The 70,111-nt window shown below is 41.5% G+C and overlaps 1 protein-coding gene and 1 long non-coding RNA gene across 6 annotated transcripts; one reads left to right on the forward strand and one right to left on the reverse strand.

Annotated features, from left to right (window-relative positions):
- Nucleotides 1-4,517: 4,517 nt before the first annotated feature.
- On the forward strand, nucleotides 4,518-17,585 carry LOC307219824. The gene is made up of 3 exons (XR_013840584.1): nucleotides 4,518-4,566; nucleotides 5,582-5,702; nucleotides 17,480-17,585. It is a non-coding gene; the product is annotated as an uncharacterized lncRNA (long non-coding RNA).
- Nucleotides 13,677-30,264, reverse strand: STMND1 (stathmin domain containing 1). Of its 5 annotated transcripts, none has more exons than XM_079983311.1 (5): nucleotides 29,104-30,136; nucleotides 21,915-21,955; nucleotides 19,833-19,968; nucleotides 17,160-17,311; nucleotides 13,678-14,048 (listed from the first exon to the last, which is right to left on the reverse strand). In XM_079983311.1, the coding sequence occupies exons 2-5, from the start codon at nucleotides 21,915-21,917 to the stop codon at nucleotides 13,779-13,781; spliced, it is 561 nt and encodes a 186-aa protein (XP_079839437.1). In that variant the 5' UTR covers nucleotides 21,918-21,955; nucleotides 29,104-30,136; the 3' UTR covers nucleotides 13,678-13,778. The 5 variants fall into 5 exon arrangements, 4 of the variants coding, with proteins under 4 accessions (XP_079839435.1, XP_079839437.1, XP_079839434.1 ...); XR_013840572.1 differs by lacking the exons at nucleotides 21,915-21,955; nucleotides 29,104-30,136 and adding exons at nucleotides 15,414-15,592; nucleotides 21,539-21,891 and having other exon boundaries at nucleotides 13,923-14,048; XM_079983309.1 differs by lacking the exon at nucleotides 21,915-21,955 and having other exon boundaries at nucleotides 13,677-14,048; nucleotides 29,104-30,264.
- Between the last annotated feature and the right edge of the window lie 39,847 nt (nucleotides 30,265-70,111).

Here is a 70,111-nt window from a genome sequence, read left to right on the forward strand (position 1 = left end):
TTCAGATATGCAGGCAAAGCCTCCATAGCAATACCCTTCATAAGATGGCAACATAAACGAATTTTTGGCCGATGCAGACATGATGCCTTTAGTACCAAGCTTGCTTTTTTCTTAGCCTTTGCTCTCCCTTCACTGGTTAACAGTCATCCTCATGAAGAATTATAGAGGACTCAATACTTCTTCAAACTGAAAGTGGCATTTAACTCTTAGGCGGGTATGCAAGTTAATCTGCCGTTTCCTGACCACGTTGTGTGGATTTTGCTCCGTGGAGAGCTTATTTGGCATGCAAAGGATTGTAAAAAGGAAGTGACATCATTTCCCCTGGTGTGCCAATATGATGACACTTTGTCCCTGCTCCACTACACCACTGGGGTGGTGTAGATTTGCAAGCAGACAGAGGTCCTCTAGGAGCCACAGCAGCATAAATTAGGTACAGCAAGCCTAATCCTCCCTTATTGCTCCAGATGTTCGACAGAATACCAATTGCCAGGTTGCACATTAACAGAAGAGAGCTGCTTGTGGGTTACTCATAGTCACCAAGCTGGCCACGGTGAGAACAGAATGTGGACTAAGTTTGTGTGATCCAGAGGAGCTCTTAATAGGTTCAGCAAAAGAGAGACAGGGTGAGCAAGCAGAGGAGGTTGGTGGCAAGCATGCTGAGCTCTTTTTGTCCAAAGAAACTATGCAAGCAGGTAGGGCTCTCCCCGCCCCAGTGTGAGAGGGCAGACAAATGATTCAAAGCTGTAACAGCCAGACTTCTAACAAATACTGCTTTGCCAATACTCAGTGCCACACATCTCAGAGATGGAGGGTGACTAAACTAGAGGAATTGCTTGCTTGAATTCCCCCAGTAAAGTAGTGCAGCAGAGATGACTAGAGTTTGTTTTCATGTCCTTTGGGGCTCTAGATGGCCTTTTAAAATTGTGCATTGTGATTTATGCTTGTGATGTTATCAGGTTGGTCACACGTGGTTCCCTTCTTTAATCCCGTTTGCGCCTGCAGAAGTTTTGGGGTGGCTATCCTTCATTTCCAGTCATTGCACGCCCCATAGCTTCTTGCTGAAATCTTGTAACTTTTTATAGCATAAATGTTCTGGTTTATTAGTGTCTCACTTTCATTGCACTACAGCCCCTGTGGACAGCGATAATGTGGTAGCTCTGAAGAAGCATTGCAGAACAAACTAAAGCAGAATAAATCCACCATTAACATAATATTATTGTGTCAGGAACATGTTGCAGAATACACCTGTCTGGAAAGCTCATAAGAGTCAGCACCTTGAATTGAGTTATAAAGATTATTCAACCAGTATAGATCAAATAACTTGACTCCCTGATTCAGGTTCAAGCCTTGCTACTTTCTTTGCCATGCCAAGTCTTCTCCACTGCTAGGAACAAACAGAGTGCTTCTCTCCCCCCTCCTTTTAACTGCACTTTAAGCTTAAGTGAAAATTCTCTCAAAATTTACCTACAGGGCTTAAAAATATTTTCCCCTTAGAACTCCAGTTTTTCTGTATGAGAAACCTAATCTTAGTTGAAGCCACTTATCTGAGAGCAAGAGCCATAAAGTTTCATGGTACTACGTGGGTGGCGCTGTGGGTTAAACCACAGAGCCTAGGACTTGCTGATCAGAAGGTTGGCGGTTTGAATCCCTGTGACGGGTGAGCTCCCGTTGCTCGATCCCTGCTCCTGCCAACCTAGCAGTTCGAAAGCACAGCAAAGTGCAAGTAGATAAATAGGTACCGCTCCGGCGGGAAGGTAAATGGCATTTCTGTGCGCTGCTCTGGTTTGCCAGAAGCAGCTTAGTCATGCTGGCCACATGACCCGGGAGCTGTATGCTGGCTCCCTCAGCCAATAAAGTGAGATGAACGCTGCAACCTCAGAGTCGGCCACAACTGGACCTAATGGTCAGGGGTCCCTTTACCTTTACCCTATAAGGCATAAAGTATGGTTTAATACACCATAATGTGCACACGGTCTGAATGCATGAACAAAAAGACAAACCACAAAGGTTTTGGATTAGCATGATGTCCAAGCCCAGGATTGTACTTTTGTTTCACCCTAACAAACCATGATTGCTAAGCAAATAAAACAGGCTAGCATTCATGGTTTGTTAGGATTAACCAAACCACAATCCCAGGTTTGGATGTCACATTACGTGAAACTGTTTGTCGTTTGTTCACCCAGTGTGGCTTGCAAAACCATACTTTATGGAGTGTTACACGGGTATGCACTTGCTGAAACAGAACGTGTGTTTCACCAGCACATTTTACTTTGCTCTCAGTGTCCTAGGGGAAAACATGGTTCAGATATTTATTCTGAAGCTTTTGCTTCACTGCATAAAATTGTTCTTTTGAAATTAAATCACCATTAAACAACACAGTCACTTTGCTTTATGAGGTCAGCTTCAAGGCATCTTAGAGCAAACCTCTAGTGCACAAATGTATCTGTGATGGACAAATGAAAGCCGTGTTCCAATTTAAGAAATGCGCGCACACACACACACAAGATTCCTGGATCGTATAAAAGCCCCATCTGATCTAACATTCTGTTCTCACGGTGGTCAATCAAATGCCTACGGAAACTCTACAAGCAGGGCCTGATTGCAATAACACCCTCCCATTATTGATCTCTAGCAATTAGTATTTGAATATTTGAGAATCATATAATTGTAGAGTTGGAAAGGACCCCAAGGGTCATTTAGTCCAACCCCCTACAATGCAGGAATCTTTTGCTCAATGTGGGGCTCAAACCCACAATATTATATTGTATTATATATTATTATATTATATTATATTATATTATTATATATTATTATATTATTTCATATAATTTATGGTGCTAGTGCATTGAGCTAGTTACTAGTGGAACACTTATTTTGCATCATTGCTTTTTTATGCAATCAATAAGGTTCATATCCACTATATTTACATTATAATTGCTCCCCACAATAGTAAAGCTGGCTGTTTAGTGTTAGCTACTGCACAACTGGTGGCACAATGTTTTAAGTGTCAAAAGGCAATTGTTTATGACCTTTAAGTTGTGTAACTGTATGTGCTGCTCTACTTACCGTAAGTAATAGGAAACAGATGCCAACCATTCTTGCCAACCAGCCATCAATGAAGGACCTCTGTGGTCAAAACAAAAAAGTACTCTTGTGCTATGCCAAGAAAAAGGTAGATGGATCCAGGGATACTGGATATCTGCTAATCCTGACTAGAAAGAAACTGAAGTTTATATGCATTATTATAGTTGAATGTTTTGGAGTTTAAATATTTTATTTCCCCAGATTTCTAACATTTGATGAGTCTGGTGTCAATGCTGCAGATTTAATTTGGTATTTTATCAGGTTGTTTTTGCTCTGTTTATTAAATTATATCCCTCCCACACATAACTTATAGAACATCCCTTGTAATATTCATTTAAGCCATAAAGTATTATTTAATACAGCATACTATGTTCTTATTTAGACTTCTTTGTAGGTTGCTATTGTATTTAATTGTATTAATGTGCTGTGTTGGAAATGATTGTATAGCATCTACAGCATTTGATTTTAAAAATACAGAATGATTACATTGGAACATGAACCTTTTCAGGCAGATAACTGGGATATTAGAGAAATGTAATGATTTAGATTCAGGATGGGGAACCTGTGGTCCTCAGTATGTTGCTGTAGTACAGAACCCTCAGTCTCAGGCAGCATGCTCAATACTTGGGGGTGATGAGAGTTACAGTTCAGCAACATCTGGAGGACCATAAATTAGCTACCCCCATTGTAGATTATGTCATAGTGCTGTCCTTGCCTTGTTTTCTCAGAAGTCCATCTGAGTTCATTTATATTTACTAGTTTCATGATTGCTGCTCACTGAACGCAATGGGACTTAGTCGGCAAGCCTAGGATTGCACTGGTCCTTTGAGCAAACCCTTAGCCATGACTTGTTTAAGATTTGTCTAGGACAGGCCTGTTGCTTGGACATTTGTGGTAGGATGACTTAAAGGAGCAGGACAATTTGATTTCATGCAATTAAACACACAGGCGTACTGGTAGCTACTTATCTCATGCATTGGCCAGCACACTGGAGAGCAGGGTCACATTTACTTCTCTATGAGCATTCTCTGCTTCTCTACTTCTCTGCTTGCATGCTTTTAACTTGCGTTTTCACAAGTAGACGGCCAAGAGTGAAAATCTGAAAATTTGGGGTGGAAGTCTAGGACCATATCTGGCTCACAGGCAGCTAACTAGCTGGCTATCCTTGGTCAAGATTGACATTTTTATCAAATGTGACACGTTTGTAAATATAACATACATTCTTGAAAGCATGCATATATTTAAATAGGTGCTATTCAAAATCCCCCTTTTTCTAAACTCTGGATTTTTAAAGCTTGTGATTGAGGAAGCATCACACATGTATGGCTTGTCCCATTTTCATATTTATATTACTAATTGCCGCTGCAAATCCTGTCTCCCACAGTCTTGAGGGTGCTTCAATTACAGAATTTCTGAAGCTCAGTGTTCGTCCTGTGTATGTGACTTCTGATGCACCTTCATGTCCTGAGTTTCAAGACAGAGGTAAAGAAAAATTCTCTTTTCAGATTTTTCTAAAAAAGAAACCAGGGTATATTGGACTCTTTGTGCATTAGATTCTAGCTTTCTATCTGCCGTGGAAGTACCTTCACAATTCTGATGTCAACATGAGCATGGTAGTATGAGGCCAAGTATTTAGTTTTTCAGTGACCAAACCACCAGAGAGAGTAATGTACTTGTCAAGTGTGCCTTAAAAAGGCAGCACTAAGAAATAGCAACTTCTATTGTCAAAAGTTGCACAGTTAGTTCCCAACAGATTAGACAGAGATTTTGGTTATTGACAGTCATCGTTACAATAAAAAACTGAATTCTGACAGGTTGAGATTTCAAGTGTCCTAACAACATATTTCTGAAATGCCGCAAACTTATCTAGGACTTCCTAAGTAACCCAAGTCATTTCTGATTGTGTTGTTAAGGGCTTTCATACAAATGCTGCAGTGTAAGGAATAAGGATTATTTCCTACTGCGCTTTTAAATAAATTATCAGTGTCCATAAAGAATATAAATTGGAAGACCATCCTGTGTGTCTTTTGGGGACAGTGGCGTAGCGTGGGTTGTCAGCACCCAGGGCAAGGCAAGTAATTTGCGCCCCCTAACCCGTGGATTTGCGCCCCCTAACCCTAATCCCCAGATGTTGCGCCTGGTGCGGCCGGCCCCCCCTGCACCCCCCACGCTACGCCACTGTTTGGGGATACTATAATATAGCATCCCTGAAGCAGACTATCACTTACAATGAATAGTTTTAACTGATGCATTTTATTATAGTCTTCCTGTCAGGGGTAGCAATGAGCAGACAGCTTGCCAGCTTACCGATTGCTACTGAATTCAGTCGTATTAACATTAACAGTATTGTCAGTCTCTTTATTTATTTATACGCACCAGATGTCTGTCATGTCAGAGAGCAGGGGATGTCATGTAGTCATTCAGCAGGCTGCTGAAGACAACAAAGGCCCACCGATTATATTCCACTCTATTTATTCCTCCCAATGGTTTATTTCAGCATATGATAATGACCCAGAAGGCATTTGGAAGGGGGGTATTATGACTTCAGCAACAGTGCAATCCTATACATGTCTACTCGGAAGCAAGCCCCACTGAGGTCCATGGGACTTAACTCCTCAGTAAGTGTGTATACATCTCTAGCCTAAATCGAGGTTACTTCTGCAGTGCTGGATTAGCAAATAGGCAGAGTAGTCACTGGCCCAAGCCTTTTAGGGGCCCCGCGACAACAGATCAAAATAATATTGATTTGATTTTGAAGGAAATTACAAAAACATATTAGGAGATATTTTGACTGCCTACAGGGTCTCCACAGGGTTTAATCCGGCACTGTATTTCTGATATTTGAAATGAAGATGGAGCTATCAGAAAGCTTTCAGTTCACATGCCGGGATAAAAAGAAACACATTAAATAATCTGTTTTTCTATTAAAAACAGTTTTGGCTCCTGAAACCTGCATTTTCGATGTGGTTTCAAAAAGGGCTTGAAATTGTGTGCTCTTAGAAAATGCTTTATTAGCTAATGGTTGCACTCTGAGCAAAGTTTTCTTAATTAAATACTTGAAATAGGCATACCTTATATGGGGTATCATTTGACTTCCTACTGGAAAACCCTAAATATTCTTACACCTCTTGCCATAGTGCTTATCATGTATTGCTGATTGTATAATGTGCCTGTCTCCCTTTTTGACGACCTTTTCTGGGTCCTGAGTATGCAAAGAGCGAAGTACTCCAGAAAATACATTGCATGCTTCAGGAGCAGACCGTAGTATCACCAAGACTAGTTTTATTCCAAGAGAGATTCCTTCAGGCCTAAGGAAAACAGATCTGCTCTGTCTGTCACAGCCAAGATTGAGATAGTAAGCGTAACATGATAATGCACAGATGTTCTTCTTGGCATTTTACATGACAAAAATAAAGACAGTGCCTGCTATAGAGACTTTAAAGTCGTCCCAAATGATATGCTATCAAGGTAGTAAACATAAAGAGTACAGCTCATGGGCACCTGTTGATAATTGGAAAAGTTTAACACTGATATATGGCAGCAAATTTAATTTGAAAGCTATTTAGAGCTGAGCACACATGGAATCCCTAACAGGTGTGAGCACTTTGATATTTTTGTACAAAGAGAAGCATAGTAAAGTGTAGAAAACTTCACTGAGTTATGTGCTAATTATGCAGCCTTATCTTATACTTGTTTATTTGAAATTAAGTTCTATTAAGTTCAATGGGGTGTGCTGTCACATACGAGCACATAGGGCCTCAGCTTTAGGCTACAGTCTTATGCACACTTACATGAGAATAAGACCTGTACATGACAATACTCTTTTCTTGTTGATTTCTATTCTTTTAATCTACAGTTTCACTTGTGAAACTGAATTCGGAAATAAGATACAGCCATTAATAAATCAGCAGGAATAAACTGAACAAAGGCAACTGTATACTAGATTGTGTTTATTTATTGATGGCATCTTTGCGAATACTAGATTTTAGGAATGAACTGGAGTCTACTTAGTTTTCAAGTGTGCCATTTGGATTTTGTGACAACTGAATTTACACTTTATTGTCCTTCAGCCTTCTTTCTTTATAAACTTACAAGGAATTATGGTGCTTCAATATTTAATACAAGCAAAAGTTACAGATTATAATGCAAGGGGTGAATTATTTAAGAAGGTTTGACTATTGGAAGAAATAATGAGTATCCTCTTCTGAACCGAATACTAGAATTATTGGCTGTAAGGAGAGAGTAGCCATGTAATTAATGGAGTTTTCATAGATGAGGTTTAAAAGGGCCCTTGCTTTAGTTTGGTTTGTAATGCAAATGTGCTAGAAAGTGCTTTACTTTAAATCTCAGTTCAACTATGAACCCAGTGGGAGATCTTAGGCAAGTCATTAGCACTATTCCAGCTATGCACATAGGCTCCATCAGCACAATTGGGAAATGCTGAGTAGGCAGGGTGCCTGATTGTATAATAAGCAGAGCTTACATGCATTCAGTTTGTATGAGTATAGGCTCTTTTGCACAGAAAGTGCATAGGAGGCAAGCTAGGGCCCAGAGTGGGTGCAATCCTGCTCTCCTCCCTGCCCCAATGTGTGTTCAGAAGAATGACTGAACAGCTCTCTCCCCCACCTCAAATCGCCCTTTGCCATGTGGGCATTATAATACCAGCATACAGTGTTGTGGTATTGTAAGGACTTGTTTTGTGTGTGATAATGAATATAACATGCTGGGAGCACTGAAGAGAAATGTTATATAAGCACCAAGTACAATATTTTTCAAAGTATTGAATCCAGAAATCCTGTGAGTGGAACTCCACTCACTGAATGTTATAGAAGGGACAGGGAGAGGTGAATTTTCCCAATTTCTACCACCACCTCTGAAAATCTGCTCCAGAGGGTTGTTATTATAATTATTATTGTTTATTAAATTATGCCACCCTTCATCCAAAGATGTCCACAACATAAAATTACGAGTAAGAACACAAAATACATAACAAAAAACTAACAAAGAAAGACCAATAACCTCCCTCCTACAAACACATTTCAAAAGCCATAGTTGTTTAATCAGCCCAAGGCCTGGTTACAGAGAAATGTTTTGGCATTCCAATTTAAAAGTATTTAATGAAGGCACCGGGCAAGCCTGCCTGGGGAGAGCCACCGCAGAAAAGACCTGTTCATTTGTTGCCACCTTCTGGACCTCTGGGAGAGGGGACACACGAAGAAGGGCCTCAGATGATAATTGCAAGGTCTGGGTTGGTTCATATATGGAGGAGCGGTCTTTAATGGTTGGAGAACACGTGAAGTTGAGGATTGAACAGCATGAGAAATGAGACAGTACAGGCTGCAGAGGTCATGGGCAAAAACTGCCCCACTGTTCTGTGAATAGCAACCTCTAAACCCAAGCTCTTATGAATAAATAAGAACAACTAGGGGTTGTGTCTGACTCTTTATTCAGAGTTGACCCATTGAAATTCATGAATGTAAGTTAGTACTGTCTATAATAATAATAATAATAATTTATTATTTATACCCTGCCCATCTGGCTGAGTTTCCCCAGCCACTCTGGGCGGCTCCCAATCAAGTGTTAAAAACACTAGGAATTTCAGTGGGTCTACTCTGAGTAAGACTGACATTGGATACCATCCAAAGGTTCTAGCTGGTGACTTCACATTCATTTAGTTATTTAAGAAATATGTCCTCTTTTTCAGTAATCCTACTCCAGAATATTATGTTAGCTGCCCTTTAACAATTTAACAACAGGAAAACCCTATATCAAACAACAAAAAAGCAGAAAAAAGCAGAAACAATAGGCACACCACTGGAACAGAATAAGACCAATATGGTAAAGGGCCCAGGAAAATTTAAAAAGCCTTTGTGTGATGCCCAAAATACCTTTGAGCAGGTACTAAGTGGGCCTCTGGGGAGGGAAGCATTTCAAAGGTTCTATGCCATAATTGATAAAATATATTTCATTGGCTGCTACTTAGTTGGGAACACCTGAAGAAGGCAGGTTTGTGCATGAGAAGCACTCCTTCAGGCACACCAGTCCAAAGTCACATGTAGCTTTGAAGGTAAACACCAGCACTTTAAATCTTGTTTGGAAAGGGAGTCAGTATGGTTGTTGAAGCTATGAGACATATTCCAGTTGATGAGTTTCATATCGTAGGCTCGAAACAATATTTTGATGAAGTTTTGAGAAGCCTTCAAAGGCAGCCCTACATAATACATAGTAGTAGCTTAGTCTGGTTTATGGATATTTGTGGACAGATTACCGGTATCTCTGTCTTAGAGGGGTTGTAGCTTGACACACCGGTCTCAGCTGATGGAGGGAACTTTGTACACAGATACATGCCAGTAGTTGCTTTAGTGACCAAGATGGCTCTATCCCCTCTTCTAGTATGTAAACAAGTGCAACTCTTGCCTAAAACAGGCCAAACATTAGTTACCCAGGCATATAAATTTCTTTAGCAGAAGTACGGCAAGAGGTCCTCTGCGTTCAGCTTCTACTATCCCCATGCTCTGGTAATATGTTGCCCCTTTCCCTGCTACAGTGCTGATTAAGACCCAGGAACACCCCTTTTAGCCACCAAAATAACGTTTTGAAGCATTATTGTGGTTTGACAGAGTCGGAAAAGGATATGTTGCAGTGTAGACTGGTGTGGTGGCTTATGCTTTGATATTTCAAACACAGTAGCTAGACTTGGAGCTGGAAATGTGCAGGCCTGTCTCCAGCATTCTGCAGTTGTCTGGCAAGAGCATGTTGTTATGGCAGCTGTTGGAAAATGTTATGTCACAGTGCCCTCTTTCCCTCTGTTCAGGATTAGATATTGTGCTTTTTAAATGCACGTTGTGCAGCTAATAAAAGCTTGTCCTGCATCACAAGCACATTGAAAGGATTGCTAGACTGAACACTTGAGTAGGACAGATCCTGATGCTCAGATGTTATTTGTGTGGCTTACACAAGGTTCTCAGTCTTCATTTTTCTTCCACCTGAACTTCAAAACTGTCCTACTCATTCTATTTTTTTATTAAAAAACTATTCCCTTCCCAAGCAAGGGACCATGTTGGCTTTTAGCTGGAATCATACTGACCTTCCAAGATTGGTTCCTAAAGGCCCCATGCTTTAGCAATATGGGGCAGTAATTGTAACTAAGTATGGATGCAACCTCAGGCACCGAAGGCACAGTAATCTAATGTCTTCCTTTCTAGACCAGTGTTCTGCCTGAGCGTTAACACCACAAGGTTAGTTGGTTATCACTTGTTGATAGGAATGTAGACTATTTCAAGCATTCTTCTACGTCTATTTTTAAGTCAGGCTGGAAATCCATATTTTGGAATTAGTGCAGACTAGAAATGCACAGATTGTAGGAGTCCTGCCTTATCTGCCAAACAAAATGTGCAATATGCAAGACATAACTTAGCTACTTTTCAAGTATAAAGCTTTTGTTGGACTGGTGCTTTAAAAGCACCAGCAAATAAACTCAAACTGAAATCTGATGCAGGTACTGAAGCCTGGCTTGAATGTGTCCTTGGAGTCTTATAATGCCTCTCAGTTGCCTGAATCAAGCATAGAGAAGGGGTGTGAATGTGTGTAGAAACCAGACTGCTATAGAAAGGTAAAATTTACACACAGTTCTTGGTTTGCTTTTCCCTCCGGCCCTGCACATCACTGGGATGTATCTCCTGGAAGGTCACCCGGATGGGAATGTGGCCTTGGTCTGTGAAAGGTTCCCCATGCCTACTTTCAACCATAGATTCCCCTCCCCTGGTAGCTATTTCAGAATACAGTGTAATGATGGTGAAACAACTACTTTTGCTTAGCTAGTTTATAATTTAGAAGCATTAGGTGCATGATAAATCTGTCTAATGACATCACAAATTGAAGGTGTAATACGTTATAATAGCACGAAAGAACAAGAAACTCACTTCGGGAGATCTGTTAACCATAGCGGCATAAAGAATATATCAGAAACAGACAAACTCATCCGTTCCTCTGTTGCTTACCCACAAGGGGTATCTGCAGGGATTGGCTCTGTGATGGTCACCTTATTCTTAAGCATGGGTAGGCAAACTAAGGCCTGGGGGCCGGATCCAGCCCAATCGCCTTCTAAATCCAGCCTGTGGGCGGTCCGGGAATCAGCGTGTTTTTACATAAGTAGAATGTGCCCTTTTATTTCAAATGCATCTCTGGGTTATTTGTGGGGCATAGGAATTTGTTCTTTTTTTCTCTCTCTCTCCCCGAAATATAGTCTGCCCCCCCCAAAGTCTGAGGGACATGGGACTAGTCCCCTGCTGAAAAAGTTTGCTGACCCCCGTTTTTAAGGCTGGGGGATTCAGGACTCTGGTGATGCATCTTGATCCTAACTCACCAATACTTACTTCTGACCAGCAATCTCGGTAGTGCAGTGGGCAAAGAAGCAAGGATCCTGGTTTGAATTCCATTGTACCTGAACTAGGTGTGGGTTTTGGTTTCTCTCAGTTTCTAATTCTTCCAATCTTAAATTCTGTTCTCCATATTGCAAATTTGTTTTTATAAGCTGTCCTGAAAATTTAGCAGCATGTTAGTGCAAATTTCTCCTTTTTTCCAATGTATCTCCCACTAATACATTACATTGTTGTATGTCAAGAACCTGCTGCTTCCATACATTGATTGGACTCCATTTCCCATCAGCCCCAGACAGCAGATTAGGGATGATGGTAATTGTAGTCCAGGAACATCTGGAGGGCCACAGGATCCCCATTGTGTTGCGTGCTATTTCCATTGATGAAGCTGCTCTTCAGCTCATTATAAGTGTTTTTGGACACATTGCTCTGTTAGAGAACTGCATGGCAAGATTTAAAGTTGCACAAATTTCAATTTTTCACAGCATCAGGCCACATTATGCTAGTGGGTCACTGGCAGGAGTCTGAAATGGGTGTCAGTATCTGTCAGTAACAGTTATAAACCATATAAGCTGCCCAGAGTGGCTGGAGCAACCCAGTGAGATGGGTAGGCTACAAATAATAAATTATTACTATTATATTTGTTTCGTTGAAGGATCTGGCGGCCCAATAATTAGTTACGTGGCAGTGGGGGGCAAGATCAGAGATTCATATCCAAGCACCTTTAGATAGAAGAAGAACCCTCTTGCTTTTTATCCAGCACTCACAAAAACCTGAAACTAATCCTTCAAAAATGTTGAGCTTCAAGACAGTGCAATGTGAGTATGGAATGTTATGTAGGAGGTTTTGCCAACCTAGTGCCCCCCAGTGTCTGGGGTTGATGGAAATGGTAGTCAAAAACATCTGGAGGGACCAGGTTGGTGCAGGCTGTTACTGCATCTGCTCCCTGACATCTTTGGTGCTCCAGTTTTGACTTGAGTGTAAGCTTTTCAGCGCTGACGCTCACCAGGGCTCCACCTACTGTTCTCTGCAATAAACTGCATGAACACTCACTGAAGTTTCCTTTTCTTGCACTGTGCCACTTTTGCTTCCTTCTACCACCTCCCTGACGATCCCAGATTGCCGATGCGAGGTGTGAAATTGCATGGCTGTTTTGGGCTAACATGTTTGCATGTATTTATTGCTTGAGAGATTTATATCTGAAGCATAAAAGTTACAAAACATTCACAAGTCCGTCAGCATTATTTTTCAGGAAAATGTTAAGGGTGTAACATGTTTGCATTTTAAGCAATATCCATGGTGTAATGGGGATGTTTCAGGTAGTGGGGACAGACACACGCGTGCGCGCACACACACACACACGTCAAAAAACAACACAATTCGCCTGGTATTGTGAAAGGAACAAATCTCCCAATTTCAGCAAAGCATGACTGGTCCTGGCACTGCTGACAGCAGCACATCTTTATTTAGCAGTGTATGCTGGACATGCTATCCTGGATACTACAGATGTTCACCTCCCACTCCCTTGTAGAAGCAAGGCTGCTTCAAGAAGGACAATAAGGGAGTAGAGAGGCCTGTGTCCTCCTAGGCATTGCCCTTACTGGATCAACACTACTGGCTTGCCTGCTTTCACGTTGAATTCTAGAACGTTCAATCTGGGAACAGCCAACTGTTGGATAGCTTCTGTTAATGTAGCCACCAGTGGACATGAAGTAAGGCTGATTATGCTAATAATGGAGCTAACAGTTATGTACAAATGTGAAAGACTCTGCTCTATTGGTTCATTTCGCTGTCTCTCCTCCGGGGGTCCCAGCAAATTTATCTTTTTAAAATCTAAATTGTTTAACTGATGTTTCTGTTCATAGTTCATTGGTGGCCCTAGTGCTAACACTGAAACAATACAATTATTTCTGACTGAGTGGACATATGTAGGATTGCACTGTTTATCCCTCCTTTTATCAATACCTCAGTGATTAGGATGGCAAAGTTTTCTTTTGCTCTAAAGTGGAAACAGTCAACAATGAGACCATTTTAAAGGTCTATTTCAAGTTTGTTATTCTTCTTCATGAATTCTGAATATTTATTCACTTACAAACTGTATCAATTGCTTCGTATTTGAAAATAATAAACAATCCTGCTAGAATGAGTTACATCATATTCTTATTTGTCTGTGGGGAAAGAAATTGTAAATATCCTATCAAATTAAACCATAATCAAATGTTTTCATTTGGTTTTTAGTACATTTATTTTAATGCAGGTGAAAACCTAGAGATTTAACTTCCATAGCTCAGATATCTTTGAAAGAAATTGTACTGTTTAAAATGCTTCATTTACCATATTATAAGTGACATCTGACTCCACCATACTGAAACCTTCAAAATTGTCCTTTACATTATCATCCCAATCTTCTTTCTCTATCCAGCTTCCTGAACCCAGATTTAAGGAAAGCAACTGAAAAGTATTAGAAGTTTTTTCAACTTCAGAAGCTGAACAGTCTATGTCACTCCCTGTAGTTCTGCTTTCATGGGAGGTTAGTGGTGATGGTCTGTCAGTCAGCAATTCCTTTTTCAGTTGCTCTTCTCTTGTCTGAAAAGAGATGCCTCTTTAAATGGGATAGGGATACAACATTTGTAGAGACATGCATAGGCTAGCACCACAAACAAATTCTTAATGTGAATATAATTAACATGTGGAGGGGAGAGATGGGAATTGCAAAGGTAGGCCCTGCCCTTACCTCAATGTGCTCATCATTGCTTTTAGCACAGAGCTTGCAGGCATACAATTTATAGAAACAGAGATATGAAAGCTAGGAGGTAAATGGCACCTTAAACCTAGGTTATGGGCGCCACAAAGGAGTGTCTACTAGGCGCACTTTTTCATAACCAGAATACAAAGCGAAAATGAATGAACTGCAGCAAAAATATTATGTTCATTTTTCACATGGTCTATTCCTCATCTGAAGACTGCAAAAACAAAGCCGTACTTCCCGTGCCCGCTCCCCTAATAGTCTTATGAGGGTCCCTTTTCTAGTCATCAGAGTGGCTGGAAGTGGGGAGGCAGAAAAAGGTGGTCCTTTTCTTACAGCAGTGGCAATTTTAATCTGAAATCTTAGGCTCAGTACTGCGCCTAGAGCTCAGAAACTGCTAGCGTTAATGAAATTCCTTGTCACAAAACGTGCCTAGAACAATGGGAGTTTCAAACGCTGTTTATAGGTGCATAGGCCCTGTATATATAATCCAGGACCCTTTATTTTGAAGGGTGCATGGAGACAGCCTATGTTCATAGAACTTGTATGTATGCATGCATGCACAGCATGAAAAAAACCACTTTGAATATGTGAAGGTCATGGTCAACCACAGCAATATTGATTTCCCCAACCCCATGCATGAGTTTTACCCACGTTAAGACTATCTGAGTAAGACTGATGTTAGAAGCTGTTGACCTTCCTGTCAGAGTTACAGCTCTATCAGTGCAGTTGTACCTTGGTTTTCGAATAGAATGCGTGTAGGAGCGTCCTGCAGCCAATCGGAAGCTGCAGAAGTTGCACTGCTTGTTTGGCTTCTGAGGCAAAGTTCGCAAACCGGAACACCTACTTCCAGGTTTGCGACGTTCGAGTTCCAAGTTGTTCGTGAATTAAGCTGTTCAAAAGCCAATTTATGACTGTACATTGCATGCTGATGCAGGAACAACAAAAAGCCTTGTGGCACCTTAATGACCTAACACTTATTGTGGCACTACATTTTGGGACTAGAGTCTATTTCACTGGATGCATGTTGAATTTAATCAGATCATAGGATGGAAGGAAGGCAGGAAGGCAGAAAATTTCAAATTTGTTTTAGCCTCTGTCAGTAAACTTGTTTAGAAACACCTCGTCAAGTAAGAGCCAAGTTCAGTAGTAACATGGGGAACAGAAGCTTTCCTAATTCAAAGATACGTTGTGATGTTACATACATTATTGATCGTTAGGTATTCAGATACTAGAATGATGTAGTCAGATTAGTGGATTCTTCTCTTTTCAACACATGGCTTGTTTTCAGAGTCCTCTATTGTTAAATTATGTGCTTCCTTTTGATTTTGAGCTTTTCCAGTTTGGCTGGTGGTTTCTTTGGTGGATTTCCTGTATCTATCAACTGTAGAAATAGTAAAATTTTATGTATGTCCATGAAGGAAGTCTTGTTTTTCAAAGGGGAATTACCTTATTCTACTCTGTGCATGCATGTGAATAAATTAAATCACAGTATTTGAAATAATGTTGAAAAGAACCAAACAAATAGAAAGAGAAATAATGAAAATCTATTTTAACACATTACAATATACTTCAGAGTAGTCATGCATAGTTACTTAGTTGTGTTTAGGTTACTTTGTACATACAGTTCTCAGAGTCCTGCTAATGTTATCTCAGAGTCCTGCTAATGTTATCTCCAATGTTAGGATTTAACTTGTTTGCTACTATTTTTGAATCTTATATTCCATCACCTGCATTTTTTCAGTTCATGTCAACTTTATACAGAGTGTTTCTTTTGTCAATGAAAGCTAATTTGGATTAAAATGCCAAACAGAAAAAACATACCCTAATACCTCAAGTGCCATGTTTCCTCACATGAACCAACTGGACCCTGCATTCTTCATCTTAGGTCCCTCACTGTGTGCCCTCTTCAAGGGAGGTGCAGAGGGTGGCAACATGAGAACAAGCCTTCTCAGTGGTGGCTCCCCGGTTGTGGAATGCTCTCCTCAGAGAGGCACACCTGGTGCCTTCACTATCTGTTTTTAGGTGCTGAGTAAAAACATTTTTATTCACTCAAGTTTCTGGAATTTAGTTCTCTGCATATTTTAGTGGCATGGGGTTGAGTTGGATTTGTATATTTGTTGTATTTTAAAAGGTAAAGGTAAAGGTACCCCTGCCCGTACGGGCCAGTCTTGACAGACTCTGGGGTTGTGCGCCCATCTCACTTAAGAGGCCAGGGGCCAGCGCTGTCCGGAGACACTTCCGGGTCACGTGGCCAGCGTGACATCGCTGCTCTGGCGAGCCAGAGCCGCACACAGAAACGCCGTTTACCTTCCCGCCGGTAAGCGGTCCCTATTTATCTACTTGCACCCGGAGGTGCTTTCGAACTGCTAGGTTGGCAGGCGCTGGGACCGAGCAGCGGGAGCGCACCCCGCCGCAGGGATTCGAACCGCCGACCTTTCGATCGGCAAGTCCTAGGCGCTGAGGCTTTAACATTTAGCGCCACCTGTTGTATTTTAGGTTGCTTTAATTCTTGTTTTATATTTATTTTCTCATCTTGTGTCTTTTGCAAGTCAATTTGAGTTCATTTTTTGAAAAGAAAAAACTGACTAATCATTACAAGAATGAGGGTGTTTTGGGAAGGAGTTTTAGATATAAGGGGCAGCGAAGATTAGGAGACCTTCAGAAATAAATTGATTGAAATAAATATAATAAATGTATTTATTTATGTAGAGATTTTTTATACCAACCTTCACCAGAGATAGTCACAGGGATGTGTACTATAATATAGTTAATATAATATAATATAATATAATATAATATAATATTTCTCATACATGACATAAACAGCTTAATTAAATCAATTCTCAATTCCACAAGAAAGAGCCATTGCAGGAGTAACCCATAGTTCACTGCAGAAATAGTAGCTCAGACTGGAAAGTGTATTTCTGTTAGTTTTGACATTTACTTACTGTGGCATCATCTGCTGCTCTGTTATTAGAGTTTGCACTTGAGGTCTTGATTATTCCTTGCATCCGAAGCTCCTCCAATATGTCTGATGATGTCTGTCTTTCTCTTTCTGTTAAGCTCACTGGTTTCTTGGAAAGTCCACCTCTATGTATGTCTTCACAAACATAAATGTTAATTTTTTTTTTTTTTTGATATGACGGCAGTTTTTTAAATTAGGTTTTTTATTTTTAGAATCATAATAAAAAGCAACATAAGGGCATTTCTTTAAACGTCATTGTTAAGTTTCAGTCCTCTGAATTAATTCATATTTTTGTTTTATAAGGTCCATAATATGAAGAACAGGGGAGTCAAGCTGGGGGAGGGGAGAATTGTGCAAGATAACCTAAATCTGCTAAAGCAAAATACTGAACGCAGTATCTTCTCTGGAAATCGTTCATTAGGTGAGTGTTTGTATAATGAGTTGACAATTTCCATTGATTCGCATCCCCAACTATGGAATGTTGACCCTCAAAAGCCAAAATACCCCTGGGAAAATCCAGAAAAAATGCTCTCTGATTTGTCTAATCATTCCCCTCCTCCATTCCTGCCCTCACCACCAACCAGCGAAAGGCAAGCGAGAAAGTAAAAAATGCTCTCTGTTCAGATAGCTGAATCTATGGTATGTATGGTGAGTTTTGAGTACTAATTCCTCATTTAAGATAAGTGAATTTTCGCATAGTGAAGTGAGAACTGCATGTATCTAGAAATTTTAGCGCAACTCTGTTAAAACAGTAAAAAGTCAGCATCACACCATCTTCAACCAGCCAAAAATATTTAGCCTGCACATGGTATTCAATTTCTGTGGACTCATATTCTATCTATAGATCCTCTTAAACTATTTATAGTTTATCTTGGCTTCCTTTGAAATGGGCTTCTATTAAATTTAAGCAAGAGGAAAATCTGCCATACTTTGAATCAGCCTCCATTTTCCTGCTTCTAGTACCCCTTGTTATATCTGAACACAAGAAGAGCACTCTTTGCTGAGTCAGATCAGCAGACCTAGTCTAGCATCCTGTTCTCACATTGGTCAATCAGATGCCTATTAGGTTCTGCAGACAAGACATGATTATGAACATAATTATTATCCTAAGTTCCTGTCCTGGGTCCCATTCCAATCAGCATGGTTTGTACGGCAAAACATCTCAGGATATGATGTCATGCCATAGACCTTGGTTCAAATGGGAATGTGTTCAGCCTGCTGCATATTTCAACTAGTGCCCACATCACTGTTCCTTGTCTGACTTCTTTTCAGTCCCCCCCCCCCATTGTTCCTCTTTCTGAATTTTTCAGTTTATACACAAACAGTTCATCTCAGCAATACTGACAGCTAGGCACTCCCATTTGTTTCCAGTGGTCATTTCAATAAGCATGCTGGAATAGGAACACATGCTTTCATGCAAAAGGTCCCAAGTTCAAACCATGGTTTCTCCAAGTAAGGCTGGGAAAGACTCTACACTAAAACCCTGGGGAGCTCAGGACTGGCCCTACTGTTGGGCAGAATGAGGAAAGCACTTCAGAAGGCTGTTGGGTAGTAGCAGCAGTCCTTTACAGTTCTTCCCAAGTCTCTCAGCCATTTCCCTCTGTTGCCACATGGGTTTTCCTGGGGCCTCTGGTGTGGTGAAAGACACTATCATGTTGGTTTCTATACATGAAAATGGGAAAGGGGCACCATCTTGTCCTTTGTCTCGGACAGCACAGTTTCTTGGTCTGACCCTGGGGAGAGCCATAGCCAATCAGTGTTGACAGTACTAAGCTAGATAGAGTCTAGACCAATGGTCTGAATTGGTAGAAGGCAGCTTCCAGTGTTCATATTCATATCCATGAGCAACTCCTTGCTACTGTGGGCTGTACAGTAGTACCTCGTTTTGTGACTGGGATCCATTCCGGAGCCCCAGTCACTGGCTGATAAGGACACTGGACAAAGCACCGCATCTGCGCACAGAGCGGTTTGCGCTTCTGTGCATGCGCAAAGCATGATTTAGCGCTTCTGTACATGCGTGAGCGGCACACCCGGAAGTAGCCCATTCTGGTACTTCCGGGTTTCCTGTGGATGTTCAACGGAACGGGTGCTCAACGAGGCGGACGCTAGACAAGGTACCACTGTATATGCATGAAGAGTGCGAGCAAGAAGAAGTAAACCAGAAAGAAAATAAACAGATGAAACATCTAGGCAAGAACTGGCCTTTTTAAAAAATCAGTGGACACAATGCATATGTGCACTGAACATAAAGGTAAAGGGACCCCTGACTGTTGAGTCCAGTCGCGGACGACTCTGGGGTTGCGGCACTCATCTCGCTTTACTGGCCGAGGGAGCCGGCGTTTGTCTGCAGACAGCTTCTGGGTCATGTGGCCAGCATGACTAAGCTGCTTCTGGCGAACCAGAGCAGCGTACGGAAACACCGTTTACCTTCCCGCCGGAGCGGTACCTATTTATCTACTTGCACTTTTTGGTGTGCTTTCGAACTGCTAGGTTGACAGGAGTAGGGACCAAGCAATGGGAGCTCACCCCATCACGGGGATTCGAACCGCCGACCTTCTGATCGGCAAGCCCTAGGCTCTGTGGCTTTTAGCCATTCTCTACCTGCTACCGAACATAAAACACTGCTTTATGTTACTCAAATGCTAGTAATTCACACCTGTGTTTTGTTCATTAGCTGGTGGTAACTTTCCTGTACCGCTGTCTGGCAGCCTTCCTTCACTTGAATAATCTTCAGCACCTGACCCACCTTGGGAGACAGTGTTAACTGTTCCAGTAAGTGGATCATTTTCAGCCTGGGGAAAAATTGATATTAGCATTTATCTTCACAAAATTTATACAGTATAGAACAAACTCCAGTTGTTGAGTTTACTGGTGTACTTTGCTCAATTGTTTAAGTCTATTCTGTTCTCCTGAAGCTTGCCACGGAGGGAGAGAAGGGCTGAGGAAGATTAGCGCCCCCTGCCCTGGTATGACAGTGGTGATAGTTGTAAAAGTAATCAAGGTTGTTGTAAACTTGGCTGCTTCCCGTTCACTAATCCTGGCCTGCTTTGCATCTCATCACCCTTGGTTTGCTTGCACTGCAAACGTGCATCGCACTGGATAGCAGAGCATTGTCTCTGACCATATATTACAGCTAAATTATATGTGCTGATGCAGCAGTAGATTCTTCCAAGCCACACAGGCAAATCCAGCTCCTATTGACATAGGTTTTGCTCGTTAGTCTTGCCATTGCTGCACTGCTACCTAATTTTTTTTTTCAGAGAACTGCACAAATTTGTACAGTGATTACATGCAACACTGCATAACAGTCCATTCCTCTGTCCCCACATTCCCCTCAGTAGGAAAAATAAGAAAAGACCAAGTTGGGGGAGGGGATGCAGGAAAATACTGGAAGTAAAGGAGGCTAGAAAAATGGATCACCATGCCTAACACATGATAGCAACCATGATCATGGTTACAGGGTTCATTTCTCCAAAATCAGTTTTTGTTACATTAACTAGGAACGTTTATCCCTTTTACATCCTGCATTTGTGCTTCCCATAGCATCTGTTTGGTCACAGGGGGAAACTGAATCCTAGAATAGACAGCTCTTTGGTCTGTTCCAGTGGAGCACTTCTCATGTTCTTATGTTAAACATAACTTCCTGTAGCACCTGCGTTGTGTTCTATACATTTTCAGCACAGGTGATTCAAATCAGCTGTGTTGGGTAAATCCATTTTAATTCAGTGTTGATCAGTGCTGTAATTGGCAGCACTGGGCTTCAGCCTGTACCGTGAGAGAGAATAGAGGCAAACCAATCTCTCTTCTACTGCTGATGCAGGAGGGGTGTTCGTTTACTATCATTTTTTGAGACATTTAATGTATAAAGCAGTCGTGTGACTTAACAAGATATGCTGCAAACACGTAGCATCAATTTAAAAGCTGAAGAAAAAAATCAAGTACAACACCAACATTTCCTAAAGTGCTAATCTAGCAATGCAACAAAAAGGACAAATCCTACCCAACCCCACTCAAAAGATGAGTGGCACAGATAAATTGGTAGGGGGGCCACCATTGTAAAAGCCCATTTTCATGTTGCCACCTCTGCACGTCAGATGAGGCACGTGGGAAAGGGCCTCTGATGAAGACTGAAGTCAGGGCCTGGACTTGTTCATGTGGGTAGAGGTGGTCCTTGAGATTTTGCTGCTTCCTACAGGAGTCTGTTTGCTTCCATTGTGCTACACTGTATGTGTAAATAAGGCAGACATTGTAGAGATACCACCATTCTCTAGTGATCTCCCGTCTAAAGGAAGCAAAGCGTGGCAACACTGATCTTGGAAAGTAACCATTTGTAGAAGTAGAGAAATCTAAGCAACATATTACCTGCTTTTTGACTTCTCTGCTCTGATGTGGATTATTGGATGATGGTTCCTTGACAGTTGCCCTGCTGGAAGTGCTGCAACCCATGTTGTGACAAGTGCTTCTTTGGAAGCAGAACAGGGAGCTCAGCCTCCTGTTTTTCACAGAAACCATCACTATGGACTTAAGCTGTTGCCAAGGCCTGTTGCTACAATAAATCACTCCCAGCAAAGTGCTTTTGTCTAGCATTTAGCACACTGTAGAACTCTGCATCTTAGCTTGGGTGACCCTGCCTAAGCATAGACAATTGCCCCAGGTCAGATGTGAACAGCAGAATGGCAGCAAGAAATATTGGTAGATTCTTCCCAGTTATGGAGGGAAGGAACATTTTTACGCTGACCATTTTCCTGCATCAGCTTGCATCCCGTTCCTTTGCTGTAGCTGCAAAATAATGGTAACAACATTTTTAAGAACGATGGAAAGTTCATCAAGAGAGTGCAACTGTCCAGGTTTCCATTGGTAAAAAACATCAGAGACAGAAACCCTAAATATATAAGGGGATTAGACAACAACAACTGCTAGGGAAGCTTTTTAAAATGCATGTGTGTAAACCAGTTCTTACAATGAGTTTCACACAGCACCCTCCTTTGCTAATTGTTCTCCATACATTAAAAAAAAGAAAAGAAAACTCAATTTCTTGCTCCAGTCATGCAAAACATGAAAATACAGAAAAGGAAAGGAAAATCATATAAAAGAGGCAGCCAAGACATTAGTTTTCTTGAAGTCTAATGTTTTTACAAGCTAGCTGTTTGTTGACTTGAAGTGGCTAGCAGTTATCACCTAAGTATGATCAGTTAGCTGCTGTTTGGCCTGAGACTATTATTTCCCCGAATTTTCATGTTGGGTGTCCATGTGAAAATGAGGACAGGACTCCTACAGAGGTGGTTTTAGGGTAGCTAAACCGATTCGCCTGCTCTGGGTGCTTCACTGCAGGGGGAGTCACAACAATATGTGGGAGGCCACTGATTTCTCATCCCTGTGGCAGAACATAGCAGTGCTTTGTATGAGAGAGTGTGCAGATCTCCTGCTGGCTGCAAGCACATGTCTTCATCTGAAATCTAAAAGATACCATGTTCCTGTAAGCCCTGTTGCTATGGAAAATACCAGGATTTTATTGAGAGCTCTCTGCCTAACCTTAAGCCAGCCCAGAGATTCAGAAGTACCAAAAGAAGAATGTTACCCAAGCTGATCTCAGAACAGCAGAATGCTGGGAAAATAAAACAACGAGGGCTAAATTCAAACCAATAGACCATTCTCCACCACCCCACACACAATTATTTCCAGGAAGAAAGGATTTATTGCATGTATTAAGGGGTTCTGGTATTGTGGGGAATAGTAATAGTTCTTTTGCAGTAGCCAAAGACTAGGAGGGAGTGTTGCTCATGGATAATCAGTGACATGAACATCCTATCTATCTGTGGTACTGAGATATGAATACAGACTTTGTTTTTGCTAGGCATTTTCTGATTATTTTAATGTCTGCATACATAATAAAAGCCAGCAGAGGGCAACAGTATCTCGTTGGAAAATAATAACAAGAATTGCACTGCAATTATGTTAACAATTGCACTACTGTACTGTTTATGTTACATAGTAATTTTGCCCATTATATTGGAATAAGCGTAATATTAAAAAGAGGGTTGGGTAACCCTGATGCCATGTATTGGGTTTTTAAAATGCATAAATAATACTTCTGATTGAATGCTTAAAAATACATTTAAGCACATCCCCATTCAGATAGAAATATGCAGTTTCATCTTCCAAGATATCAACAGATATTCACTAGCAGAGAACTGTGACAAAAGCTTTGTGGTTTCTAAAACACAATTTGAGCTCCCATTCATGTCAAGTACAGGCAAATGTTTGCTGGTGAATTTCTAACAGATTCAGGGTACTTTATGAAACTGGAATGTAAATCTCTTATAAAAGTTACTCTCTCTTGTTTGTCAGGGTGAGCCTCTGATGCTAATGGCAGCTTTCTTAAGTCACCTCTTAGCTTTGGATGCATCATAGAACTCTAGGGCTGATGGGAATCTAGACTCAGGGCTACCATGATGAAATGACACCCCAGATTAAGAGCAGCTTCAGCATTGTCTCAATTTCTATAATTTTTGAACATGTTGGTTTTTTATTCCCCTGGGAACCCATTTCATGACTTAGTTGTATTATTTACAGGCAGGTGTTATCTGTGTCATATAAATTAATCAGTTTGTAAATCTGTATTTATTCACATTTTGACAAGTGGTAGAAACATGGATATTCAGCCAAGCATCGGACTAAAGTGGCGCCTCTTGCTTGGCAGATGTATTTATCTTGCTAGCATATTGACTAGTTTTATATTAAGTTGTATTTAAATGAATCATTGTGTTACTGTAGGTTGATGTTTTTTTCCTCTCTGGGATTGTGTGAACCACGAAGAGCAGGTTGTAAATAATTTATATAAACATAAATAATATATAAGCAGTTAAAAACCAAATTGTTTATTCAAAGTTCCTAGAATCTTTTTCAATTTTAAGAACAAGTGAAATGTCATATCAAGCTCCTGGACGTTGTCCCAACATTGAGTTGACCAGTATAAATACTACTACACTTTTAGAGAAGATGAACTGGGCCTCCCCCCCCCCCAATTTCTGCTGTTGGATTAAACTCAATTTGAGCATCTCTGGCTGTTGCCTGGGTTGCATGCTCCTAAATCTGGTCCTGGTGAAGAATTTGCATTGTCTCTGGCTAATTCATCCTGGGATTGGGTCATTGTTTGGTGTCAACTGGAGATTAAGAGTTCCACATGCAAGACTGTCCCATACTCCCATAGTAATTAGATACAATGGGATTACTATGACAAGTTTTTATTATTATTAATTAATCACAATACATACAACATTTATGTTCTAGATCAGTGATTCCCAATTGGGGTCTTGCTTAGCACACCCAGTTGGTCTGTGGGACCATTCACATAACAACATCCACCATATATTTATCAAAATTTTCAAAAGTAGGGGATCCATGGCTTGGCTTTTGAAAAATGGGCTTGGCTTTTGAAAAATGCAGTACTCAGCTAATTGGGAACCCCTGCTCTAGATAGTTTTTTAGCTAGGTCCCTGCACAATAATAAGCTTTAAAATTTGCTATTAAAGCTCTTTCAAAACATAAGAGTTGTCATTAGGAAAGTTTTCTCATACAACACCCATTCCACTACCAGAAGCCTTGTTCTTAATGTGCTGCAACAGGCAAATCCAATCATTGTCTTGTACTTGCAAAAGATGTTTCACAACCCCTAGCTGCTGTTGCTTCTTCTTCTTCTTCTTCTTCTTCTTCTTCTTCTTCTTCTTCTTCTTCTTCTTCTTTGGCGATCACTTGTAGCTGAGTAAAATTGTCTTCCAAATCAGGGTTTTAGCAGTGAGTCCGTAAGTGACTGTGGAGACCAGTTCTGGATCCGCACATCCTTCCACAGTGGGGACATAGGTTTCCAGGCGGGAGTTGATCATGGTGAGGGTTTGCCAAGCGTGCCTTCCTCTTAGCACGTTTCTCCCTGTTGTCCTAGCAAACCATGGCTATTATTACAGCAGGTGACAGTTAAGCTTGTGTGCTAGTGCTTACACAACAAGGCCTATTTTCGATCCTCTTGCACTAAACACATTGGATCTCAACCAAAGGGTTACCTCCCACTAAGCTATTTGCAGGGTAGACACATTGAAGTCAGTTTGACTTAATTTTGCCATGGCCAATGGGTCTACTTTGAAGATGACTTAGTGGATACAAATCATAAAGTCAGTTTTCTGCACTCCCAATTGTTGAATGGCTTCTGTTTGTCTCATGGAACAGTCATTTGTTATTACTGGAGATGTTTCTTGTATGAGTTTAGCTTTCCACTGAGCCATGTAGTGCCTTCTCTGGTAGGATGCCTTGGAGAGGCCCTTCCATCTTAGCCTGAACAACTTGATAGAAAGTTAAATGGAATGCAATCCAGCATACATCACCCAAGACTCCCTGGGTATCCCTTATATATTAAAAAAAATACCTGAAAGCAGAATCTGTGTTTTAAATAAGAGAGACTTCACAACCTTGAAATGGAGGAAAAAATTGAGGCAGCATATAAAGCACCATGGAAACACCAAAATAAAAAGCCTGAAAGGACAAAATATTGAAGGAATAGAGTGCCTTTGTGCACAAATGTGAATTTCAACCAGGGTGAGTAGGCAGGTACAACTGTACGATGCTGTTCTATACATAGAGAGAAGAGAAATCAGTTTGCTTCTTCCCCTCTCTGAAAAGCATCCGCCTCTAGCATGGAAGGCGGTGGCTATTTTTAAATCCCACAGCAACATTTCACAGCAACTGCATCTGAAACATGTTTTCAAATGACTGATCAGAGTAGTTGGGGATCAGATGAAAAAAAAATGTAATAGGAGTCTGAATCATCTTGAAATAGGAGACAAAAGAGACTATGCTGAGTAATGGTCAGAAAAAAATCAGCTACAACAACACTACAAACACATTAATAAGAGAGAGTTGGGGAACTTCCAGACGGTGCTGATTTAGGGGATCACATGAGCTTTCTAGCATATCTGATCTTTTCAGTAAACAGCCGGTGTCTTGGCAGTATGTATAATAGGCAGTGCTGACTTCTCAACCAGAATGTCTGGTTTCCAGTGTCTTAAGTGCTATGGCACTGGTAGCCAGTGTGCTTTACTGCAGATGGTGGTCTACAGCTCCCATCACCTGCTTCAGCCAATGATCAGGTATGGTGGGAGTTGGACTACGAAATCTAAATGGCACCACACTGGCTATCCCTGTGGTGTCCTGTGTGTAGTAGGTCCTCTGCATAGAGGAGAAATGCTACTGGGTGACAAAGAGAAGGTGTAACTGCTCAAAAACTACTTTGCGTCTGTCTTCACCCAAAAGGAAAGCACTTGCCAACCTGGTGATAACAGAATAAAGTATCCAAGGAGGGAGCTGCAGTCCAAGATAGGAAAAGAGGTGGCAAGGGAACACCTAGCTACTTTAAATGAATTCAGATTTCCAGGACCTGATAAGCTGCACCCAAGGGCACTAAAGGCGCTTGCAGATGTAATCTCAGAGTCTCTGTGTGTAATCTTTGACAATTCTTGGAGAGCAGGTGAGGTCCCTGTGGGTTTGAGGCAGGCAAATGTTGTCGCTATCTTCAGAAGTCAGGGAAAAGAAGACCCAGGTAACTACCAACTAGTCAGCTTGTTGTAGAAACCAGGAAAGGTCCTCGAACAGATAATTAAATGGTTGGTGTGTGAGCACTTAGAAAAGGATGCAGTGGTTACTAAGACCCAGTATGGGTTTCTCAAAAACAAGTCATGCCAGATAGAATTACAAGATGAATGGATCAGGGGAACACCTGGTTTGCTAGTGAAAAGGATCTAGGGATCCTCATAGACCATGAGCTTCACATGAGTCAACAGTGTGATGCAGCAGCAAAAAAAGCTAATGCTATTCTAGACTGCATCAACAGAAGTATAGTGTCCAGGTCAAGGGAAGCAATCGTATTTGGTATTTTAAAAATAAGTAGAAGCAATGGACTACTGATCTAGATCAGGACCATTTTTGAGGGAGGTTGGAGGGAATTTAACCATTTGCCCTGACATGCCCCTCCTCTCTGCTATTTGCTTTGAAAGAGAAGCTTCAGTTGTTGCCGACGAGAACTTCTTACCCAATGCAAAGAGCAGGTACTAGTGCAGTGGCAATGAAGAATCTGGATCAGTATTGTAACAGAGACAAAGGGTTAAGGCTTTCTCTTTACGTGACATAGTCCTAATTCAGGGCTCCCTACAGCTATTTACAGCTTTGAAAATCACACAATTACTCATTGCATGAATTATGTCACACCTCTCTTTGAAGAACTATATGCTTTATTTTTCTAGTGGAGTTCCTACACTGAAATGTTATAATAAAAATATTTTTATAAAAAATAGTTTCTAAATGTCCACAGAGGATTATTTAAGACTTGAAATGTTTTCAGTCTTCTGAATTACTTCTGTGCTCATGTAATGATAATTTGACTCATGTTTTGTCTACACTACAGATTTTGCAAGTGCACTTATTGGTAAAAAGCAGTGTGTGTGTTCAAGAGAGAAAGAACAGTCTGTTACCATTGCAAATGAAAATAAGTAGAAGGCAAATATGCAGTTTAAATATAAAACCTCTACTTGCATTCCATTTGCTCATTAACAAATAAGTACTATTTCGATACAATCTGTTAACACACTAATTCTTTTGTAAGCAGAAGAAACTATGTTCCCAAGCTTTTGGTTAGTAACAGAGCTGCCAGATCCCCCCACCCCTTGACACAGGCTTTGGACCTTTAACAACATAGCAGGCAGAAATTCAACAGGTGGTTTCCCAACATGAAATTTCCCTGGTGGGTGGAAATCTGCACCCATTGAATCACTTCACGTCATATGGCTATGAATATCTCAACCTCTTGCTGAGGAAGTAGCAACCTTAAACCCAGTAGGCAATTCAGCTCAGAACAGACTTCAAACTTGCATCTACGGTGAAATCTGAAAATACAACTCTAAATACATAATCCATTATTTGAATTGTAAATCAATACTCTTTGCACCCATCTGAGGCAAGGCACCTTAATCTGGAGGTCATGTACTCTAAGCTTCATTTTAGCCTAATTATCCCATAGAAATGAACATGTCAATAAAACGATACAGATTTTTAAAATGGCTTTCTTTCCCAGGGAACCCTATGAAAATTTTCTGTCTCATCTCTGCTAACTGCTTGCAGGATACTCCCTCCCCACCCCCAACTCTTCTTTCCTTTCAGAAGACAGTTATCCTTTTTATAGATTCTGTTCTGTGTGTATCCAGCTGAAAGCTTATCATGCCAAACAGGAATTAATACAACAGGGCTGCAAACCTTTTGGGCCAGAGGGCCCATTTGGAATTTTCAGAAAGTGCCATGGTACCAGTCACAAAATGGCTGCCACATCCAAAAGTACAAAAAACAAAAGAAAGGAACACAATGGTGTGGGCACCAGCTTCCCCATCAATGGGAAAAAAACACACCAAAACTACATTAAAGGTAAAAGGTAAAGGTACCCCTGCCCGTACGGGCCAGTCTTGACAGACTGGGGTTGTGCGCCCATCTCACTTAAGAGGCCAGGGGCCAGCGCTGTCCGGAGACACTTCCGGGTCACGTGGCCAGCGTGACATCACTGCTCTGGCGAGCCAGAGCCGCACACGGAAACGCCGTTTACCTTCCCGCTGGTAAGCGGTCCCTATTTATCTACTTGCACCCGGAGGTGCTTTCGAACTGCTAGGTTGGCAGGCGCTGGGACCGAGCAGCGGGAGCGCACCCCGCCGCAGGGATTCGAACCGCCGACCTTTCGATCGGCAAGTCCTAGGCGCTGAGGCTTTAACCCACAGCGCCACCTGCGTCCCCATTACAAAACTACATTAGCCACCAGCATACCTGCTCACAGGGAGAAGTCCTTTGTACCTGTCCTTCAACATTCTGTCCCCCCACCCAAAAATATCACCCTGTCGTCATACCTTGCTCTTCTCTGTTGTTGCTGCTTGTTTTAACGACTTGGGGGGCTGGATATACATAACCTGGTGTTGCACACCTTTCCCACTTATTTCTTCCTGGTTGAAGTGTTCCAAGGGGACAGCAACAATCTTCAGGGTTTTAGGCTGCCATCCTCACCATGTCTTCTCAGAAGCAAGCCCTACTGAATTCACTGGGGTTTACTCCCAGGTAAATGGGATTAGGATGGCAGCTGCTTCACAAATATTCACTATCCTGCACCTAAATTGATCTAAATCCCCAAATTACCTCATTAATATGGAAGGGAGGTGCAATGGCAAGCCGACAAACTCTATTAATCAACCCCCTGGTTCTAAAACTGAAAGCTGTCAACATGCCATATTCAGGTGCACAGTTTATAAAGGGCTCCTGACATTGAAGTACAGAAAGCTGCACAGTTCCTTTGAAAGATGTGTATTTTAATACTGAATCTGAAAAAGGCTCGGATAAAAATAGCAGCCATGAGTAAATGGCTAAATATGTTTTACTTTAGGGGTGGGGGAGAAGACTCATACAAAGTGATTAAGTAGAAAACCCGCATATAGTATTAATCTGTACTATGATTCATATTAGGCATGTGTTTATAAATATTCATAGTTAGCTCCTACAAATCTGATTAACTGACTCTTCTGACATCACTGCAACCCTTTTATATAATCCTGGTACATCATACCTCGGCGTTCTACTCATGTCTCTGAATATAATTTTAACACATTTTGCTTTAATTCAGGGCCGATTCTCACTCTACTGAAGGGCATACTGAGATCTATATTATTGGCTTTTTGCAAGCCCCTTCTTTTGCCTTCATGTATGATATTACTTCACATCCCATGTAGAGATAGCCTTCTATTGTCTGGTCGTGATGAGATTTTCCTTAGCCCATGGTATTGAGACATCAGACTCAGCCTTAGCTGGGGAGAGTGACTAGCGCTACACTTGCCTGCCTCCAAAACCTAGAACAAAGTTTGGAAAACACATTGAATCCTTTCAACAGAGCAGGTACAAAACTTTCCCCCTTCCATGGCATTTTGGGATAATAAAACATTGTGAGATTATATATTTATTGAAAAAATTAATCTTTAAAATCAACAGAAGTTTTCAAGTGACTAAGTGCTCATTAGGCTTTGTCATATATATATGCCAAGCCTCATCAAGACCCAGCTGAGACTCACATTCAGGCTCAGAGATCAGTTGAATTTCAGATACTGGCTCTGCTTAGAGTGATTCAAGTTACACAATTCCCTGGTGGTGTAGCACTGAAATAATTCAGTACAATAACTAGACTGCAGGGCATTTCTCCAGGACTATTTGGGCTTTGCAGAAGCCTTGTAAGCCAGAGAGCCAACACAAGAGTAATTGTTAGTAAAACTGGAAACAAAATTTAGGAAACATGCTGGGTTTATTTTATCCAGCTTTATTTCTATCCAAACTCCAAACCGGATGTTTGAACATACTTGAATTTTATTTTTCTGAGTAACTGTACATTAGCAATTAAAATCGCTGATCAAAGACCAGACCCATATGTGCTACCCATATTTATTTATCTATGGTTAAATGTACCTTTGTTCTCATTGACACCTGCAGCATAGCAAATTTCTCAGTTCTTGTTTTTGCATAAATTGGGAAAAGCTACACATTTAGTGTAAGATCCTGCTGCCAATAATAAACATTAATTTGTAGCCTCGTTTCTGAAAACCCCTCGGGAAATCATTAAATGAACATAACTAGAAACAGAATTGCAAGCCAATAAGGATGCATGCCAGCAGATAATCAAAGAGCCAAACTGATAAATATATATATTTTTAAATATACCCATTTCACTCCCCAGAGCATGAGCAACCAGAAAATTCAAATCTCCATTGAGCTGAATAATTGAAGAGGGAAAACAAAAACTGCCTAGTATTTACAACGGATCTTATTTTTGTTTCAAGTACACCCCCAGCTCCTTTTGTCACAAAGTGTTGGTTGTCTTCCCACCCCTTTTCAACAGTACATAGAGCTGGAAGTGCAACACACTTTCCCATGTCTTCTTTCAGCTCTGGGTGCTTTTCAAGGCTCAGATAGGCAATTTAAAAGAAAATGGGGTGACTTAAGAAGCCAAGAGTGAAAGTTGGGGAGAGAAAATCGTGTGGGGAGCATACACAAACAAGTTGGAGCCAGTATAAGTGATCCTCTAGAACAGGCTTCCTCAACCTCAGCCCTCCAGGTGTTTTTGGCCTACAACTCCCATGATCCCTAGCTAGCAGGACCAGTGGTCAGGGATGATGGGAATTGTAGTCTCAAAACATCTGGAGGGCCGAGGTTGTGGAAGCCTGCTCTGGAAATTACTTCCCCGCCCTGCTCAGGGGTTCCCTCAACCACCATAAATCATAAATCACATATTAACTGAGTCATAAAGATTTCCGACCCAGCACGGCCATGGTGCCAAAACTGTGATCCTTATGGATCATAATTTTTACAGGGACTCCTTTAAAGCCACCATAAAAAAACATAAGCCACCACTATGCTCAGAGATGTGTCACATTGTTTGTTGGCACTTTTCCTGGCACCTCATCTAAAAATCACCAAGTTCCACAAGGATCTGTGCCTTGGAGTGATGTTTTTGCAATGCCAGCAATTACTGGACCTGTGATTTTTAACTGGGCAGTCTACCAAGTTTATGTTTAGTTCGGAGATGGTTTGAGGGGGGCCAGGGGGTCTCTGTGAAAACATGCATGTTCAAGATTATCTGCGTCCATTACTGGCTAAAGCAAATGGTGTGTGTATATGTATATGTATATGTATATGTATATGTATATGTATATGTATATGTATATGTATATGTATATGCATGCATACTTCCTTTTCATTTTTAGCTGCTCTTGGGGTTAGAGGTGGGCAATGTCTACAGCACATGCTCAAAATTCCAGGTGTGCCCACAGGCTCAAGACTTTGAAGCGTTGCTGCTGTTCAGTGCAAACAATACTTAGCTAGATGGACCAATTAGCTCAGTAAAATGCAGCTTTCTATGTTCCTACAGTACCTGAAGACGCCCCAATACATTATATCTTATGGCGGCATACTGTTCCCATTTTATTTTCCCAATGCCCCTGTGAGGTAGGTTAGGCTGAGAGAAACTGATTGGTCCAGAGTGGCTTGAGTGCAGAAGTGAACTTAGTCAAAGTCCCCCTCTCCAAACACTCCACCACCTCAGTTTTTTTTGCACCCCACTAGGATTTTATAAGCTCTTGTGTGAGGAGTAAATGCTCGCTGGAACAGATGTTGGTTAAAAAATTAATACATTAAAAAAACCACAACACCTTGCAATCCTAGCTTCACTTACCTGTGAGGAAGCCCTTTGCTGAATTCAGTAGGATTTAATTTCTTAGTAGATGTAGTTAGGATTGAAGCCTTATTCTCCTTTCTCTTCTAAAAGAAATATTCAAAATGCCTTCTGCAAAAGGGACATTTCCAGCAGAAAGAAACATATGGCAGAGGTTTGCTGTGATAAGGATAAATTATATTCACTGTATTTACATCATGTGCCCTCCCTGACCTTCATCTGACAAATTCAGACTCTGAGGCATAGTCAAACTGATTACTTCAATCTGTCAGGGAATGTTATCTTTCAAATGGCACATGCAATTGTTCTGATGGCTGACAAGTCCCATCTCCACTTTTCTGTGTATTAGGACAAAGGCTACAAAACTAAGCTAGAGTTCAAGGCATAGGATAAATGGGCAAATCCCATGTCTCCTGGTATTCAAATACTTGAGAGGTAGCATTGCAACTTACTCTTAACTGTACTTAAGGTAAGGAGCAGCTGAATGGTTCACGTTGTTGTTGTTGTTGTTGTTGTTGTTGTTGTTGTTGTTGTTGTTTAGTCATGTCCGACTCTTCGTGACCCTATGGACCAGAGCACGCCAGGCACTCCTGTCTCCCACTGCCTCCCGCAATTTGGTCAAACTCATGTTAGTAGCTTTGAGAACACTTTCCCGCCATCTCGTCCTCTGTCATCCCCTTCTCCTTGTGCCCTCAATCTTTCCCAACATCAGGGTCTTTTCCAGGGAGTCTTCTCTTCTCATGAGGTGGCCAAAGTATTAGAGCCTCAGCTTCACGACCTGTCCTTCCAGTGAGCACCTGGTTAAAGGTTCATTAAAGACTCAGCACATGGAGAGTGGCACTGAGTGGCACTTTAGAAATATTTAGTAGCCAATATATAGTGATGTCGCACTGAATGCTCCAAATTTGCAGAATGGCAACATTCACATGTGAAAGGCTGAAAGCTAAGAATGCTATTTGAATTGTGTGAATATTCAAAACCTGTCTCATAAATCTGTTAAGCGTGCTGAAAGCTGTTAGGAGACCCCACTTTGCTTCACGCAGCTACAATTCCCAGAGTTCATTGGGAAGAGGAATTGACTGTTAAATCACTCTGATAATTATAATTCCGTGAGGGGAAAAGTGATTCGGGGAAGCCACCACTGTTTAAAGTGGTATGATATTGCTTTAAATGTGTGGAGCAGATGTTAGTGAAATTTCATCACGTTGTGATTGCGGTTACATCTGCCCTGAAGCAAACTGTATAGTGCTTTGACTTCATGTTGCTTGGCTTTCAAAGGCAAATTTTTCCATATAATAAGTAGGTTTGTCATGATCTATACAAAAGGGCGGCAATTCTAGTGAGAAAATACAGGCCCATTTGAAATGCCAGTTCCACTGCATGAAGTTAGGTATAATACAAGCTATCCAATTTGTCTAATGATAACTTTATATAGTGCCTCCTCCAACCTCTCTTGTAGAAGTATTTTTTGTGAAACAAAATCATGCACATAAGTTGAGAATACATTTATAAACGTGGTGTGGGGGGTAGAGGAACCGATACATTGAAAAGAGCTTTCTAACCTCTGCCAGCAGATGGAGCTCTTTCACTGTTGTGACCACAGACAACATAGAAAGCCGCCATGTGAAAAATTTCCCCTTTTGGAGGGTTAATTTTCCTAGTCCAATGCCTTTTATAGATCCGTTTGCCAATAGTTTTTAGTGAGCATTTTCATTTGACAACCTGCTTTTTAATGTAGCTTAATAATGTTTTATTACAGCATTGCACTTTTTAACGCAGGCCATTTATTAGGGGCTCCATGGTGCATCAGCTACTTGTGTTTTGTATCCTTGGTGAGAAGAGGAGCAGAGCAGGGAGGGACTATATGCAACCCAATTCCTCCACCACCACCCCAATTTCTGTATGTATAGATGACAAATAGCCACATGGATTGAAAAAGAGAAGTGGATTAGGAAGGACATTTTAGAATGTTTAATTTGGTGTCTCTGTTGTGATCATTAAGCTGGTCTCTTAGGGCAATTGGGACAGTGCCCCACAAACCTCAGCCTGACCCCCATTCCTTACACTTGGCTGCCTTTTGACTCACCACCAGTCAGAGGGTGACTGCTTGTCATGCGTCTACCGTTGGTCTCCCTGCCTCCTGCCCTGCCAGTCGCAATGGGCACCAGCCACCACAGATCACTTTCTGCAGATCCTCTTGTCTCTCCTCTGAGTCGTCATTGGTAGACCCAGGTCAGGTCAGGTCAGATGACACTGTCAGAGCCCTTCATGTGGTCATATATATATAGCAGCAGGGCTAATATCCAGCAGGCTGTATATATGGAGAGCCGGGAACTATCTCTACCATTTAGGCTGCCTTTTCCCTCACCGGTGTAGACTGGTGCACACCAGCAATTTTCCGAGTAAGGATGTACCTGCGTGCAAAGTTGTGTGGGAGAGGTTCCTGGAAAAAGGGTGTTGAGTTGAACGTATGGGACAAACGAAGAAAATTGTTCTCCTCAGCTTGATGGGTGGATAAATTGTCATGGTCTTCCAACTTTGGTTTGCTGTGTGAAAAGTGAATGTGTAAAGGGCTACTGATAACTATGCTTCTGTGAATACCACAGGCGGGGAGATTGCCCTTGGGGTTAAAACCCTGCTTGCAGGTTTCCCTCAGGCCACTATGAGAACAAGATGTTGGACTAGGTGGGCCTCTGGCCTGATCCGGCTTGTCCTTCTTATGTTCTTAAGTGGAGATCCACTTAAGATATTATTGAAACAGATATTATTGAAACAGAAGTGTGTTTCCCTACCCACTCTTTGTGTGTAATGCAGTATCTCTCAAAATAAAGATCAGAGTTTGAGCACTGACATAGAATGCCATAGAATTGTTTTAGATATTACGTCTCTGAACAAAACTCACAGAGCGTGGTTTTTCTTTGCACATTTTGATATGTAAAACATAACCCTAGCAATGACTTTCCTTGGAAATAATGAAGGAAAAGTCATTCACCCATAGACTTCCCCCCCATCCCTTGGATAGTTAGATGAATTCATAATGAATGATATCACACATGCATGCTAACATGCATGCTAATACTCCTTTTTGTTTAGATAAATATGTCAAGAGCCTAATTGGATTATGTTTGACACAAAACATACCAAAATTCAAAAGTACACAAATGGTCAATAACTGCTATCAGAAATAAAAAATATACTATTGTAAGATTGCCATATATTCCAAAACACAAAACAAAGCATGGAAAACACTATAAAAGTGGTGTGGGTAATTTCCCCGGGGGCTGATTCTGGGAGACAGTGTTGTACATGATTGAGTTGGCCTTCCTAGGTGTTTTGGTGTATGATACACTTTTGTCACAATAATTTTGAGGTTATGCACATTTCTGAGTGAGAATGAGTAGTCTATAACTGTAGTTACAGGGAAACAATGATTATTTCTCCACCGAGCACAACTATTGCACATGTTTTGCTGTGAAGTTGAAGGTCGTACACTGTGCCTATTACAAGCCTTTTCTCTGCCTATTTGTACCATTTTAAGCAACCCATCAGTTTGCTCAGCATGAGACTCTTAATCTCAGGGTCATGGGTTTGAGCGCCAACTCTACAATTCTATGAATCATTTGTGTGCCAATAGGAGGGACTGGTGATGTAGTTACTTCCGTGCCAGTGTTCCTTTGTCCAGAGGTGGGTAGGAGGGGCAACAATGGCTTGGAGGATGAGTTGCTGGTTCCTCTTCCTTTCTGTCCTGCTTTGTAGTGTGGGATCAATATAATAAAGGGCAGAAACTATGTGGCTTCCAAAACATAAGAATTGGAGCTCACCTACGTTATTTGCTGATAAGCTTTCTTGCTGCAATTGGTGAAATTTCTAGGTAATCCTATCATTTGAAGACAGTCTGATGTATAGTACAACCACATGCAGTGTACAATTTGACATTACGAGCTCTGCAGCAATATCCGAGCACTACAAGCTTTTCAGCTTGGTGCATTCCTTTTTATACTTCAGTGACCTATTTTTTATGCGTTCCGCATCTGTTCTAGAAGCTCACTGACAAGCAGAAAACAAAACTGTTTACCAGCTGAACTCACAGCTGTTGCTAGTATTGGAGACCTAGCCAGAAATGACTGTTTTCTTGGTAAGCTCATCCTGTTGAATGAAACTCTCTAGAGTTTGCTGAAAGTTTGCTTCAGCTGGAGTAGTGTCAAGAGTTCCCACATCTTTGTTATCATCAGACTTCAGCTTTCTTAGAATCTTAAACATACATTTACTTATCCCCCTCCCTGCCCAGACTCTCAGGAGGTTTAGAATGGTCTCACAATGCCAACATCATCTCAGGAATCTGTATTCTACCAACAAACATCAGAGTGGTAGCTATGCTGAAACTACACAAGCACTAGTAGTATTCATTTGTATTTTAAAAGTCACACATTATTTAACTTTCTTTACAGAAGCAAGCTTGTTAATCCATTTGAAAACAAGCACATCATTTTACTTTGGAAAATTATGTTACCATTGGATTCACTGTTGCAAACTTCAAATTACTGCGTGGTTATTAATATAGTTGGGCCAGTTTTTGGAATTCCCCCCTGTTAAATATTAGATAAGCATTTCTCTGCTGTCTTTTGGGCACAAGCTGAAGACCTTCTTTTAACAAGTCTTTTAAGTTGAGATTTTTCCCGGCCTACATCTGTATTGGAATTGTTCTTTAAGATGTTTTGCTTGTTTGTTTCCTGCCCTAGGCTCCTTTGAGAGAAAGGGTGGGATAGAAATATAATAAATAAATAGTGAGCTCAGCACAGAGTTGCAAGCCCTGGTTTTAAAGGTGTGTGTAGCAAACACCAGAAATCAAACCCAGATTCTGCAAACAGCCTAGCAGTTGTTTGACTCAGGTTCAAATATTGTTTCAGTATATAAACATGTGAAGCCTGGTAAAATTCACCTGAGACATGAAGCTTCCCAAGATGTGTGTCAGATTCACATCTGAGCTAAGATTTTCCAAATGACAAAGGGCCTTATCCAGTGCTGCAGGTCTGCTGGTGCAGCAGGCATACATGTGTGCAGTGGGGCTTTCTGTTCTCCTTCTATGCTCTCTTGCTGCCATGACTCTTCAGATCAGATCCAGAGGATTTGGGGACCCCCTGGGGCAAATTTTGGGGGTGCACAGTGGGAGTTGATGAAATGGAAATAATGCTCCAGTGATTGCCCACTGGTCCCACACTGGACACAACTCATAATTTCAACTCTTGCCTGCTCTTTATTCTGCTGCCTTTTTGCATAAACACAACATTTTATTACCCCAAGGCCTGTAGCCAAATATTTTGAGGCAGCAAAATATCTGTAAGGATCTTTGATTTATTTTTATTTTTTAAAAAAGAAAATGTAGTTTACATCCCACCGTGACTGAAGAAGAAACTTTTTATTATGTCTCACTCGGGCACCTCCTGAGTGCTTTCCAAAACAAAAACCTATGGGTTTTGCCCGCAAACAGTCTTGCAAAGGAGTTATTACAAAGAGGAAAGGAGAGAGAACAAAAGGCATTCAGTACAACTTCTAGACACTCAGCTTGCTCAACGACATGAACTCAGGCCAGAAAAATTAAATGGCATGCTCATCACGTTGTTCTCAAGCCAACTAAAAAAAGAAAAAGAAAGAAAAAGGCATGCCACAGCCACCAATTTGGTCCTAAGCCAGGAAAATACTCACCCGAGTCAGGAAAATAGCTGCTTATACCTTTCATGCAGCTGCTGCTCAATGGTTCTCAGCACAGATGAGATTAGGATGCTGTTGCTATGTGTCTAGCACCTGGATACAAAGGCTCATGGCAGGGGATGAAGAGTGGGTGGCTTTGGCAGTCAGCAAGCCTGGAATCCCCCCTCCTACCCTGCTTTGTAATTGAAGAGCTTTTAAGTTCTCTCAGCCACAAGGGACTCTCTTTCCAGAAGCAGCTCCGTCCTGTGTGGCTAGAAGAAAAAATTAAATGACTCAGCAAGGCATGTGAACGTATTTACATGTCTTGTACATATTGTGGTGGGCTTTCTCACCCGCCACTTTGCGGAAGAGAATGCTGGACTAGAAAGGCCTTTCTCCCCTGAACCAACTTAGGCCTTAGGTTCTTTCCGTATTGCCCTTTGCACATTTGCTCCTCAGAACGGGACAGTCTGCAGGTCTATGTAATCAGTGCACCGCCTTTGTGTTTGGATCATTCAGACATTCTCCCAGCAGTGTGGGAGCTGCTGACAGATAAATTGCTTCTACACAACGGGCAGAATTTCATTGAATCACAGAGATGAAAAGAACCTTGTAAGTCATCTAATATCCTGCTCAGTGTAACACAGTGCTGGAGCATCCCCAACAGATGACCATACAGCCTCTGCTTGAAGACCTTGTCTGTGTACACACCATACATTTCAAGCACATGACTTCCCCCAAAGAATTCTGGGAACTGTAGTTTATTGAGCACACTGGGAATTGTATCAACTCTTTGGGGGAAGTCATGTGCTTGAAATGTACAGTGTGCACATAGCCCCCCAATGAGAAGAGGACCCAGCACCCCTCTAGGTGATTAGTTCCATTGTTGTGCTTCTCTTTCCATCAAGACATGTCACCTAATGCAACTCTACACTTCCTGTGACTTCATTGCATTAGATTAAATCCTACCCTGTGGGGCAGCAGAGAACAAGTCTTTTGCCTCCTCTGTGTGACAGACTTCCAGGCATTTGAAGAGTGCTGTCATGGACAACCCACTCAGCTCTTTCCAGGCCAAACCTACCCAATTCCTTTAAACTTTCATCATTGGATTTGTTTTCCTTTCCATCACGACTTGAGAGTTAAAGTTGCAATTACGGTACCTAGAAATAAATGCAACAATCAGAGCAATCAAAGGGTATTATCTAATTGGTGCACAAGGGCCAAAGAATCAATACTGTACTGCAAACAGCAAAACTAAGATCAGAAAAAGAGACATTCAGGTACTGTATGTTTCAAATAATTTTCTTCCCTTTCAGCGGCATAACATTGTACACAAAACAGGTGTGCTTGCCATATGGTATGCATGCTGTTAGGCACTTTTTCCTGGATCTCACTTTAAACAAAGTCAGTTTCTAGCAGTAATAGTTATTAAAGAAATCATGTAAACATGACTGAAGAGTTGAGCTACAACAAATAATTGTGAAAAGACTGCACAGTACTTGCATATTGCCTATAAGAAGTTGCTTAGGCTAGTTTCAAGCAATGTAGAGCTCAGTATGGTTTTATTTTTGTTTTTTAAATCATCCCAGACTAATATTCTCTCTTTTTACTGGCCTAATGGATTGTGGGAATGCTGTGGATGTAATTTATCTTGATTTCAGCAAAGCATTTGTGAATTTTCCCCATTATATTTTGGTTGGCATGCTGGCTAAATGAGGCCTAGATGTTAATACTCTCAGGCAGATATGCAGCTGATTGGAAAACCACACTCAAAGGACATTCAAAAATGGTTCTTCATCAAACTGGAAAGAGGCTTTGAGTAGGTATCACAGACCTCTGATCTAGGCCCAATACTCTTCTTCAACATTTTAAAATCATTCTTATATGTGTGGCAGCACCTTCACTGTGGAACTACCTGCCTATTGCCATCATGAAGGCACCTTCATTGTATTCTTTTTGGCACCTGCTAAATACAGTTTTGTTTATACAAGCCTACCGAGATGTGTAGAATGTGTTCTGTTTTACTGTTAATTTTGAATTATTTAAAGTTGTTTTATGATTTTATTGTTTCATTCTCTTCATAAGCTGTTTTGGGATTTTTCAGAATAATTATCAAGCTACGTATAAATTTAATGAAATAAAAAAAAAATGAAGTAGAGGAGGAGTTCCTTATTGAGTTCATAGATGACACAATATCAGGAGGGATAACTAGCACCATGGAAGAAAAGAATAAAATTGAAAATGACCTTGATTGAATGGAAGACTTGACCTGCAATGACCAAAATAAATTTCAACAGAATCAACTGCAAAGTTCTACACTAAAATGGGTGGCAGGTGAGAGGAATCAAATGTGTAGGTACAGGATGGGGGATACTTGTCTTGGTAGTAATACTTGTGTAAAGAGCAACAGAATTTAGTTAAACATAAGCTGTACATGAGTTAGCTTCATTTATAGAACTGTAGCTTCCAAGTCGTAAGAAACATTTCCTCTTTATTCTGCATCAGTCAGACCTTATATGGAGTTCTGTGTCCAGTTTTGAGTGCCACTTTTAAGAACAATGCAGACGACAGCTCGAGAGGATGGCAACAAGATGGCGTTAGAAAAGAAAGTTTGAAGTAACCAGGAATGTTTTGCCTGGAGAAGATGTGATAGCACTTGTCAAATACTGGTAAGAAAATCTTTTTAATGGAGCAAAACAAACCATGGAGCCCTGTTCAGACTGCTCCAGAACTGGCATGAAGAATATTCACTACCCAATGGACTGCATTTCACCCCTGCCTAAATGGTGACAGAAAAGGCTCTTTTGAAACCACATTTGAGCAAAAGTTGGCTGGACACTTTTGATCCCAGGTGGATCAGGGACTGATTCAAGTGGGAGCAACTCTGACTTGGATTGCAGAAAGGCAGATGATCTGTGGAAGTGTTTTATGAGACGAGAGGGCAGGGACACCCCCCCCTACACAGACATATAGATTGGATTATTTATTGCATCCTTGTGGTGGAATAAGCATGTCTGTAATCTTAAATCCTATAATGTTTTAAGCCCTTCAAACCGCTGATGCTGTTGCCTATTCACCAGTGGTATGCGATCACGTGGAAATCGCTGTAGAAGTTGTGCATGTATTATGGTCAAATGACTAAAATAATATCAGTGGTGAAATGCCAGCTGCTGTCAAAAGAGTATAATGCATCTGAAGCATTAAAAGTATATTGTATGTTTTAAAACATTGCAGAGATTTGTGTTGTGTGCCTGAATGATAAAAGAAAAACAATTGCAAGGTCTTGAGCTGTATATTGTGAGCTTTAGAGCTTGGAGAGTTGGTGGAAGTATTTTCGCTCACCCAAAGCACTGGAGTTTTATAGCTGTCACTAAAATCCAAGAGAAAGTATTAGGGAAATACAAAAAGCTGAGTTGTTTTTCCTATTATTCATGTAGATGACATCTGAAAGTCGAATGAACTGCTGTCTCCTTGAAAGCTGTCAGTCAGACTGACAAGAAAATCCCACAGCACTTAGGGCCTGTCAGTCTCTTCTTCCAAGGATAGACGGGTATCAGAGCATATACGAGGCCTGAGTTTACATAATGTGAAAACGTTTAATGGTGAAAGTAAACATCAATGCACATATAGAGGTTGATTATGATTCTAACAGATCCTTGATCTGCTGTAAGCATTTGCCACAGAAACCCCAAATATACAGGCAGGACTTTTTTTCACTCAGAACTCTCTGGAACTCAGTTATGGCACCTCTCAAGTGGGTGCCATTGCCATTATAAGAGAACAAGGGAGGTGTTTGTGGTCTGTTACCTTAATGTTACCAATGTTTGTTGTTTCAACCAAAAGGATCAGGACTTGCATGAGCAGAATGCTATCCAGTCTGGGCGTTGTGCCATGGCGCCTGGAATGTGTGGCTGGTGTCTCCTGGTTGTTGTTTTTTTTGCCTCAGATGTCGTATAGGCCTCTGTTTTAGCATTTTTAGTAATTTCTAAGAATCTCTAGTCATTTTGGGTATCTTTTGGAGGAAGGTAGCCCATGGGGTTGTAGGTGGAATATCTCTCAGATTTAGGTTGAAATCACCTTCCAAGACTGCTTCCCCTGCATAGAAGGAGAGGATTTTTGTTAGTGTTTTCTGTATGAATTCTAATTGCTTTGAGTTTGGGGCATATATGGAGCCAATTGTCAGTTTAGTTTTGCCAGCTCTAGCCCATGGATTAAAAGCCAAACATGAATTTGCACGGACCTTTTGGCCTTGTATGTTGTACAGCAATGCTTCCGGTTTATAAAGGATTTTCACTCTAAATAACTGCTAATAAGTGTACTAAACCAGAAATCCAGCATGGACTTGTACAGTCTAAAGATACCAATTGGCCTGTCTTGATAGGTTCAACTGTCCACATGCTGACATGAAACTTATTCAAGGCTGGGAGTAAACTGAGGGCATCACACTGTTGGTTGGTAGACAATTCGTTACATCTTTCCAGTTGCTCACTAGTACAATGCAAAAGCAATAAAGGATGTTTGTACATCATTTTTCATGTCCCTTCTCCCCTTTTTATAAATAAACTTTTTTGTTGCAATGCATTGCTGTAATATTTTCCTTTATTGTTAATGGCCACATTTGCATGTAACACTAAACCATGGATTAGCACTGTGGGCACAAGCAGGAAGGAGTCACCATAGATCTTTGGCTCCTGCATGCCCTCCTCATCTTCCCAGGCAGCAGGGTTTAGTTTCAGTTCCCACAAAAACTGGTTTGTTACATGCAAACCAGCAATTGTGGCTGCACAGAAGAAGGAGATGGGGGAGTATGGAAGCTTGAGCCTTGTGGCAGCTCCTTCCTATGCATGCATGTAATGCTAAAAGTTGGTTTAGTCTTAAGTACAAATGTAGCCATTTTGTGGCTGATGACAGTCCCATTAGGTAGCCAGCGAACTGTGTTCATATGTGAGAGACAAACCACAATGGGTAAGCCGAGAAGAAACCCAGGGAGATTGTAGCAAAACACAGACACTACAGTAAGCACTCACGAGCAAGCGCACCATGAATGATTCCTAGGCTTCTCACATCCAGAGTAAGTTATCAAAAAGCCTTGACATGAATTCCTTCAAAAGGCAAGCTCTCAAGTTTCTAATGGCACTTAAATTAACAGTAAAAAAAAATGTTAACAGAATATTATTATACTTTGAAATAGAAGAAAATCAAATATTTGACATCAGAATAAAGAAACCATTGAGGAAGAAAGGTGCTGGGTAAATTTATCCATGTCTTTTCACAGCTTTTATACAATTACCGCGGTGTCCCCTAATGAACTAAAACCAAGCAAGGCCAGAAAGTGACTTCTGGACTGCTTTTCAAAAACAATGAGCTTTTCAAATCACTGAGATGTACTTATACTAATGTTCCATTTTCAAAATGAGAGGTGCCAGCCTGAATCGGGCATTCCTAGAAATCACATCTTTTGACCAAGGGGTCCTCACTCCATTTCACACAAATCCCAGATGTGTAATCTCATAAATATGTAAACTGGGTATTACATCTGCAGCAGTGAGGGAAGCACGTTTTATACGTGCTCAGAGCAGTCAACTTTATCTCACACATTCCAGGACTGGACTCAGACATTCACAACAAGTTCTGGTATCTGGCCTTGGCCAGATATTGGAATGGGGGGGAGGAACCACTGCATCATGGCAGATGCTTAATGGAATTGTCTTCATTTTATAAACCACAGTTATGATCTGCAGGAACACGATCCAGAAACCTTTCTGAAGTAGGTCTGATTCATATCAGTGGCTGGATATGAGCTATGCAGGCCACCTTGAAAAATGTACACATGAAATTCATTATACAACATTTCTCATGGCCTAAGTCCTAGTGTCAAGACTGAACACTGGCTACCTATGCCTCACGTTAAGCCAGAGCTTATAAGGCCCTGAGTAAGCCTGACCTTTCAAGGGTTTGATTCTGCTCTACCAACAGAAAGCTTCTGAGTATATTGAGTAAATGAGCTATGAAGAATCCCAAGGGTTAGTGATAAGCCATTTCGTGTGCTGTGTTCCTGATAGCTCCAGGGAAAGTGCAAGCACTTGACCACACTCTAAATTTAGTCGCTGAGGCAAGATCCTTCATGCTCTGTGTTGCAGGCATTGAGAATTATGGACAGTCATTTATTAGCATATTATTTATTACTATCATATATAGCAGGGATGGAGACCATCAGCCCTAGCTGCCAAATGTGGCCCTCTAGGCATCTCTGTCTGGCCCCTGGAACCCTTCCCAGGTTACCCCTGCCTTCCTCAGATCATACTGCTACTTCACACCCCAAGCCTGGCTGGAATGTGTCATTGAACTCTGGTGATGCTTTTGTATGGAGGATAGAAGCATATGAATGTGTGCAGAGACTTGCCTATTGTATTAAAAATGTTTGTTTCATTTGTTGCCCTGCCCACTTTTTCCTTAGACTGAAAACGTTTCCCCACCTTTGATATATACTGATAGTGAGCTCTCTGATGCTGGTCTTGATATAGTGTTCTCTTGAGTGCTGGCCTTGATTTAGTCAAAATGGCATTATCAAATACAGCGTTCAGAAAAAGAGAGCGGTCATTTGAGCCACCCCTTCTATTTGTGCGGCTTCTGAAGCCTTATTCTGACCCTTTTGCCAGCAACAATACTTTTAATCAGTTATTCTAGAGCAGGGGTGAACAAACTTTTTACTTTTTACTTTTGGGGCCTGCATTCCTTTGGAGGTAACCTTCCAAGAGGCTCATGGCAGAAATTAATCATGGAATGAAAGGTAGGTGGGGTTGGAGCCACCCTCCTTTCTCTCTGCCCCCCCCCTTTTCTTCTTGTTTTTCTCCCTCCAGGTCACCTGCCTGGAATTAGACTTAAGGATCAGATGTGCCCAGGTTGCACATCCCTGCTCTAGAGTAACTGTCAAGTCAAGAGGACCATTTTGGTGCAAGTGGTTTTAGGCGTGTGATTAGCCTGGTTAGTGCTGTGACAACAACTGAGATCTGGGATTAAACGTGCCATCTTCATTACTACCTGACATCATGATAAGAGGCAAATATTAACCACGACTAATTTAGACCATCCACAGAATCACCTGAAAGAGTGAGCACATGCCAACACCCTTCTCCAGAAGAGTTTTTCATTATCTATGAAAATCACAGGATGTTACTACTACCCTGTATGATTTTTTTATTTAAAAAACTGATTTCTAATTAACGTGGTTTGAATTTTATAGACTTCTATGAGACCATGAAGGGTAATCTAATGCATTTTGCCAGGTAGTGAAATTGTGCAAAGTTTAAATTTTTAAAAAGCAGAAGTATCTGTCCTCAGTGTTTGAATTAGAAAATGGTGAGCAGTTAGGGGGTGTTAATGGAGGAGGAGGAAGTGGCAGGAGAAATGGTACTTGAAAGGCTCCACTCTCATGAAACAGCCCAGACATACCCAGACCAGTCCTACTCCCATCCTTCTACCCGCATTAAAGGGGAGACCCTCTCCTAACCCAGAAGGAGTGAGGTGGACTCTAAGGCAGGGTGTGCTAAAGCACATCAGCTTTATCATTAGCCTGCTCCAATGTGCATCAGCACAAACCATCATTCCACTGCTAAACGTTGCGCTACATGATTTTGATTTCCATGTATCATTTTTGTTGCCAACAAATAATCTTTTTTTGAAAACCCTATAATCTGTACAAAATGCAGCTTCACCACACTGACCCAACCTCCATCTGGTGATTGAGTTGGGAAGGGTGAAATGCAAGCAAGGCCATCCCACACAGATGGCATTCTATTAATACACACGAGTGATCCCAAGGAGGCATCTTCTTTTAAAAGTGAAATGCTGCAATCTTGCCGTTGCATCAAAGGGCTCTTGCCATTTGAGCTTTTGGAGGATCCAAGCTGTTAATTAGGAATTCCAGCTGCCAGTTCTATCTCATGGCATATTGTTGTGTTCTTGTATTCTAGACTCTCGTGCTTGCATACACTCTGGGCCAATAAAGTTTGGAAAAGTCTTAGCATCTAAGGATTGAGGATTTGCTTTTTTTGACATATGCAGCCATGCCTTGGTTTAACAAAGAGCACGATAGAAGTTTGAGTTTTGGCTGTGACTTCTTCTCTGGGTTGTGACATGCCTCAGTAGGGGGGGAGGGAATGTGTGACATGACTAACTTCGCTGAGAAGGATGCCACATGTCTCGAAATGCTGTAGCTTAATCTCACATTTTTTATAAATTCAGTTTCCATTCTGTTGTATGTGTGGTTTCAAACTTTGTGTTCTGAAGAAGTTTAACAAGAAAGTACATTTTATATTCAGCTTGTTTTGTTTTGTTTTGCTTTGCTTTACGTTTTGTCTTGTATGCTACAAGGCAAAGGCTCTTTGTGGGGTTTCAAGATAATGCCTCTTCCTGTTTATTTCATTCGTCAATACACGTGGCACATCCCAGATTAATCCCTTGCAGACACTTGACTCTCACACTTCTAGTTTTTGCTAATTCTCAATTAGCAAATAGGACACTCTCACTGAGGATTACCTTTTCGCTCTTCCTGCTGAAACCTATAACCTTCTCCCAAAGAAATATTACTTTGTATGATGTTCTTGTTACTTAAGGATGAGGTTAGAGCACTGATATCTTTGCCAGGTTGCATCAGTCATAGTGTTCCAGCTATGTGGGCTCTGGTTGGGAACTGACCCTCTGGAGCCTGCTGTCTACCTTTATCAAAGCTGACACTCAGTAAATTACAAGCCTGTGCCGAGAGGCAAGGGACAAACACATGAGAGGCTGTTGTTAACCAGGCACAAGTCTGGGAACCTTGAGGGGTGTGGAGGAAGCCAATGAACTGCCTGGGTGGACAAAGGCAAATCAAACGGTAGGCCACATCACGGCCCAAGGATCTGTGCCATATGTCAGGAAATTTGTTGTTGTTGTTGTTTAGTCGTTTAGTCGTGTCCGACTCTTCGTGACCCCATGGACCAGAGCACGCCAGACACTCCTGTCTTCCACTGCCTCCCGCAGTTTGGTCAGGCTCATGTTTGTAGCTTCGAGAACACTGTCCAGCCATCTCGTCCTCTGTCGTCCCCTTCTCCTTGTGCCCTCAATCTTTCCCAACATCAGGGTCTTTTCCAGGGAGTCTTCTCTTCTCATGAGGTGGCCAAAGTATTGGAGCCTCAACTTCACGATCTGTCCTTCCAGTGAGCACTCAGGGCTGATTTCCTTCAGAATGGATACATTTGATCTTCTTGCAGTCCATGGGACTCTCAAGAGTCTTATCCAACACCATAATTCAAAAGCATCAATTCTTCGACGATCAGCCTTCTTGATGGTCCAGCTCTCATTTCCATACATCACTACTGGGAAAACCATGGCTTTAACTATACGGACCTTTGTTGGCAAGGTGATGTCTCTGCTTTCCCCTTCATGGATCACTGCCTTGCCGTGGCGAAGGGGCTTGAATAACTCAGAGAAGCTATGAGCTATGCCGTGAAGGGCCACCAAAGATGGACAGGTCATCGTGGAGAGTTTTAACCAAACGTGATCCACCTGGAGCAAGAACCGGCAAGCCACTCCAGTATCCCTGCCAAGAAAACTCCATGCCTCCAAAGGCAACAGGCATATGTCAGGAAATACTGAGGCATAAACTGAGAGCCTTTGGATTTTTGTGTGGCTGCCCCATGTGGTAAGCCACTGAATTTGGATGTGGGAGTGTAGTATTGTTAGGCACTGGACTTACCCTGCCATTCCAGGTTGACTATTAGATCTTCTCAGGCAGAAAAGAGTATAAAAGTGCTTCCTGCTTTTGTTAAGGCTTCGCAGAGGAGCAAGGTTTTCTTGAGCCCTGGTTCATTCCTATATGGCTGAATCATGGCTTTGGCTGAATCATGGCTTCTTCCTCAATCCTGTCTCTTGGTTTTGCTTTGGTCCTGACTTGATTATTGGTTTGCTCCATGGCTGCTGGCTCATCTCAGACTGCCGCCTGATGCCCAGCCCTGGCATCTTGATAGCTTACCACATTGAGCAGCAACATGTAAATCTGAGGCATCCTCAGTCCTAGCTAAAAGAGCTCGGTCTTTATACTCCTTCATCTTATGACATTAGTCAGGGCTGCTTTCCAAGGTACGCAGGCTACTCACCCTGTGAACAGTGAAACATGAGGAGGATTTGTACCCGTGCCTGGTCACAAAATCCCAGGAACAGGATTTTCAAAAGGGCACTCACATAGCCATTTATGGGATCATTCTCCCGAATACAAGTTGTTATGTGGAAAAGAGTCCTTAACAGCTGAGGGAGAGCATTTTTCCATTCCTCTGCTTTTGTGCTCAGGATTCCAAGTAACAGTGCAGGAACTTGTTCTTGGAATGCAGCATAAAATCTGTATCAACTGAATGTGGGAAAGACGAACAAGATCTATGTGTGGATTTTAAACTCTTGAAGAATAGTGAATAGTACTTGGATGCTATTGTTTTCTCTGCTAGTGGTTTTATTCTGATGTTGTTTTAACTTTTTCATCTTTTGTATTTTTATTTCCAATGGTGTTTTTTAAAAAATTACACTGCCCAGAAACCATATTGTTAATGGGTGGTATAAAAATGCTGAAAGTAAGGAAATAAATATCCTTACTCAGATATTTATCCTTACACAATAGTCCTGAATTAAGCAATACTGCAGTTGACAGTGCTTGGTGCCTGAATTCCTTTTACAGAAGATTAGTACAAGAAAATTAACTGCCCATCATGTCTACAATATAAGTTAGTGAACTTTGTAGTTTCTGCTTGGACCTGCCATACTTAGTAGGGATGCCATGACGTTCAATTGAGAGGTGTCATTTCTGTATAAGGTGGGCCTAGTTGTTTTGACCCCTCACCAAGGTGAGAACACACTTCCTAAGAGGAATCTCAGGCATGTTGTGATGCTGTATGGTTGCAGTCATTGACATTTGTCAGGCACTATGCTTTGTATATTTTGTCCTGAGTGGGTGCCTTTTTGGATAGGCTGTGTTGAGCTCAGTGATCACCCAATGTCATGTGTCCTGCCTCTTAGCTTGGTATTCTCCCATATGTGGGACTGCACAGAGATTGTGAAGAAGAAAAACCGGTTCCTTACTGTGGTCCTTCAAGCAGTGATCCATATAGTCACACAACCCACCCTCCTTCCCTGTTGTGGAGGCCATTATGACTTGGTTTCGCTTGAGTGCTTTCTTATATAGCTGCTCAAATGATCTTTTAGGGAAGGTGAATGCACAGCTTTTGAGCATGTGTTGTGAGGGATGGGAGCAGACTTCCCACCAAAACTTTTAAACACCCCACTCTAGAAGTTTCCGCACTTTGCACAGCTGCACAAACACACACACTTATAGAACCGTAGCAACAGCCACTCAAAGAACCACAGTTACGGGTGAGCAACCTGCTTTTGATTGCTAAGATAAAAAGATGATGAAATAGTTCTTGGTTCTTTTGAATGAAATATGAATATGAAGAACTGGATAAATGTTACACATTCCTGTTTCTTCCTACCCAGGTGCAGGATCAGTTATGAAGTCTACTAGTTGTGGTGTGGTGCTTTAATAGGAACTGTTGCTTTTGTATATGTTTTGTTAGCTGTTCTGAATAACCTTTTTAGGGCTGAAGGTGCTGGATATAAATAAATTTAAAAATAAATAAAATGTAGTGGCACCCATCCATCATCTGCCATGCTTATAGTGTTTCTGAAGTGCACAATGTTCACAGTCTCTGATGCAGCTGTTTGGTATACAGAGGATGTCTGTCTCAAAGGTGGAGTGATGCAATGCCTGGCTGTTCTTCAGCTTGCCTAGGATAAACCTGTAACGACTACTCACAAAGAGCATTAATTGTACTGAGGTACAGCCACTTGCTCAAGCTGGAATGTTGATCACCTACATGCTGCAAATGTACAAATGCACTCTGGTAAGACATAATATCTTCTAACACAAGCTGCCCAAACATCTGTGGCAGTGCTAAAGAAAACATGGGAATAAATGGTGGGGGTGCGGTGGAGAACCTGGAGATGAATATTTCAGCAAAAACGTGGGAAGAAAGGCAACACAACTTGCTCTCAGCCTTCTGTACTGCATTCCATAAATTAGCACAGTATAAATTTATATAGGTTTACACCATATAGACTTAAGCGAAATGAATATTCTGTTCTTAGTTATGTGTAGTAGGCATAAGTAAGTGGTACATATGTTTGTTCAAGTTTTGCGAACTACCAGAGAACTTTTCTTTTTTTAAAAAAAAATAGTAAATTCATTTCAGTAGTCTGGAACAAGTCAGGTTGTTGTAAGGCTAAAACTCTGCTCTGAGTCTTTGGAGGATGGTTGTGATTTCAGTGTAGCAAACAGATTATAAAAACACACACACTGGAGATTTTTGAAGTGATTAAAATGTGAGGATTGCTAGAGAATTGTCTGTCTGAAGTAGGAAGACCTCATTACAGAAAGGCTTTTATGAGAATCTTGGGTGAGAGTAGTTCTAGCCTGAGATGGTGATAGTGGCTGGTATAAGGAACAAGACACAAATTCCTGTCAGGTCAAGTGATGAGGATGGAGAAAATGTTCTGATTGGTCTTTTTAGGATTCATCTATGGATGTTGGCGATAAGGTATAGAGTAGCAGAATTAGTCTGCCCATTGTGATGCCCTTGTGGAGTTAGCTGCATCTCTCTCACCCACCCACCCAATTTCCTTGTCCCGAGGGAAGGGCCCCGGCAAAGGCAGTCAATCAATTCATCAATCAAATGTATTCTGCAGTCACAGACCTATTAAAAACAAAACATCCAAACTGTATAATTTCTAACATAAAATAAGTTAGAATTTATGGCTATGATGGACTTTTGATGACCAAATTGTCCTGGAATTAATAGTTACTGTTATGTATACGGCAAGGTGAATCTTTTGAGGTACTGAACATTCTCAGTAAAATCATTGCAATTTTCTTATCTAGGTACCTTCCTATAGTTCTGTATTTGATAGCCTGATCCTTAAAAAATTCCTTGGAATGACATTCCGTTAATTTTACTAGGTTTACCTCTAAGTAACTGTGCTTTAAGACAGCATACTTAGAATAATTGTTGCCCTCTTTAATTACTTTCATCGGCATCAGGAAAGATGCAGATTATCTGGTTGGTGGGTGTTTCCATGAAGAGTCACTTATTTAAATTAATCAGATAACCCATCCCGCAGCAGAAATAAAGCAAGTAGTGTCTATATATGTCCACTAAACGTTCAGTAGTCTGTGTCATCTCTACTGTTTATTCAGTTGCCTTTAGTGTGGAAATATCAGACATAGCAGTTCTCCCAGAGGGAATTCTACTATTTCCTGACTTAAGCTGAGTTAGGCACACTGTATGTCCTTTCTCAACATTTTCATATTTAGTCTTCTACTTTCTGTCAGTCCCTGGAAATACTGAGATGCACCATGATTTAAAAGAAACAAACCAAAGCCAATGGGAATAAAGCAGAGCCAAACTAACCAAGGCCAATGAGAAAAGTATAGTATTAGATGATTATAAATTTAGGTTGGGGACATAAAAAGTACCGTTTGATGTACCTAAAAGCTTTTGTTGGGGATTTTGTTGGATTCCAGTTCCCATCAGCTCCAGCCAGAATGGCCAACGATCAAGGGTGATGGGAGTTGTAGTCCAGCAAAATCTGGATGGCCATAGGCTCCCCATCCTAGCTATAAATTGAAAAGCATACAACCTTCTGTTTTTATTTAAACAAAAATTACCAATATATCCAGTATTAGAAACCGGGGTGCAATCAATTCTATCCTAAGCATATATTTCTATTAGTTGTCAAATACTTAAAAGTAAAATAAGAATGTTATTGGATTGGGAGGTTGGTCTGGATGATGCCTTTGGATCTCAGTCAAGCCTGTGATTTTATATCTCTATGACTGTAGTTTATAGTAGAAGGGACTGCTGAAGTGGTCAAACCAGTGCTTTTGCTAAGTTAATGGCCTTGGCCTGACTGACTGACTAATGGCCTTAGCTGGACAAGACCCTATCTGCAGCTGGAGTTGGAGGGCGCTATCAGCTTTAGAATACTTTCCAACAAGCTGTACTCACACATGCTAAATAACTCTTGCAGTCCTCCGTTCACGCTAATTATAGATTGCTGATACTTGAATGGATCATGTATCTGGATAGGGAGGAGGCATGCATCTAGTTTAGATAAATAGTGGGCTTGGATAAATGAGGGAGGTAGTGCATGGCAGAAGGCAGAAGGCTCCAGCAACATTTTTTGGAAAATCCGTTACCTTCCTTGTCAATATTTGCTTCCTATTTGGTGAATATCCAGAAAAGTACAGAAAGGTAAAAGGACATTCAGGCAAGAAGCTTGACTAGAATACACACATTTTAAAAGGGAAAGTAGTCTGCCAGGACCAGGACTATATTTAGTTTTTCTAATGTAGAAAACAGCTGTATTTTTTAAAGCAAGGTAATGTGTCGCATGAAGCGCCTGTGGCAAAGTGACCAGTTCCTGGTGTTTATGGGTACCAGAGAAATGAAGATTTTACAGTCCAAGGTTGCATGATATTCAAAGCCAGGCATTCCAGATATCCACTATGTGTTTAGTGTGAGGTGCTGCAGTACTGTTGGACTAGGCCCTGGGAGACCAGAACTCAAATCTCTACATAGCCATGAAGCTCACAGTCCCTCAGCCTAACCCAGCACATAAAGTTGTTGTGAGGATAATATGGAGAGTGGGAAAACCAAGTACTCTAGCTTGACCTCTTTGGAAGAAAGGTGGGATGTACATGTAATAATAAATAACTACGTTTATTGAGTAGATGACTTCAGGCTTTCAGCATGGAACTAAACTTCGTCATAACAAACTTTCATTGAAGAAACACCTCAGGGAAAATGGATTATTTTTGTTAACCAAAATAAGAATGCAAATCTATTTTCTATATTCTCCAGAAATCTGTAATGTTATAGCTGAAGCACGCTATCACTGAGTAAATTTTATTTCATTGAGTAATTAAGTGCTTCAAATTTTCCTTGCAAAAATATATATGTTTGTTTAATCATTTTTTATTCTGTAAAAAAATTCTGGTTTGGCCTGGTTTATAAAAGAAAAGCAAATTCCCCTGGCACTAAAATAGTAATTTTGTTTATCAATTTTTTGTTCTGTTAAAATCTATCCATTCTTTTCTTTCTATGTTGGTATTAACTAACAGTCTAATAACTGGTGCTGTGGGATGCACACATTCAGCTAAGACTCAACAGTGAAATATATTTGAATATCTAGGACTTCCGGGTTAGCGCGATCCGAGTAATGGCGGATTCCCTCCGAGCTCCGGAGGGAATCGGCTCCATTGCAAACGGGTCTCACCGCGACGGCGACGCGGGGACCCTTAGAAACCGCAGGCGCGGAAGCCTGCGGACCTGGTGACTCGGCGGGCACCTAAAGCGCCCCCCCGACCCATGAAGAGCCTTTTTAAAGGCTGCGGAGAGGGTACGGGGAGTGGCGTGGTGCTGTGAGTAGACCGCTACTGCAGTGGAGCGAAGCCGCGAGCCATGGCCGGAGACCGCTGACTTTCTTCCCTGAAATTCGGACTCTAATTAATCCGTGAGTAGATTGGAATTTGGACTCTAAAAAGCTTATCCTTGAATTCGGCACGATCGGGGGATGTGCTAAAGGGAAGTCCGCACCCCCCTGCCTACAGAAAATTTAAAGCAAAGATCGGAGAACTAAGGTGGAGAGTTCTTTCCTTGGTGTTCTGTAAAAGATAAGATTTGCATGAATTTGACAGAAGAAGATGTGTGCTGGAGAGTAAGAGTGATTTTTTAGAAGTTTTTGTTTGAACCCCCCCAGACCCGGGGGTGTCCTTTTATGTGAGCTGGAGAATAAGGAACGAGGAGTTTGACAGCTGTCAAAGGAGCTGTCAAACGGGCAGCGAAAGTGAAAAACTCTATTATTTAACACTTTTTGGACTTAATTTGTTACATTCGAACTAAAGTGGTTGGAAACAAAGTAGGGAAATAACAAAGTAAAGGACTATTGGAAAAGATTACTAAGTAACTAGAATCCCCCTAGGGGAAACATTGAAACATTGCAATGGCTGCAGATGGAAAACTACAGGCAGAGCTAGAAAGAATGTTTTTTCTTGTGGGAAAACTGGAGGAGCAGACTACGGTCATGAGTAAACAACTCATAACCTTGAACTCTAAAATAAATGACTCTGCTGAAGGTACAATGGATTTGACTGGGGAAAAATCTGCAGCTGAATCAGAAGAGATAACTTCGGAACAGGGGGAGAGCGAGCAAGGGCTAGCACAGATGGAGACTACCAACCACAAGCCTACATTGTTAGAATACAAAGAAGAAGACCCTTGGATTACAAATCTGCGAAAGATGCGAAAGAGGAGGGAGGAAGCCCCTGGAACATCTGGAATACCTGATTTTAAAAGAAATAAGAAATATGACTGGGGCTTCCTATTTGAGTATGGACTGGTTGATCTTCTGCAGCAGCTGGTGTCAAGTACTTTGGATGGAAGAAATTCTGATGAGACTGAGCTGAAATTTCCCCGAAACCTGAGGACCAATGAGGAGGGTTACCAACAAGATCGGCAAAGAGAGACTGACAAGGACTTAAAGGCCTCAGATGTGAGGAACCCAGGCTAAAAACTGTTGTTATGGATGGGGGGTCATTTGGAAGGGACAGAAACCGGGGCTGGGGAGGGGGGAAAGGAGAACTTGTTTTTAAATCTTTATGACTTTTGTGTTTGATTATTATGACCTACTTTTAAGATTAAAGGGAAATTCGTGGAAGGAACTCGAGATGACCTTAGAAAAGGCTTTAATGTTTTATAAGAAAATTGGATAAGTAAAATCTGGCCAAGTAAATGGTTTTTTGTAAAAAAAAGAAAAAACATATATATATAGATATAGTAATAATATGCAATGGATGAGAGATTTGAATTTGCTGAGTTAATGTAACTGAACTAGGATGTATGAAGGGGGGGTGGGGGGAGGTCAAGAACTGGGGTTAGGAAAGTAAGGTTATGAAATTTTATACGTGTTGTCTTTGTCTTTGTGTGTGTATGTTTGTCTTTATAAAATGTGAAAATTTAATAAAAATATTTTAAAAAAAATATATTTGAATATCTAAAAGTGTGATGGTGATAGTATATAACAATTGTGAATTGGCTTTTTTTCTTGTTTAGTAATGTAATTAATTTTTTAGGAAACATTCTCTCAACTTACCTTTGATATTTTTGCTACTGAATTACTTCTACAGCTTTAAGTTCAGAGAAAATATGCTATAACATAACAGTTTTAACAATATGTTAATGGTAAGTAAAAATTTATCAGTTTTAGAGTTTGACCCATAAGTAGTAGCAGTTGCCAGGGCATTACCACATTCACCTCTACATAGTTCCAACCTTATTTCAAACATTGTGATATATCGAAATATTGTGGTGTTTATATTGTGATATATTGTGATGTTGAAAACCAGATACCGCCTACTACAGATAACATTTAACTGGATTACCATCTAGACTAAGGTTGTGTATATACCACGGGCAGTGCTATTTTTCTAGAAAAGGAGGTGCCAGAACTCATCATGAACGCCTCCCTTGTTCTCTCATAATAGCACATGGCGCCCACCTGAGAGGCGCTGGAAATGAGTTCCAGTGAGTTCCAGCTGAAAAGAAGCCCTGAGTTGCATACCACTTTTGTCAGTGTGGGGATTTCTTTTTGTGCAATAGAATATTTTCCCCCTCATCTCCCTTCAAGCATCCCTTAAATTTGTTCTAGGGGTTCCCCTAACCTAAGGTTACCAGATTTTTTTTTCAATGAATCCGGGGAAACTTTTCAGCTTCAATGGATTTTGTATGGGGGCTGATTTGTAAATCCGGGGACTGTCCCCTGGGGACGTCTGGTAACCTTACCCTAACCATCCAGAGCAAATTTGGGGATTGTGTGGGGGTAGGGAGAATAGGGGAAAGCCCCATAGGGTGTTGGACTAGATTAGATGATTCTCAGGGTCTCTTCCAACTCTTCAATTCTATGATTCTATGGTTCAGGTACTGACCTTGATCATAGAATCATAGAATCATAGAGTTGGAAGAGACCACAAGGGCCATCGAGTCCAACCCCCTGCCAAGCAGGAAACACCATCAGAGCACTCCTGACATATGGTTGTCAAGCCTCTGCTTAAAGACCTCCAGAGAAGGAGACTCCACCACACTCCTTGGCAGCAAATTCCACTGTCGAACAGCTCTTACTGTCAGGAAGTTCTTCCTAATGTTTAGGTGATGGACTGATTGATGGACTGATGGACAGTTGATGGACTGATTGACAGATTGCACTGAACTGTTGCTTTACTTTTACAAAAAAGTGCCGTATTTTTTGCTCTATAAGACTCACTTTTTCCCTCCTAAAAAGTAAGGGGAAATGTGTGTGCGTCTTATGGAGTGAATGCAGGCTGCGCAGCTATCCCAGAAGCCAGCGAGAGTTCTCACCACCTCTCTGAGTGTCTCCTGATTCACGGGCAGAGGCTTGAGGCCCCTTTGTGCATACACACATGATTTACACTAACCATTGTGTGACCTTTTAAATTAGCTTAGAGCAGGAATGGGGAACCTGCGACGCTCCTTATGTTGTTGGACTACAACTCCCATCATCCCTGGCCATTGGCCATACTGGCTTGGACTGATGGAAGCTGGAGCCCATCAACATCTCAAGGGCCACAGGTTACTCATCCCTGCTTAGAGACTGAGCACCCTCTTGCTTCACTACCGCTTCTGGTGGGTAGCTCATCCGGCCTCCCCACCCGCCCCAAATTGTAATACACTAACAAGACACCACTAGTTTATTTAACTGTTGGCATCTTTTAAATGTGTTTTCTTTGGTTCTGCACTCCTCCTCTCTAAAACTGGTACGAATAAAGCAAATGTTGTTTTTCAGTAGCAAATAGCTATGCTTTTGAAGCAAAACTTCCTTCCCCATCCATTACATGATCAGGACTGTAATGTGCTTTCCCTCCCAAACACACAAACCGGGGAAATATGAATGCTATTTATGCTCTCATTTAATCAGTACAAAACAAGATATTATCTTGCTATTATATACACCAAACTAAAGTACATCTGTCTCTTTCCATGAAATCTAGCGCTCCAGGTTTGTTTTTTTCCCCCCTTCAGAGGTGAAAGAAAGCCAATTTTGCCCCCCGCAGGAATCTTTGAAACTGCATTTGGAACATTATTCAAAATGTCTATGCTTTTAAAAAACATACTCATGGTATAATTACAGTGATTGAGAATGCTATTTTAAAAAAGAGGCATTTACATTTGTCTCTGATACCTTACTCTCAGTAGGTTTTGTTAGATATTTATGAAGTTCTAAAAGGAAACAGATTTACCTGCTGACTCAGTCAAAAGCAAAAGTGCAACTATTATAAGTATTCCTAAACCTGCTGCGGTTTTTATGTTTTTTATGTGTTTTTTTTTTACTCCTTACAAAAATGTTTAAGAAGAAAGTGCAACATTTGAGGATAGAAGGTTCCTCAAGGCCAGAAAAAGTCCGCAGTTCTTTCAACAGCCATGTTGGGATCCTCTGGGTAATAATAAAGAAACACAGGCAGGGAAATATAGCACAGTGCTCTCCCTTTTCCCAGAGTATTAATGGAACAGGGTTTGGATGCAGTGGGGGTGAGTGGGTGGAAGAGAGATGGCTATGTGGGCGAATGCAAGCAAGGTCCAAACACCATATTTTTATGCCTAGTACAAACTTGTAACACAGGCTGCCTCCCCCCTCCCACATACTACGTTCCTATTGCACGTATACAACCTCATGAGTCATGAAAGAAAAGTTTCTATTTTAATTCTGAAATTACATTTTTGACTTTTCTTAAAATACACCATGGTTCATCCTACTTTTGCTATTTTTGTTTGACATAACGTTGAGCATGAAGAGTCCTGCAGTTACTTTTTATTAGTCCTTATAAAGGTATTTCCTTACTGGATGTTTGAAAACAAAAAACAAAACGTAACCAGCACAGTGACAAAAGATGGTATTCAATGCTAGTCCAATTCAGAGTAGACCCACTGAAGTTAATAAACATAACTGACATAGTTTCATTAATTTGAATGGATCTACTCCGAGTAGGATTTAGCTAAATATAATCCAGGCATTCTAAAACAGGCTAATCTATTTTAAAGCTTTCTTTTTCTGATCTTCTTCACTGCAAAACAAACTTCTCTTTGAAAGTTCTTGTTCAATTGCTAGGCAGCCCCATAGCGAAAAGGCTGTGCTTGCCCCATAGTAAAAACCCTGCTATTTTTGATGAGTGCAAGTTAAAGATACTACCAGTGGCATCGGCTCCCACTGTCTTAAGGTAGGGATCAATGTTCTCAGTTGCAATACAGTCATACCTCTGTTTACGTAAACTTCAGGATGTGCACGCGGCAAACCCAGAAGTATTTTACCAGGTTTCGCCGCATGTGCAGAAGCGAAATAGTTTTGACCTTCTAGGGGGACAATGGACATGATTTTCTCCGCTCAACAGCTTCAAGAAAAATGTAGAGAGCAAAACCAACCCCTGTATATGGCATTTATTTACCTGACTAAGGCCTTTGACACTGTAAATTGTAATGCCCTGTGGACTGTCCTTCTGAAAATTGGTAGCCCAGATAAATTTGTGAACATCCTTTGGCTCCTCCATGATAATATGACCACAGATAACAATGCTCTCAAAGTGAACCATTCACAGTGGGATCAGGTGTTAAACAGGGTTGTGTTATCATCCCCAATCTATTTATTATTTTCATTGCTGTGTTCCTACACATTGTCAAAGGGAAACTCCTTACCAGAGTAGAAATCATACATTGAACAGATTGAAAGCTCTTTAATCTGAGTAGGCTGAAAGCAAAGAGTAAGGTTGTGATAACTTCTGTCATAGAGCTTCAGTATGCTGATGACAACGTAGTGTGTGCACACTCAGAGGATGGGCACTGTAGTTTACCCCTCACATAGTTACAATTCCCATAAACCCTTAACAGGCAACAGTGCCCAAAATTCTTTGAGGGAAAGAATGCACTTCCAGTGTGCTTTAAAGGTATATTGTGTATGAAGCTATAGTTTGGAGAACACTGTCTACTCAGTTAAGAAGGCAAATAATTTTGGGACAGAGAATATAAATTCAGCTTTGTGATCTTGAATGGCAGTCCCTCAGTAATCTCTTCAAACCTTTACAAATTTATTTCCCTTAACCACTGGTGCAATCAGAGTGGTCTAGTGAGAAAACCAGACTGCTTCCAGAATACCTTCTTTCTCCAGATACTATATCTCTTTTCTTACTTCATTGTACAGTCTCATGCAGCACTAGTAGGAACTGAACGAAAACTGAAGATCTACATCTGGACTCATGTGGATCTTGGCTGCCACTCCATCTAGTATTCCCAGTACTGGAGTAAAGATCTACTTGCTCCAAGAGTTCTTCCAATGACCTCAAGCGAGTAAACAAATGTGCTGCCAATCCAATCTCGATTCTTGTAGCCAGTTCTAGCCCATCAAGGTTAGACCTTTTCCTTGCATCACCCACAAAAGTACATTCTTATATGTATGTTACTGGCAGGAATACCCTGCTGCTCAGGAGAATAGTCTCCCATATTGGTTGTGAATGGTGATCACCCAACATTTACAGGTAAAAGGTAAAGGGATAGACTCTTACTGTGTCATCCTGACTTTACTCAGTGTGCATCTCCATCAGCTTTCCCCTCTACCCCATGGCTAACATTGCTGATTCACTAGTTAATTGTAGGCTGTTCACTGAGTAAGTACATCATTGCATTAAGTACTCCTTGTGATGACATTGCCAGAAAACTGTTGGTCAACCTTTATGGGACACTCTAGACTAGGCATGGCCAAACTTGGTGCTTCATATGTTTTGGGACTACAATTCCCATCATCCCTGACCACTGGTCCTGTTAGCTAGGGATGGTGGGAGATGTAGGCCAAAAACATCTGGAGGGCTGAGGTTGAGGAAGCCTGTCCTAGATGGATCAGAGAAGACCTGTGTACGTGTGTGCCGGCAACTTCCATGTTGGCCACCTTTGTGCCTCTCCACATACTCTGACCACTCACTCTCTCGAACAATGCATCACCAAGCTTAGTATAGTTTTATCCTAAGTCACCAGTGGAATGAGTTGGAAGATACCCAGCATAAGAGGGTGAAAATGATATTGGAAACAGGGCAGGGTTTGGCTGGACAAAAGTAGAACTATAAAGATGGAAAGTGAAACTACACAATATGACACCTTTGACCCCTAAGGATTCTCACTCCCTGGGCAGGGAGCACCCACAGATTTCTAAGTGCCAGCAACAGTTACTCCCTGTGACCTAAGACTTTCTTACATGGTTACTCATTTGAACAAAGCCTATCTCCTAGTTTTCAGTTACAGTCAAATAGCATATTAGATGGGAATTGTCTGTCTAGATTGTACAATTTTGAACTGCAGATGGGGATTCAGTTGGAGAGCTGAATGCAGTATATACAGTAAATATATATGTCAGGGATTCAGCGGGAGCGCAGGGAGGAGATGAGATGGAGAGCGAGGGGGAGCAATCCAAGGGCAGCGTAGGAGAGGATGACAGCAGCCCGATAGATTCCGTGAGCCTCTCCAGCGAATCGGAAGATTCACAGAAGGGGGCGCCGATGGGCAGGGCAAGGGGGGACCCAAGGGGGACACCCCAGAAACAAGGGGCCAGCGGGGACTCCCAGAGCAGCAGTTGGAAATCAGGACCAGCTTCCCCACCAGAGCGTAGTGGGGGGGAGGAGTCCCAGGTATCAGAGCCCACATATTCACCACCGGCGAGAGAAGATGAGTCAGGGGTGGCCACGCCTCCATCGGAGAGCGAGGGAACGGTCAAGAGGAAAGTTGCAGGCTGGGCGCGCGCGCCAAGTTCAAATGTACAGGCGAGCGGCACAGAAGGTAGCCCGGATAGGGAACCAGGTCCTAAAGCCCGCCGGAAGGAGGGGGAAGAATCATCAGGGTCAGCGTCAGAGGAGTCCAGAAAGGATGAAACCCTAGCGGGCAGGAGGGCCCAGAGGAGAAAGGAACTTAGGAAGAGGTGGAGCAAAGCGAGAGTCTTAAACTGGTGTGGAAGGGGCGGAGACTCAGACGGGACTTCGCCGGTCTAGGGTTGAGACGTAGAGCTGCGCGCTGCGGCTTTAAAATGGAAACTGAACCTCAATAAAGACTTTTGTACATAACTACAGCCTAGCGTTGGTCCTCTGTGAGCTGGGACCTAGAGGCAGCTCTGACAATATATATAAACACTCTGCACTTAGAAATCTACATAGTTGTAAGTTTGAGGGTTCTATACGCCAGGGTTTAGTAAATTATGGGATTTAATTAGAACTTTTATGTTAAAACGAGATGTCAGACCTATATATCTTTTAAAAACATTAATATTTTTATTTTTAAAAAATCTTAATTATAAAGAAATAAAGTGATACAGAGAAAAAAAAGAGGGGAAGTGAGGGGGGAGAACAAAGATGTGTATAAGAGAAAAAAATATACACAAAAATGCAATGTAATATACTCCCTTACATTCTTCTACAAATTGATAAAGTGTTATTATCCTAATACATATGTAGAGGTTAATAGCCTACTACATTCTTTATAAACCCATGTTCTTTATATCCTAAACTCCTAGCGAAACCTTATAGCAAATGTTACATTCTGTAAGAAAGTGCACTGTTCTGCATTTCTGATTTACAAAGTGTATAACATGTGCAGTGATTCACATAGGAACGAGGAATGCTTAAGTGAGGCTCATTAAGGCATGGTAACATGAAGCCCATAGTAACTTCTTTTCCTGGAAATCTTATATGTCAGCATTAGCTGAGATTCTGGCTCTGAGTAAAGGTTAGATTTCTCTTTATTCTGTATTTTCATTATGGTTAATATTTAAGCCCTGCCGCTGGTGTGCTCAGCAGAACAGTTGGTCCTTGTACATCTATAAATGGCAGAGGGACGGAGGGAGGGAGCTCTGGGTCTGTTAGAGCATGTCTGTCAGCTGTTTGAACAAGGCAAGCACCTTGATGCTGCTGGCCTTGGAGCGTGTGCAGTTCCACAGCTCTCATGCTATTTATTTATACCAGCTTTGTGATTGGTCGAGGCTGCCGTCCTCCCTGCATCCTCTAGTGACTGCTGCTGACAGGGGTATCTCTCCTCAACTGAGATTACTGTGTATGACCTACTTTGAAAATGGTGTGAACCAAGGTTCACAAATTACCTTGGAGGGATGCCACGGAGCTGGTGTGCAAAGAGAAGTCATCCAGGAGGCATTGCCAGAACAAAATAAAACAACACACACACACACACACACTGCTCTGTGTCCTTCCAGATGCAATGTGTGCATTCTTTTTCATGGGGCCTTGGTTTGACAACCTATTATCTCTGTGTTATCCTTGCCGCACATTGATTTACTGCGCAGCCCTGCAAAATTAGCCAGCCTCACGCCTAGACGACACAGGTCCTCTTCATAAAGCCAAAACACTAATACTGTACAAATGACTACAGGATTTCAGGCTCAGCTGCCTACCTATCTGTGGCAGTAGCTGTGCTACGTTAGTGGTATCTGGTGCAATCTCTCAAATCAATATTATAACACAGTCCATCTGTTTGCCTAATTGTGTGTCCTGCTCTCTGTTGCTGAGATTTTCCTGTCTATGAGAAGGGAGCACTTGGATATCTTGCTTGCTCCAAAGTGATTGTATTTTCCTGTTTTCTTTGTGAATTTTATTGTGCTTCTGCAGACGGTTTGCGTCGAATTTAAGGGTGATGTGAGTTTCCTTAGAGCAGCAAATCAACTTTAGCAAAGAAACTTCTCTCCCTTCCCCTTTTCTATGTCTTAAGACATTTCATACAGAACATGGCAACCGTTTGTGTTTGCTATCTGATCAGATAATTATCATAAGCTACAAGGTAAAGTGGTTGTATTTGTAAAGGGCAGCGGTGCTGTACATCAAGAGAATTAACAAGCTTGCATGTCAAGCTGCTTTTCTTAGAGAGCGAAAAATCCTTTCTTATCTCTATAGGTCAAAAACTCCATAATAAATTAACAATGCAAATATATTTTCATTTATATCCTTACAACATTAAAATATGCCATGGCATTTTGAGCCTTTCTGAAGATTTTGTTCTAGAAATAAATTACATTCAAGACTTAAAACAATAATTTGCATTTGCGCAGTGAGTATCCAAAGCAATTCATATTCATTACCCCAGTAATCTTTATGATAATCCTATATAGTAGCTCAATATTAGATTTCTCATACAGATGGGAATGAGGGGGCTGAAGGTTGTTTTTATGGTTTAAAAAAGGTTTATATACCTTGCTTTCCCACTAAGGAGTTCAAGATACATACATACATCATTAGATAAAGTGTGCCACCTTCCCATAATTCAAACCATGCTCAAGGCAGCTTGCAGCATGCAAAAAAACACATAACTGCAACACAACAAACATAGTAATAATAACTAAAACATGTAACAAATATGCAACCAAGCTGAACAGTTTCCATATAAGGCACATCCAGATCTAAAATAAATATATAAAAAACAATCCTTCCAGCAAAAATCCCCAAATAACATCCTAGTTCAAGGGGCTGTTTAGCAGACTCAGCTTTTGTAGCTGGAGTCAGTCAGGGCCCTGCCAGGACTTACAGCCAGGATGGTATATGGTGTTAGGAGCGTCCTACTCTCGTATAGGACCCTGGTAGACACATGCCCGACTGGCATGTTCTCTCCCTCCTGGTCGATCGTTCGGAAGCTTCAAAAGCTTTCTTCTGCCCAAACATTACAGCAACTGATGCCAAAAGGCATCAGCACACTTAGGGATCCACAGAGTTTTCGCAGTTTGCGTAACAGAACCAATAGCACAGCATTTTGGCTATAATACACATATTATACATATTATTATATTATATTATACACTAAGAGTATTCTGACTTAGCTCCTGCCTCTTTCTCATCAGACAAGAAAAAGAGAAAAGAACAAAGGACAATAGTCCCACTTCATGGATCACAGTAACACAAACATACTGTCATGAAATGGTGATAAAATCTCATTCACAGCCGAATAAGATGGTGAGAGTTTCATACAGGAACACCTTGCAGATTGAGGGAGAAATTCAACATAGTGCTATAGCAGTCGATCTGTCAGTGCAAACTTTTTAGCTTGCCAGATGGACTGATCCCCTCCCCTGCCTCCAATCGCTGTCATGGGGGTTCTCCCAACTCTCCCATAGCTCATTTTTGAAGGTGCAAGGAGAGGAGCAGGTGGGGGAAGCCACGTTGTGCTGGCTGGCTTCTGCTAATGGGACTCATTTTTTGAATACAGTCGGACTGCCCAATAGGGGGGCATTTCCAGTCATTAGCTGCCACTGAAAAAATATCAGCTGGTCAGCCTTGACCATTAGCAAGCAATCCTCTTAAGTGAAAGATCATCACTGGAAGCCATTTGGAGGCCAATGACAAACTTCCTGTGAACATCCATTTAGTAGCATGCTCACAGTGCATTTATAGAGGTAAGCATTTGAGGTGGTTTAAAAATAGGGGAAGCTGAGACAAAAGACCTTTAATAATTCTACAATTGGAGGGTTATCTGTTTCAGACAGTATTGACACTACCATGTCAGGGACAGTGCCTTTGCCAGTTTGCTAAACAGCTAAAAGCCTCACAGAGGTCATTGGAGAAAGGAGGGGGAGGATATGAAACAGGAGCTTGGCTTCAGATGGTCTGTCTCATTAAGCGACTGGCCCAGGATCAAGAGGGCTTTGCTGTCACTGGCTGACCAGTCTCCAATACAACTTGCTGAGACACTCTGCTGCAATGTATTCTAGCTGAACAGATGTAATAATATAAATTGCCACTCTGTTGACAGCTTGGCCTGGCAGGGTCATTCATAAGTCTCAGGCGGCAGTGTACGTTTTAATGAAAATTGTTTGTTGAAGGTTTTATATATATCTATATACAGTGGTACCTCGGGTTATATACGCTTCAGGTTACAGACTCCGCTAACCCAGAAATAGTACCTTGGGTTAAGAACTTTGCTTCAGGATGAGAACAGAAATCGTGCTCCAGCAGCACAGCGGAAGCAGAAGGCCCCATTAGCTAAAGTGGTGCTTCAGGTTAAGAACAGTTTCAGGTTAAGAACGGACCTTCGGAACGAATTAAGTATTTAACCCAAGGTACCACTGTATATATATATATTTAAAATCCCAGGAAAATGGAGAGACAATAAATAAAGGGATACTTTTCATTCTCCAACTTCAGTTAGTGAAAAGTGTGGAAGTTTTCAAGGTGGAAGATTCTATGAACAATGCAAGTTCATAGAACTGTAGAGTAGGAAGGGACCCCAAGGATCATCTAGTCCAACCCCCTGAAATGCAGGAATATTGTGCCCAATGTGGGGCTCAAACCTATTACCTTGGGATACAGTCTCATGCTCTACCGACTGAGCTATCCCAGGGTGTGGATTCATATAAGAACAGAAAAAAGAGTCCCACAGGATCAGGACAAAGACCCATCTAGTCCAGCATTTTGTTGTCACGGTGATCAGCCATGTGTCCATGGGAACCCCGTTAGTAGAATCTGAGTGTAACGACATTCTCCTGAACTGTAGTAAATGGTATTCAGAAGCATACTGCTTTTGACAATGGAGGTAGATCACAGCATCATGGCTAGAACCATATACAGTGGTACCTCAGGTTAAGAACTTAATTTGTTCTGGAGGTCCGTTCTTAACCTGAAACTGTTCTTAACCTGAGGTACCACTTTAGCTAATGGGGCCTCCTGATGCTGCCACGCTGCCACCGCACGATTTCTGTTCTCATCCTGAAGCAAAGTTCTTAAACCGAGGTACTATTTCTGGGTTAGCGGAGTCTGTAACCTGAAGCGTCTGTAACCTGAAGCGTCTGTAACCTGAGGTACCGCTGTACACTTATATAGTATAGCTGTATCCTTCATGAATTTAGCTAACCCCCTTTTAAAACCACCCAATTTGGTGGCTGTCACTACCTCTTACAGTAGCAATCCTCACAGTTTAACTGTGTGCTGTGTGAAGAAATGCTTTCTTTTGTCTGTCCTGAATCTTCTGCAGAAACCCACACTTGCAATCACATTTAGAGCACGCTCTTTTACAACCTAAGAAATAAACATGGAACCAAGTATACCAGGAGAATACTGTATAGGGAAAGAAACCAGTACTGGACAGGTTGAATGAGTAGATTCACTAGGACCTTCCAAAGAAAACAGAAGCCCCAGAGTAGATTTAGGGGATGCATGTGGGGAAGGAGAGGGACACGGGTGGTGCTGTGGGTTAAACCACAGAGCCTAGGGCTTGCCGATCAGAAGTTTGGTGGTTTGAATCCCCGCCATTGCTCGGTCCTTGCTCCTGCCAACCTAGCAGTTCAAAAGCATGTCAAAGTGCAAGTAGATAAATAGGTACCGCTCCGGCGGGAAGGTAAACAGCGTTTCTGTGTGCTGCTCTGGTTCGCCAGAAGTGGCTTAGTCATGCTGGCCACATGACCCAGAAGCTGTACACCGGCTCCCTCGGCCAATAAAGCGAGATGAGCGCCGCAACCCCAGAGTCGGTCACGACTGGACCTAATGGTCAGGGGCCCCTTGACTTTTACCTTTACCTTTTACTGTGGGGAAAAAGAGGAAAGCGAGTCTCATTGTGCAAGCATAAATCCTTATACTAATAGGATGCTAGCCTGGTGCTGCATTGGATACAAGCCAGTGTGCCTAAAGTGATGTGATGTCTGTACCAATTATGGCGAAAGCTTCCAACTTACTTTGTTTTGTGTCTGGTAAGTGAAGGGCAGCAACCTTCTATTTTTGGGCAAATGATTCCTGCATTGCAGTGGGTTGGAGTATATGACCCCTGTGGTCCCTTCCAACTCTATGATTCTATGAATATATATATATAGGGTAACAATTATGGCTTTAAGTGGAAGGGCTGTAGCTCATATTCACAGCATATGCTTCACATGTTGTTGCTATTTAGTCGTTTAGTTGTGTCTGACTCTTCATGACCCCATGGACCAGAGCACGCCAGGCACTCCTGTCTTCCACTGCCTCCCACAGTTTGGTCAAACTCACGTTAGTAGCTTCGACAACACTGTTCCAAATTCATACCTTGGTATTTCCAGATATGGTATCTCCTGTCTTATGACCTGGAGACCATGCCAACATTAATGAGCTACATGGCAGTTCACCGTTGTCTATTTTTCTGACAAAATATGGCCCATTGTTCTGAAAAAAACACTATTTCTTTGCCTGGGGGAAAAAAATCACTTCGGCTACAAAATGATTCTTAAGAAAATATGCTACTTTGAACTCTTCCAAAGAAACTGCCCATTTTGGTTTGGGAAACTGTCTTTACTATACATCCAGGCTGAGATTGTGTACCCTGAGCTCTGAGGTGCTGGAGATTCCAGAAGTTTATAAATATTCTTAGAAACATCACAGCAAGATGTTCTGATATAACTGGCAGGCCAATTTATGTTACCCTGATGGAGAGTTGATGGCAGAAGCAGATCTTGTTAGGCATACCCATCTAAAGAAATCTGGTTCTCTGATTGGAACCAGTTTTCAAAGGAATTAAACTTTGCAATGATTCAATAGATTTATATTTCCACAGTGGCTTGCATGGATTTTTAAATACCAGATTTTTTCATACTGCTATCATTTCCATGGCACCTTATTTCCTGCAGCCTACCCCATTTACTTTCCTAATGGTCACAGCTCAGAAACAAGCAACGCTGATAGCTTCGAAGCAATGAAAATATCCCATGGTTCTAGCAGCTGATGGGAAGTTAAAAAAATAAGTAATCCCAAAGGAAGGGCAAGATCTGTCAGAGGAGGAGAAGGAGGAACCAGAGGTGAGAAGAGCTTGAGCAAGGATTTGGGGAAGGGACCTGTTGCGGTACTGCCAGACCATCCACAAGGGGAGGGGAAGCGCTTGAGTCAGTCTCTGCTCTGACATGCACGCCCCCCCCCCCCGGTGATATTTCCATGGTAACCAAAGAGGTGGCTGGCAAACCAGCATGGCCGGTCTAAGTAGAGGGAGAGTTAGAGGGTTGGATCAAGGTCCTGGCACCAAGGATTGCACTGGTGTAAACAGACCCAGCCACCCCACCCAAATAGAAGTTCACAATTGAAAGCACAGTCTTCTCACTTGGGATGAGAATCACATGAATGACTGGTCCCACCCATCTCAGTTAAAAGTGGAGTGGGAGAGACATGTCAGGTGTTGAGACAACATCTATAGCTACTTCTTAGTCATGTGTCTTGGAGCTCTGCTGTAGACTTATGAATCATGTATCCTGTACTGTGGGGCTAATGCTTAGACCATATGCTGACTACTTGAATAAAGCTTTCAGGTTTCCTTAAGCTGATAGTCGGTACTGTGTTTGAGAGCTGGAGCCAGGACAAGCACACTTCTGCACACTTCAGTAGGTTAATGTGTGTCACGGAATCAGTGGCGTAGCGTGGGGGGTGCAGGGGGGGCCGGCCGCACCGGGCGCAACATCTGGGGGGTAGGGAAATCCACGGGTTAGGGGACGCAAATCCACGGGTTTGTGGGCGCAAATCCATGGGTTAGGGGGCGCAAGTTACTTGCCTTGCCCCGGGTGCTGATAACCCACGCTACGCCACTGCACGGAATCAATTGTTAGCTATCTGTGATTTTTTAAAAAATATGCCTCACATAAATAGTTGAAGATAAATCTTCTCACTTGAACATTTGAACAAGTATTATTTATAAACTCCTCCAGACAGAGTCTGCATGAAGTCCCCATACCTCTCACCTTTGCAGTCAAGATAGAACTAACAGTATAACCAACCAACTCCCAACTGTTACTAGTAATTTCCAACTGCCAATTGTCAACTACCAACTTCCAACTGCTACCTCCTTTACTCAGCGCCATCTATTCTTTGTGAAATACATTCCCAATGAAATTACATTACAAATACTAACATCAGTCACCGTAATCCAACAGTACCTTGTGCCCCCAAAATGTGGCACACTTTCCCCACACTTTTCCTGATCCCACCTTGATATTTATCCAATGAAATCTGAACCTTCATTTCCAACATACCAGCCACAAACTTTTGCTATCAATGAGATTTGTGTTGAATTAACTGGGCAGTCCAGTATAATGTTATAGTTCCTTTGTGCAAATAAATGCATGGGGTTGTGGAAAGCAAAATAATTTTTTATTTTCAAGATTAATTTTAAAACCCAACTACAAATGCACTAATCCTTCTATCTCCAAAGTTAAGCTTCTGCCATGAGACAGCACTTGTTGTTATTTTCCCTTAGACCCAAAATGCAATATATTGATGTACTACATCAACACTATAGTGTTCCTTGGCTTTAATGAAATTCTTCATGATATCCTGTCAGAACTGACACAAGAGTGCCCAAGCCACAACCCACACCAGATCAGAGAAACCACCAAAATGTACCAAGGACTCTAAATGACAAAAAAAGCAAAGCAAGCATCAGATAGAAACTGAACAAAGCCTGAAAGAAATAATCTAAACCGGAACTTGACTCAAAACGTAAAATAATACAAAAGATGTACACTGAATATGAGACTACAAGCTGGAAAACTGGGGGGAGATACAATACAATACAATACAATACAATACAATACAATACAATACAATACAATGTTTCTTGCAAACTGCCTCTGGTTAACTCATTGCACTGATCTCAGAAGTCGTGTCACATTCTCACCCCACAAATCATTAACAAATTCCTCCTGCCCACTTTTCACTCTTACCTTCCTTCTGTTCCTCCCTGCTCCATGGTGCTTCCCCCATGTAGATGTAACCCAGGAGCACCCAACAAGGTGCCCTCCAGATGCTGCTGAACTACAACTCCCACTGTCCCTGACCATTGCCCATGCTG

This window comes from Podarcis cretensis (assembly GCF_951804945.1).
Source record: "Podarcis cretensis genome assembly, chromosome: 7".
NCBI classification, from domain to species: Eukaryota; Metazoa; Chordata; class Lepidosauria; order Squamata; family Lacertidae; genus Podarcis; species Podarcis cretensis.

Bases quoted from the DNA above. Each gene is read 5' to 3' on its own strand.
- STMND1 (XM_079983308.1), bottom strand. From the start codon at position 21,763: ATGCTAGACAAAAGCACTTTGCTGGGAGTGATTTATTGTAGCAACAGG. The intron at 19,969-21,538 runs GTAATATGTTGC...ATTTTTCCCCAG, and splicing joins GCAGAGAAGTCAAAAAGCAG to GCTGAAAATGATCCACTTAC. The intron at 14,049-17,159 runs GTAAGTAAATGT...ATCTCTTTTCAG, and splicing joins GAGCAGCAGATGATGCCACA to ACAAGAGAAGAGCAACTGAA.